The 69015-nt window shown below is 43.3% G+C and overlaps 1 protein-coding gene across 1 annotated transcript; it reads right to left on the reverse strand.

Annotated features, from left to right (window-relative positions):
- Positions 1-14017: 14017 nt before the first annotated feature.
- On the reverse strand, positions 14018-25507 carry LOC115148326 (uncharacterized histidine-rich protein DDB_G0274557-like). Its single transcript, XM_029690251.1, has 3 exons — positions 25419-25507; positions 24762-24907; positions 14018-14490 (listed from the first exon to the last, which is right to left on the reverse strand). Exons 1-3 carry the CDS (start codon positions 25505-25507, stop codon positions 14018-14020), a joined length of 708 nt encoding a protein of 235 aa, XP_029546111.1.
- Between the last annotated feature and the right edge of the window lie 43508 nt (positions 25508-69015).

Below are 69015 nucleotides of genomic sequence, written 5' to 3' on the forward strand. Positions count from 1 at the left end.
ATTACAACATAAGGTAATGTTAATAGTCCAAATGTAAACAAATGAAACAGGTGAATTTTGTACCATAGATATTCCTAGTAAGGGCAATTGTTATGGTTACGTTATGAACTGTGTTTACTATGTGTAATCTGGCATTCATGATATAACTATCATCCATGCACTATAAGAGCTCAGTGTTTATTGATATTTAAGACAGGATAATTTTCTCACATTAAGACTCCCTGCTCTCTGAGTCTCTTCATTTGAAGGGTTCTCAGTTTAAAAGGTTTCAAATAGGTGTGAGTGATGCGGAGCGCAGAGGGGAGGGGAGAGAGATACGAGAGAGGCTAATTTCAGATAACAATTACACATGCTCAATTAATGCATTTTTCATTGGATTATTATTTGATGTATTTATTTTAATGACACTGTGTAATTCAGTTCCTCGCAGTGCTCTAGCTGACAGCTAGCTTCAATTACCAGTCAGTCATTTATAACTCTGGGAGACTAACAGGGAGGTAATTAACCAGATGGAATGCCTAATGACTGGCTGGGCAATTATTTCCCCAGCTATTGAAATTTGTATTTTTGGTTACTTAATTAATTAAACAGCTTCTATTTCAACAGGTCTCTCATCTCAGTCATGAGGCTCGAGATGATGGAGAGGTTGTGGGGTTATTACATAGTCATTGTGGCAACTGAAGTACATGCACACATCATTCTGACAATTAAATTAAACACAATTTCTGTTTGTGTGGCTTTTATATAGGCCTAGCCCTTTTAAAAATGAAAAATACCCCACTTAGAAGTAGAAAAACGATGCACTTCCAAGTGCTTGTAAATGGACACATTGTAATGGGATGGTATAATGTTAAATTGTTATCATTCAAAAGAATCATTATTGATACAACAAAATACTTAGCTCCCAATATAAAGTAAAAACTGCCATTGCTATGGATACATTTGATCCATGTAATGTATTCATAACACCTAGGTCTTCCATCTGGGGAGAAAAAAACATTGTTGTCGCTGTCTCTGGACATAAGCAACTTGTCACGCCACAATATCATGTCTTACAATAATATTAGTCTAACTGGCTAAATGAGGCCATTAAAGTCTACAGAGGCTTATCAGCTAACACAAACTCTAGAGTTTAGGCCTTCAGGACTGTAGCTGCTGGTATTTTAATGAGGTGTCAGAGTATGGAGTGCTCCAGCCCACTTAGGTCGTCCATAAACACCACACAGCGGATCCCACTGTTATTAGAAGAAGAGACAGAGTTATGTAGGCACGTGTGTATGATAAGGGTGTCTCATGATAGGGATGGAATCCCTGGCCTGCATGGAGCACAGGGCCGTGCAGACTACTAGAACACAGCTTGGACACCCATACATACCCCACAAGACATGCCATCAGAGGTCTCTTCACAATCCCCAAGTCAAGAACAGACTGTGTGAGGTGCACAGTACTACATAGAGCCATGACTACATGGATCTCTATTCCACATCAGATAACTGATGCAAGCAGTAAGATTAGATTTAAAAAATGTAGAAAACTACACCGTATGGAACAGTGGGGGCTGTGAAGAGACACACACACAGGCACAGACACACATACACATGATAAAACACGTACACATGGACGTTGTATTGTAGATATGTGGTAGTAGAGTAGTGGCCTGAGGGAACACAATGTATTGTGAAAAGTGTTATGAAATGTAATGTCATGTAATATTTTAAATTGTATATAACTGCCTTAATGTTGCTGGACCCCAGTAAGAGTAGCTGCTGCCTTGGTAGCAGCTAATGGGAAAGGGAAAGGGGGATACATGTACCTAGTCAGTTGTACAACTGAATGCATTCAACTGAAATGTGTCTTCCGCATTTAACCCAATGAGGGGAACAGTGGGTTAACTGCCTTGCTCAGGGGTAGAATGACAGATGTCTACCTTGTCAGCTCGGTGATTCAAATACAAATACAAATACAAATGTTATTTATTTAAAAAATAACCACTAGTCAAAAGGATACAGACAGCTCAAGACGTAGGCTTAGATATGAGCATAAAGATTATGGTCATAGATTACACGGAAAAGCTGTTTCAGGTGTTTGAAAAATGCAAAATTCTCCAACATCCGGACGGGGGACCACCACCCCAACCATCCTCACATACTTTGTGCCCAATAAGATTTTTAGAAGGTGCTCAAAGTCTAAAAAGGGCACACATACTGTATATTCAGTTTTTGCCATCCAATATCTAAAAACTATAGATAAATATTGTTTGGAGGGGTACTTCACAGGGGAGCACCTTTATCTGTGCACGTCCCTGACTGAGAGGATTCCACGTGTGGGACTCTCATGGGCCTCAATGCCTGCTTAGCTCAGAGTAAAGCAGCTGTTCAGGAATGGGATATCTGAAGGATTTTTGAGTCTATTAATTGTTTAGAAGGGTAATTCAATGTATCACTTAAAAAGGTGTGATCATGAATAGTTTACCTCCAGTAGAAAATGTACTCAGAGTGTGAAAGTACATGCTATGACATTAATGGAATCATCTCCCCTGTCCATTATAAAATGCATTTATGGACCACTTTGGATTAAATGTGCTGCCAACTTTGCTCTGCCTCCTACACCAGCATTTAAAGCTAGCTAAAGATCGTATAAACTCTTCCATTATCTTAATGCAACAATTTAACAGATTATTTCAAACACTGTCATTCACTTCCCCAACAATTTAATGAATGTCAGAGGATCTATAAAAGTACAAGTTTTAAGGTGACACATTTCCACCAAAATTGGATGATGCCTTTCCACGGTAGTGTGGCTCTGTTGTGTCGGGAGTGATTGTGTGTTGGCCCCCTAAGCCAGCAAAGTATAACATGTCAATTAAAAAAAAAGCTTTCTTCAAATGATTCATGTGCGCCGTTATTTTATGGGGGAATCGCATGAAAAGTGAATGATGCTCTCTTTTATTACTGCATTTAAAATGTTTAGAGTTTAATGTGTATGTTCAAGCCGCTATTAATCAAACATGGCAGCTGCGTAATTTGTCATTTAATTTAGACACATGCAGGGATGCTGTGTCAATACCACAGGGGCTGGGTTCCTATAAAAGGCATGAACACCTCAGCACTTAAATGAACGCAATTAAACGAAGCAGAGATTTCTCAGAGAGATTGTCACATGGTTTATGTGGGTTGGCTGCACTGTGCAGCACAGAGGTACACACACTGTCAGGGCCCCAATAACTACAGGGTCTCCTATAAGTTTTAGAAATCTAGACACATTATATTGTATGTCCTTAACTGAATAATATGTCTCTCTATCTAATGAAGATACAAATATTGTGTAGAAAATTGCAAGGCTAAGCAAGGTATTTGATTGCCCTGTCACATAACAGTCACTCAACTATGGTGACTAATAGTGTATATGATGTCACACAAACACAAAGCAAACCAGACAACTGTGTTTCTAGGCAAACTACTGCACTGAATGAATCATAGGGATTTACCAGAAATGCAATTCAATGATGATAAACTAGGGACCAATTAAGTGAATTGTACGGATTGACTGCATATCTGCACATCCATTCTGTGGCTATTACTGCAGTCTTATATTGTTCTGGACCAAATGGCAACACATGTTCCTATAAAACAGGCAGTTTTACACCATGTTTTCATAGTAAGCTTTTATTTGACTGCAATAACAGTGTTGTGAATTCATCAAAAGCATTTACAACTCTCAGTAACTCATGAATGTCTCTTGCCAGCTGCAGGGATACCTGTTAAATAGTGCCCTGCTGTCAACCAAGTTCCACTTGTCTAATATCACAGGGTACAACACAACAGTCTCGATCGAATACTTTTCTAATTGTGAGTGTATTGGGCCTGGATTCAATTCGATCGCACTTTGTCGGCTATGTACCTTTTAAAGGCACAATCGGAAATGACCTTTAAATGTCAAGTGTGCTATAGCTGATCAGATCTGATCCTGGCCCAGGTCAGACACCATTCACAAAGAAGACAGAGGAGATAGAAATAACAATGGATAGGAAGTTATATCTGCAACATTGTAAGATTGTGAGAGGGTGATGCATAACACTGGCTCAATGGTATGTATACAAAGTATAGTCACAATGCAGATAATGGGAGGAATGAGGACAGTCCGAGAGAGAGAGGTAGACCTGGCTCAAGAGAAGACAGGCTTTGTGCACACTGCCCACAAAATGAGGTGGAAACTGAGCTGCACTTCCTAACCTCCTGCCAAATGTATGACCATATTAGAGACACATATTTCCCTCAGATTACACAGATCCACAAAGAATTGGAAAACAAACCCAATTTTGATAAACTCCCATATCTACTGGGGGAAATACCACAGTGCGCCATCACAGCAGCAAGATTTGTGACCTATTACCATAAGAAAAGGGCAACCCATGAAGAACAAACACCATTGTAAATAAAACCCATATTTATGTTTATTTATTTTCCATTTTGTACTTTAATTATTTGGACATAATATGACATTTGAAATGTCTTTATTCTTTTGGAACTTTTGTGAGTGTAATGTTTACTTTGTTACTTTTTATTGTTTATTATCTACTTCACATGCTTTGGCAATGTTAACATATAGTTCCCATGCCAATTGAGAGATAGAGAGGGAGAGAGAGAGAGAGAAAGAGAAACGTTTTGCCTTTCTTTAATGATACATTCTCATTTCATTAAAACCTCACCCCCCCTAAAAAAACATCCCTGTACTGCAGTACTGCAATACTCTACCCCAAGATACAAAACAACACCACACATCACAATAACCTAAAACCTCACCACTTCTACAACCGTATATCCAACCCATCTTCCCCAGCTGTACAGACAGCCGCCCCAACACACCATATCTCCTCAAACATCTCCACTCTTTTTATAATTTAATAGAACTCAAATTCCACCCTAAGGCGCGCAGAGACCATCCCATTAAGTAATAGTAAAGGTTCTGTTATCCCCCACCATTGAACCTGTTTCTCCTTGTTAGCCAAATAGCAAACTTTGCCTGAGCAAACAGAAAATTCAACAACAAACATTTTGCCTTCTCCTTATTTGAATACCTGTACCCCATTATAAATATCCCGACAGTAAACTCCACTCTCAACCTCTCACACAGACATTCCAGCAGAGCCATTAATGGCATTAACCTGGCGCACGCAGAAAACACATGAATCACAGTTTCACTCATGACACAGAAAGGACACCTATGTCAACCATCTGTTTGTGGCCAGGGCTCCATGTAGAACCCTCCACTGGAGGTCCCCTGACCTCTTTGGTACTGGGAGTTTGTTGAGCCCCCTCCATCTAAAACCCACCATACTCTCCGCCCCACATACCATCTGCCACTGATATGCCTTCACTCCTGTTAGGCTCCTAATGTTCCTTACCGAAATGCAGAGGTTGTAGAGGGCTTTACCTCCCACCTCCTCAAACTCCCCCAGGCTCGGAGTGTTAAAATCTAACAAGTCCTCCAGACCCCCTTGCCAGTCCCCAGTCTCTGCTGTAACCTGCAGTGGCGGAAACATTGGCGGCCCCTCCCCCCTTGGCCGTTCAAACACCCCCCCCTTACCGGCTCAGACAGTGCCTCCTGGACTTGGTTTTCCACCCCTCCTCTCCCAGCAGTCGCAGGTCACCCAGCCTTAGTAAACCCGCTGCCATCAGTCGCCTCTGAAGGGTGGCCGACTGAACCGATGTCAAAAGGATGGCTGGGTTGTGGAAGATAGGCTCCTCCCACACCACAGCCCAGGCTCCACACTCCCTTCTCGTGTGGGCCTTAGCAGCTGCCAGGCCATCAGCACCGCAGAGTAAAAATCAGAGAGACCTGCTGTACTCAGCCCCTCTAGCCTCATGAGGAATAACTGCCGGTCCAACCCTAATCCGCCAGTTCTCCTCAGCAGCACGCATGCTGGTTCCCTCCAGCTGACATCAGTGTGGAACAGCAGTCTCTGCGCCGCCTTTAATCGGAATGCAGCCACCCTGCTCTCCAGTTCCACCAGGCCCTGTCCTCCTTCGTTTAGGGACATATACAACACTGCCGCCCTCAGACAGTGATGGCCCGACCAGAAAAAGTCCACCAGCTTGCGTTGCAGGTCCCTCCCTCTATATGACACTTGGGACAGGAGCCACCTCCACCTGGCCAGTCTTGACACCACTGCCTGTGACAGCCCCTCCCAGCCCCTCCCAGTTCTTCCTGACCCTCCCAGTTCTTCCTGACCCATCCCAGGTACACTCCCAAAATGTTAAGCCTTTCACAACCTCACTGCAAACCCCCTTCGGGGGGGGGGGGGGGGGGGCTCCCTCGTACACTTTCAGACTAGTCTCTAGTGCCTGCATATCCTGCCCATCCCTGACCATCACAGAAATGTCATCTGCATATACTGACACTGCTATGCCTGTCAACACACCCATGCCTGTCCAGCACACTCCCTGCAGTCTTCTGCGTAGCAGGCCCAAAAAAAGGCTCAATGGCTAGTGTATATAACTGCCACAATAGAGGATATCCTTGTCTAATGCCCCGTCTCACTCAGACTGGCCTACTGAGCCCCCCTCCCACCTTGACCATACATGATGCCCCAGCATACAACATCTTCACACAGGTCAAAAAACTTTTCCCAAATGCAAACACAGACATCACATTAAACAGATACTCATGGTACACTCTATTACAAGCCTTCTCTTGATCTAAAGAGACCAGTCCAAAGTTCACATTAGAACCTCTCGACAAGTCCAACATGCCCCTGATCAAGAACAAGTTGTTCGTGATTGAGCGTCTCGGTACACAATATGTTTGGTCCTTTTGTACTATTGAGTCCAGATGGGACTTCAGTCTGTTAGAGAAGACCTGGGCAAATATCTTGTAGTCCGCACAGAGCAATGCCACAGGCCTCCAGTTCTTAAGTTCACACAAGTCCCCTTTTTTGGGCAGGAGAGTCAGAGCTGCCCGACGGCAGCTCATCGGCAACTCTCCTACCCCGATGCATTCACGTAACACGCAAAAAAAGTCCAGTCCAATTATTCCCCAGAATTTTTTATAAAACCACTGGGAGTTCATTGACCCCCGGTGCACGACCGTGGGACATCTGGGTTACGGCCTCTGCCAGCTCATGGGACAACAGCGGAATGTCCATTTCATCCCTCTGTGCCAGAGAGAGCTTAGTGAGTCCTGCGAACAAGACCTGAGCACACACAGGATCACACAGTTCTGCCCTATACAACTCAGTATAAAACTCCACAGTTCGCTCCCGCATCTCCCCACCACAGAGATCATCCGCCCATCAGACACCTGTAGACAATGCATACCCTTGGCTTCACCGCTCTGTCTTTCCAAACCAAAGAAGAAGGAACTGGGAGCAGCATGGAGAACCTATCTCTCACAAGTGCTCCCTTTGCTTTAACCTGGAAAAAACTGCCCAGGTCCCTACGTAATTCAGCTAAATTAGCCTGGAGGCCTACATTTCCTTGCCCCACCATCTCTACCTCCATCTCACTAATACTACACTCAAGTTCCCCCCAATACTCTCCTAGCCTCTGAGGATGAGAGAGCTGTATACTGTTGACAGAAAAGCCGAATTTGGACTTTCCCCACATCCCACCATTGACTCAGAGACTCATACTCCTCTCTTCACTGCCCTCACCTTTCCCAAAAAGTCTTTAAACCTGAGCAAAAAGTGGCATCTTGTAAGAGCTTTACATTAAACTTCCAATAGTGTGCCTGCTGAGGCCCTGGTGAAATAGACAGCCGAGCCATGGTTATATGATGATCGGAAAACCCCACCGGGAGAATGGTAGCGCCCAACAGCCTATTGCTCTGATTCCTGGACATGTAAAAACGATCAAGTTGGGCTGCACTCACCCTAGCCCCAAAAACCTTCACCCATGTATACTGTCTTGTGTTCGGATGTTTAGTTCTCCAAACATCCATTAGGTCGAACTGATTAATGATGTTCCTTAACACTCCCACTGACACTGAATGAGGCTCTTCCCCATTTCTGTCTTTCGTAAAATCCATTGTACAGTTCCAGTCCCCGCGGACCATCAGCATCTCCTCAGGCGCTACTTGTGAGAGTTCCTGGTTAAGACACCCAAATAGAACCCCCCTCTATCTCCCTGTGTTAGGCGCATACACATTTATAAAGACAAAACCCATTTGTTAATTTCTGCATTTACAACAAGTAGCCTATACTTACAACTCCTTTGAGGAGAACATTTTTACAGACAGACACGGTACAAAAAGGACTGCCACCCCTGCACTAAAATTTGTCCCATGGCTCAACACACTTGCCCCTTTCCACCAGAGCCCCCAATTGACTTCATTCACCACATCACTATGCGTCTCCTGCAGAAATACTACCTGTGCTTTCTTTTGTTAAACATATTCACCCCAAACACTCCTCTTTCCTGCATCTCTGGCACCATTTATATTAAGCGAGCCCACCCAAAGTCTCCATAAGAGGTGGGAGAAAAGCCAGCAAAGAAAGAGACCAATAGCAAAGCTCAAAAAGCCCCAGTGCCAGAAATAAATTATTAATCTAAACAGTGTATGAAGGTAGACCCTTACACATTGTTGTGACCCATTTCCTCAACCTATACCGTTTCCTGGGTGAGAGGAAACCATGCCCCTCATTTTTCATGGCATGTTGTACTGATCTTACAAACTTTCTCGGATCAGAAGAAAAAGCCTCAAGATGAACTTTTTTCCCCTTGGGCTCATTCAAGAACCTTGTCAGTTCCCTCACTGTGTACTTTGACCCCTCTGCTTGACTGGCTGTCAGCTGCGGACCCATTGAAGAGGAGTCTGAATAAAAGGCCTCCTCATCATCATCTTACTCAGACTCACTTTCCTCCTCCTCATCTTCATCTCCCATCCTGACCACCTGCCCTTCCTCTCTGGTCAGGGCCTCCCTCCCAGCACCAGGCAAAGGTTCCTTGGTGCCTTTGACCACTTCAGCCTCTCCCCTCCAAACTTCGTTCTTCTCCCCCTTTTTCCTTTTCTGCTTGACACCCTCCTCCTCTCCCCTAGTCTCTAGCACTTTGCCACTTTACTCTCCTCATCCACTAGCATAACCTGACTAGATCCAGCCTCATCTACACCACCATCCATAACCTGACTAGGCCCAGCCTCATTTACACCACCATCCATAACCATAGAACCAGCCTCATCTACACCACCATCCATAACCTGACTAGGCCCAGCCTCATCTACACCACCATCCATAGCATGACTAGGCCCAGCCTCAGCTACGCCACCATCTCTAGCCTGACTAGGCTCAGCCTCACCTACACCACCATCACTGGCATGACTAGGCCCAGCCTCTGATACCTGCGTCTCATTGTCCCCTGCACGTTGATCTCGATTTCCGCCACTGGGGGCGCTTGTACCCTCACCTTGTCTACGGCCTTTCTGTGGGCACGAAAAGCTCCTATGCCCCAAATCACCACACTCAAAACACCGTACACTATCTGTGCTGGCAAACCCTGCGTAGAGCCCCTCCCCATGCCTCACTTTAACTTCTCTAGGGTAGGGGGCAGTATTTTGTTCTCCATGGACTTTATGGTGCCCCAAACCTTTTGTAATTAGAGCTACAGGATGCAAATTTCTGTTTGAAAAAGCTAGCCTTTGCTTTACTGACTGACTGCGTGTATTGGTTCCTGACTTCCCTGAACAGTTGCCTATCGCGGGGACTATTCGATGCTATTGCAGTCCGCCACAGGATGTTTTTGTGCTGGTCAAGGGAAGTCAGGTCTGGAGTGAACCAAGGGCTATATCTGTTCTTAGTTCTACATTTTTTGAAAGGGGCATGCTTATTTAAGATGGTGAGGAAATGACTTTTAAAGAAGAACCTGGCATCCTCGACTGACGGGATGAGGTCAATATCCTTCCAGGATACCCGGGCCAGGTCGATTAGAAAGGCCTGCTCGCAGAAGTGTTTTAGGGAGTGTTTGACAGTGATGAGGGGTGGTCGTTTGACCACGGACCCTAGCGTCCCACCCGTGGGACACACTATTCAACAGCCAGTGAAATAGCAGGGCACCAAATTCAAAACAACAAAAATCTCAGAATTCACATTTCTCAAACATATTGACTATTATGTCCCATTTTAAAGATAAACTTCTCGTTAATCCAACCACATTATCCGATTTCAAAAAGGCTTTACGGCAAAAGCATAACATTAGATTATGTTAGGACAGCGCCGAGACAAGAAAAACCACACAGCCATTTTCCAAGCAAGGAGAGGCGTCACAAAAACCAGAAATACAGCTAAAATGAATCACTAACCTTTGATGATCTTCATCAGATGACACTCCCAGGACTCAATGTTACACAATACATGTATGTTTTGTTCAATAAAGTTCATATTTATATCCAAAAACCCCATTTTACATTGGCACGTGATGTTCAGAAAATGTTTTGCCTCCCAAAACTTCCGGTGAATGAGCACATCAATTTACAAAATTACTCATCATAAACGTTGATAAAATTTACAACAGTTATTGAAAGAATTATAGATACACTTCTCCTTAATGCAACCGCTGTGTCAGATTTCAAAATAGATTTACGACGAAAGCACATTGTTCAATATTCTGAGTACAGAGCTCAGCCATCAAAGCAAGCTATACAGTTACCCGCCAAGTTCTGGAGTCAATAAAACTCAGAAATAGTATTATAAATCTTCACTTACCTTTGCTGATCTTCGTCGGAACGTACTCCCAGGACTCCCACTTCCACAAGAAATGTTTGTTTTGTTTGATAAACTCCATATTTATGTCCAAATACCTCCGTTTTGTTAGTGCATTCAGATCACTATTCCAAAGGCATAATGTGCGAGCGCAAAACCCGAGACGAAAAGTTAAAAAGTTCCATTACCATTTGTAGAAACATGTCAAACGATGTTTACAATCAACCCTTAGGTTTTTTTTTAATCATAAATATTCGATAATATTCCAACCGGACAATAGCGTATTCATTACAGAGGAAAAAGAAGGAACGGCGTGCCTGCGTGACTGCGCAGTAAACAACTCATTGGTCTCAGGCAGTCCACAGCTCTTATTCTCTCCCCAGTAACAGTAGAAGCATGAAACAAGGTTCTAAAGTCTGTTGACATCTAGTGGAAGCCTTAGGAAGTGCAAAATGACCCCACAGACACTGTAGTTTGGATAGGAAATCACTTGAAAAACTACAAACCACTTCCTGGTTGGATTTTTTCTCAGGTGTTTGCCTGCCATATGAGTTCTGTTATAATCACAGACATCATTCAAACAGTTTTAGAAACTTCAGAGTGATTTCCATCCAAACCTACTAATAATATGCATATCCTACCTTCTGGGCCCGAGTAGCAGGCCGTTTAATTTGGGCACGTTATTCATCTGAATTTCCGAATACTGCCCCCTGTCACCAAGAAGATAATATCTATGTTTATAACATAAAACACCAAATAATGCATGCAGAGCAGAATTAGGCCAATACCCGCTAATTATCAAAATCCAGAAAAGAGCCACTAAATTCTTCAACCACCTTAAAGGAAGGATTCCCAAACCTTCCATAACAAAGCCATCACCTACAGAGAAATTAGCCTGGAGAAAAGCCCCCTAAGCAAGCTGGTCCTGAGGCTCTGTTCACAAACACAAACAGACCCCACAGAGCCTCAGGACAGCAATGCAATTAGACCCAACCAAATCATGACAAAACAAAAAGATAATTACTTGACCCATTGGAAATATATATATATTTTAAACAGACCAGAATGCTATTTGGCCCTAAACAGAGAGTACATACTGACCCAAAACTAAGGAAATCTTTGAGTATGTACAAACTCAGTGAGCATAGCCTTGCTATTGAGAAAGGCCGTCGAAGGCAGACCTGTCTCTCAAGAGAAGACAGGCTATGTGCACACAGCCCACAAAATGAGGTGGAAACTGAGCTGCACTTCCTAACCTGCCGAATGTATGACCATATTAGAGACACATATTTCCCTCAGATTACACAGACCCACAAAGAATTTGAAAACAAATTCAATTTTGATAAACTCCTATAACTATTGGGTGAAATACCACAGTGTGCAACCACAGCAGCAAGATTTGTGACCTGTTGCCACAAGAAAAGGGCAAGTGAAGAACAAACACTATTGTCAATACAATCTATATTTATGTTTATTTATTTTCCCTTTTGTACTTTAGCTATTGGCACATCATTACAACACTGTATATAGACATAATATGACATTTGAAATTACTTTATTATTTTGGAACTTTTGTAAGTTTTATTTTTACAGTTAATCTTTTTATATTTATTTCACTTTTGTTTTTTATCTATTTCACTTGCTTTAGCAATATAAACATATGTTTCCCATGCCAATAAAGCCCCTTAAATTGAAATTGAATACGAGAGAGAGAGAGTACGAGAGTACGAGAGAGACTTTAACTATTTGCACATCATTACAACACTGTATATATACATAATATGACACTTGAAATGTCTTTATTCTTTGGAACTTTTGGAAGTGTAATGTTTACTGTTAATTTTTTTGTTTGTTTATTTCACATTTGTTTACTATCTATTTCACTTGCTTTGGCATTGTAAACATATGTTTCCCATGCCAATAAAGCCCTTATATTGAAATTGAATTGAGTACTAGAGAACGAGAAAGAGAGAGTACGAGAGAGTGAGAATATGAGAGAGAGAGAGAGTACGAGAGAGAGAGAAGGAGGAGGTAGAGAGAAATGTGAAGGTGGACATACAAATGTCTTTACTGTATGGCTAATTTGCTTAAAGAATTCCCGTCTTCTCTTTATTGTCTCTGTGAACCGGTCATGGCCCTCCCTCCCTCTCCATGGCCCTCCCTCCCTCTCCATGGCCCTCCCTCCCTCTCCATGGCCCTCCATCTCACTGGCCCTCCCTCCCCCTGGTCCTCCCTCCCCTTGGCCCTCCCTCACCCTGAGCCTTTGAATGGAGGGACCACCCAAGAGGACTTGCTTCACCCAAGAGGACCAGAGCTTCACAGGCAGGTAAAGGAACCTGTCAGGGGTTCAGCAGTTCATGCTCTGGAAAATAGTTATTTGGAGTATTGAGAGAGCTGGGTATAATATACTGTGTGATCTGCTATCAATGCACTATAAAAAGCTAAATGGATACTGACTGAGGAACACAGAGATCAGATGTAATTCTTCTACACCGCATCTGTGCATATTTGTATTCATGTTCTGCACTCAGCCAAATAATGTTTACTGCGTGACACAAAATGAAACTCAATAGCATTTAATTTGTGTCTTGTTTTGCCAGAGGAGAATTTCTACAGCAATCCCAAGATGAGAAAATGATCAACAAACAATATGGGAAAATGATCAACAAACTAATATCTAATACATGTAGGATTGGTCAAGTCAAACGTGTTTATTTCAATATTTTCAAATTGTATGAGAGGCTAATGAGGTGCACATTGAATGATAACTGCTTTTCTCACACGCTGGAAATGATTCCAAATGCCATTAGGAAAACATTTGCCATTGTTTGTCTACAACCCAGAAAGAATAATCTTGAAAATATTATATTATATTCAGAGTTTCAGACACAGCTGACATGTGGCCCTAATCCGACCCATATATTTTAATGGAGCATAAATTATAAATTTTAATTATTCTGCCTCATCCCAACTCTCACAAATTGCCGAAACCAATGAAAATGATTGCCTGGCTGCGTACACAATGGCCTTTCTCTCTCGAAAGGGAAGGAAACAGGGAAAATATGCACCAAGCCAAGCTATTGGTGGAGCAACTCCAGAGGGCTATCAAAAACATTTCAGTCAAATGCTGAATCACAACACCATACAGAGCGAGAGAGAGAGAGAGAGATAGAGAGTGAGAGAGAGAGAGAGATGGAGACGGAGAGGGAGAGAGATGGGGAGGGAGAGGTAGAGAGACGGAGAGGGAGAGGCAGGCTGTTTGGACTTCCTGTTTGGTCACTCATTTCATGACTGGTTAACATTCAGTACAGAGTGAATTCCCTTTTACTGAGGGGACGGAGAGGGGTTGAGTGGGGGATTGGGTGGGGGGTGGAGTGGGGGATCGGGTGGGGGGGTAAAGTGCTCGATCAGGTGGGGGGTAAAATGGGGGATCAGGTGGGGGGTAAAGTGGGGGATCAGGTGGGGGGTGGAGTGGGGGATCAGGTGGGGGGTAAAGTGGGGGATCAGGTGGGGGGTAAAGTGAGGGATCAGGTGGGGGGTAAAGTGGTGGATCAGGTGGGGGGTAAAGTGGGGGATCAGGTGGGGGGTGGAGTGGGGGATCAGGTGGGGGGCAAAGTGGGGGATCAGGTGGGGGGTGGAGTGGGGGATCAGGTGGGGGGTAAAGTGGGGGATCAGGTGGGGGGTAAAGTGGGGGATCAGGTGGGGGGTGGAGTGGGGGATTGGGTGGGGGGGGTAAAGTGCGGGATCAGGTGGGGGGTGGAGTGGGGGGTGGAGTGGGGGATCAGGTGGGGGGTAAACTGGGGGATCAGGTGGGGGGTGAAGTGGGGGATCAGGTGGGGGGTGGAGTGGGGGATCAGGTGCGGGGTAAAGTGGGGAATCAGGTGGGGGGTAAGTGGGGGATCACGTGGGGGGTAAAGTGGGGAATCAGGTGGGGGGTCAAGTGGCAGAGGAAGAGACCAGGGTGTGGGGGGTATTCATTACACAGTCTTAATTCAGCCAAATAAATAACATACAATGCCTGGGAGCTTCGGGGACCAAGACTTCATTTAAAAGGCTACATCGATGGCCCTTGCTCATTCTGCTGGTCTATCCTTGTGAGAATCTGTGTGTGTGTGCCTCACATCTCCCATTCTGTGCTTCTAATTCATTATATAACCCTCAGACACTGTGTACATGTTGGAGGATGTGTTTGTGTGAATGTGAGTAGGGGGGTAAGGTCAGTGTGTGTGTATGTGTATGTGTGTGTTTGCGTATGTGTGTGTGTATGGATGTGTCCCCACTCCCTGTGAGGGTGTGTCCCGGTTAGAGGGGTGTCAGGGGGGTACAGGGACATCTGCTTCTCCATTGGACTAGTGGAAATACAAAGGCCATCAAAGTGATAGAGGTTAAGTCAATCCACAACAGACCAGTTGCTCCCACCCCCCCTACACACACCACACACCCCACACACACACACCAAACACACCATCCTTACCCATTCATACCCTGCCCACACACACACACCCTCCTTACCCATACATACCCCGCCCCACACACACCCTCCGTACCCATACATACCCCGCTCACACACACACCCTCCTTACCCACACATACCCCGCCCACACACACACTCCTTACCCACACATACCCTGCCCACACACACACCCTCCTTACCCTAACATACCCCGCCCACACACACACACCCTCCTTACCCACATATACCCCGCCCCCCACACACACCCTCCTTACCCACACATACCCCGCCCACACACACACACACACCCTCCTTACCCACAAATACCCCGCCCACACACACACACCCTCCTTACCCACACATACCCCGCCCACACAGACACCCTCCTTACCCACACATACCCCGCTCACACACACACCCTCCTTACCCACACATACCCCGCCCACACACACACACCCTCCTTACCCACACATACCCCGCCCCCACACACACCCTCCTTACCCACACATACCCCGCCCACACACACACACCCTCCTTACCCACACATACCCCGCCCCCACACACACCCTCCTTACCCACACATACCCCGCCCACACACACACACACACACACTCCTTACCCACACATACCCCGCCCACACACACACACCCTCCTTACCCACACATACCCCGCCCACACACACACACCCTCCTTACCCACACATGCCCCGCCCACACACACACCCTCCTTACCCACACATACCCCGCCCACACACACACACCCTCCTTACCCACACATACCCCTCCCACACACACACCCTCCTTACCCACACATACCCCGCCCACACACACACCCTCCTTACCCACACATACCCCGCCCACACACACACACCCTCCTTACCCACACATAGCCCTGAGCAGAATGCCTCCAACCCGCTTGATGGATCGACCCTAATATCATCAGCTTAAACATTCAACAAATTGTACCAAAATCTCATTCCATCCAGACCCTTAAAATCATATATGTCTCCTTGACCTTAATTAATTTATCAAATCTGCTGAAATATGACTTACATACCGTTCCATCTCACAAAGGAGGAGCCAGGGAGGAGAAAATCAATAAGGCCTTAAACTGTTAACCGTTTAGTTAACCAAGGGGATGAGCCAGGCATGCATGTGTGTTAAATCATTTGAATGGAGGGGCATAAGGAGAATAGAAATAGACTTTAACAGGCAGAAGCCCCCAGGGTATTTTACAAGACAAGTCCTAATGCTCTCCAAGAGCATGTACCTTTACACAACTTATTCCCCATGAAGATTATACTGAAAATAAAATACATATAATTCTAAAGGTTTCATGTTGTTTTACTAATAGACTCCACATTTTAGATTACTGTCCAGATGATTGAAAAAAAAAACAAGATTTTCACTTAGTTTCTTACATTGCTTTTTAAACACCGACCTCATAGCAACTGACAGCATCTACTTGCAAATGATTCACAGTAAATTGAAACATATTTCAGCCTAAAAATCTTGATTACTTTTTACCTACATTTTTTTTTTTAAATTCATAATCATTATTCGTTTTTTAAAAGGTTGGCTATTTAAAATAAATTGAGGACTATCAATTTCAGGCTGAGACTCATACAAATCTATATGGCTATCTAACCCAGGGGTCTCCAACCCCGTTCCTGGAGAGCTACCCTCCTGTACGTAACCAGCTAATAATTAGATAAATGTGTGCTAGATTAGAGTTGGAATGAAAACCTACAGGACTGTAGCTCTCCAGGAACAGGGTTGGAGTGAAAACCTACAGGACTGTAGCTCTCCAGGAACAGGGTTGGAGTGAAAACCTACAGGACTGTAGCTCTCCAGGAACAGGGTTGGAGTGAAAACCTACAGGACTGTAGCTCTCCAGGAACAGTGTTGGAGAGCCCTGATCAAACCTGTAAGACCGCTACCTATGGGGCATAGACATTCTCTAAGGAAATCCTTCTTGCGACTCTCTTGTGAGAGCATCCACTCCTCAATTACAAGGTGTACAACAGCTCCATCATAGTGGCATCATTTAATGCCGTCCTGTTTTGTGTGAGTATCCAAAGCTCTATAAATAAGAGATGAGGAGAAAACCCACAATTCGTGTTGCAATTCAGTTTACTGTTTTCTGTCTCTCCTTGCCGGAGAGAAACGCCACATTAGCGGACATTTTCCGGGCTGTATACAAATAACCGAATAAGATTTGGGATTTTTTTGTACAACGAATAGGCCTACTACAATTTTTGTCACAAACGATCAATCTGGCACTGCAGTTAACATATTCAACTCATTACTAGCCTTATCCCACAGTCTGCTCATCTAATTTGCATTTTGACCAGGGTCTTAACATTGATTTATTTCAAGAAATAAAAATGGATTTAATACATCGAATTGTGTGTATGTTAGTTTTGCCACATAAATGATTGAATAACGTGCAACAGGGATTATTGAAAAGTATTAATTCAATATAATGTTAAATTGTGAGAAGAGAAAGATAACGTTAATTTACATGAGAATTGTCTATTAAAATAATAATCGATTTTTGTCACAACATATAATTTGTCTAGAAATAATTTATCATGAGTCTGGAATCATGAAATATGAATCAGTGATATTCCACATCTAATACGGTATGTCTGCATCTAAGGTATTATGCCCACACTTTCTCGTCATGTGAAAAGCAGCTGTGAATGAATATAATTGGACTTACCAGAAAACACAACACAAAAAAAATAATTATGGCCTTTTTTGTCAATAAAACACAGGCCTATAATTATAATGAATGAATGCTTTCTAAACACAGGAATACAATTATACTGATTATACATATAATTGGGATTTTTTTTCTATAAGCTAATGATGATGTGATTGTGATATTGATTGTTCCTTCATTTATGATCACTTCTATTGCGGCTTGTGTTTTACCTCTTTGCCAGATAATGGTGATATTTCTGATAAAACATGACGTACACCAACAGTATCATTCAAGATACATTTTGGCTGACGCCACGATGAGGGATAGAGTACATACAGCCCTCCATCGCTGCAGAACGGAATTGCGTCTATGACTCGGTCGACGTGGGGAAAAGTGAGTTCTCATGAGAATCATTTATCACCATAGGCTTTATGAGCTGGATTTCGTTAAGATTATCTTCAAGCAAAAGTATGACTTTTCTGTAGTGCTGCTGAAAGATTCGGTTTGTCGCTATTGCTATACACTGCTATAAGGATACCAAGCCGACCACTATCCAATGTATAATAATGAATATGGAATTAAAACAGAAAATAATCCTTGCAATATAAATTATACATAATACAAATAATACAAATTGATTTATCAATGAAGAAATGTCAGGCAGTTTATCACTCAAAGGCCAAGTTCAACCAGTCAACTAATTTAACCTCTGTCACATATGAAATATTAGTTCCTTTTAATATTTGGTCATGTTCATAGATCACAGTAGTTTCCTGGTAACAACTAGGTCCGTTCATGAGCTATCATTTAGCTGGTTGATCTGTAATCAGGTAGGAGCCACAACAACAACCTCTCTCACCAACCTCCCTTGTTCTGTGAAGACAGCAGCTGACACACAGGTCTCCATGGCAATTATCTTTATACCCAGAAAGTCATGAGATAACAGCATATGATAGGCATACATGATTGCATGATATAAGGCCCAGATCCATGGAAATCAAATAAAACAAAATATCTATATGGCCTATGTGTTGACATTCTTAACTCCTGTGGTCAGAATCGGGGTCTTTTCCCTAGTTTGACTCTGTGACCCTATTGAAAGGTCAAATCCTGCGACTTTGTCTGTGACTGTTCCCACCAGGTCAACGCTGTATGCTGGCTGTCTTCCACTGATGACGATTGACATGCCATCTTTCCCACATTAGCCATTCCAATAATGACAGCTATTTCCTGAGAGTGAGGTGAGGAGCTGTCCATTAGATTAATATCACAAGAGGGGAGGAATCTATTCACTTTAACAATATGCTTATCTAGAATCAATGGCATTTTCTGTTTGGTACAATGGTTTACACACTCCACAGAATCAGACTATTTATCATCCCTCATGACATTTTCAGTAACCACGGGCCAACTATGTAACAATAATAGCCCAGCAATACATTGACATTAACTGTTGACCTGATGTTTTCTGTAGGCTACAGTAGATGTAATGTTGGCTGATTCAGGGAGAGATGTGATAATAAATTCACATCATGTTACACGATGAAATAACTATCAGAGTTCTTTGAGAGAAACAAATCCCTCCTCCTCATCATCCTCAACTTCCTCCCCTCCTCTTCCTCAGCAGCTGATAGAGGGAGGAGATTGAGTGAAGAAGTCATGCTGGTCTTCAAATATACTTCACAAGCATTTCCCTGAGCACAGACACACTTTGATGTTAATTTATGGATGTACAGTATGTTCATCACTAGAGCGTGGTCTAAAGAAAACACCACCAGGCCTTTTCCTCTTTGAGAAAACAGGCTCATCTCTTACATATCCAAAAAAGAGGGACAGAAAACGTTGATGTTTCTGTGCTCCAAAAACAAAATGACCGAACAAGGCAAATCGTACAGGTCAAATGATTGATTGATTATATAATAACAAGTGTAGAAAATAATATAGAAAACAAATAGGGAGAAAAACATTTTAATACTCATTTCATATTGTACCCATTTGAAGCTGTACCTTCATCCTCCAAAGGCCTTTAAAATACACACCCAACACCAAGAGCTGTGCATAATGCCAGTGAAGGGTTAGATTGGGTTATCAATGCAGCTACCAAGTGTCATCTACAGTGAACAGTAGGCTGGGAGGCCACAGGAAGTGCCATTGGTTTGCATCCTTTTCCCTCCAGAGTGAAGTCAGTATGTCCAGTCCAGCTACAGCAGGATCAGAACTTTGATGAGGACGTTGATATCTCAGGGGGTCACAGAAAACACTCACTGGGAACACTTTCAAACAGAGGTCAGTCCTGAAATAATATTTTCCCCTTGTGACATTAGCCCGTTCCCTGAGCAAAGCGGAGCAGCCATCTGTAAGATGTAATTCCCAAGCTGAGTAAACTTCTCAGAGAAGAGAGGGGAGAATATGACACGCAGAAAGAAAGGCTCTGCTATCTCTCTCAATGTGGATAGCTGAGTTTGGGGTTGTGCAGTCAGTCAGGCATTTGTATGTATCTGTGTATAGCATGATGTATGTTAATACAGTGACATACCACTTACATCTGTATTATAGTGCAATATGATACTGTAGCTAGGTGAATCAGTGTCTTAAGGCTGTGTGTGTCTTTGTGTGTTAATCCACGGGCTTGGGTTGTAGCTAAACTGAGTGTCTGTTTAGCAGGCTCCTCATATTGTCCTCATCTCTCATCTCGTGAGCTTCTTGACTCCCCCTCTTTTTTGGATCCCTCAGTAGAGATTAGCCCTCTCAGAAATGAGCTGCTCCTCAAGAGGAACACACTCAGGCTCTCGCTCTCATCACAAACCATAAACACACAGACAGATTTTTAAACAGCCGACAGGACAAAAATGTGCGGCTTTAATGCAATGCATCAACTCTGCTTTTTATCTTGTATTTTCAATTGCAGGAATTAGTTCTGAATTTAGTATAATCTGCCCTGAAAATGGAAATTCCACAAGCCACACAAGGGAAGGAGAGGAGTGAGCGGCTTTAAGAATGTATCTGATTTTTCCAGTGGAAGGAGAGGAAGGAGAGGGAGCGGAGAGCTGTGTGTGGAATGAGACGAGGGGTGTGTGAGAGAGAGAGTGTTTGATGTGGGAGGTCTCCCCTCTCCCCACTGGGATGCTCCCTAAGACCTCTCATTAAGCGTGTCATCAAAGGTCCTCTACCCAACCAATCATAACATTAGCGCTGACATTACCACACATACACAAGTTTCCTCTGGGCTGTCCACAAACATGCCTGCGCTGAACGCTGAGCTGACCAAGTCATTCCTTCCTGCTGCAGGCGCAGGGGGCCTTGCTTTTTCTGCTATTCCCCCAGAACAGCGAGCCCTGGCCTGGCTGGTTCCCATATAAACACACTGACAGACATACACTATCACATGTACAAACACTCACTCAAACACATACATTGAACTGACGCACCAGCTCACCACCAAACACACACAGCTATGCACATGCTTATGTAGATGCACAAATGAGCTAAGATAGATATCATTTTACATTCATTTACGTCATTTAGCAGACACTCTTATCCAGAGCGACTTACAAATTGGTGCATTCACCTTATGATATCCAGTGGAACAACCACTTTACAATAGTACATCTATATCTTTTTTTTTGGGGGGGGGGGGGGGGGGGGGGGCGGGGGTTAGAAGGATTACTTTATCCTATCCCAGGTATTCCTTAAAGAGGTGGGGTTTCAGGTGTCTCCGGAAGGTGGTGATTGACTCCGCTGTCCTGGCGTCGTGAGGGAGCTTGTTCCACCATTGGGGTGCCAGAGCAGCGAACAGTTTTGACTGGGCTGAGCGGGAACTGTGCTTCCGCAGAGGTAGGGAGGCGAGCAGGCCAGAGGTGGATGAACGCAGTGCCCTTCTTTGGGTGTAGGGACTGATCAGAGCCTGAAGGTACGGAGGTGCCGTTCCCCTCACAGCTCCGTAGGGAAGCACCATGGTCTTGTAGCAGATGCGAGCTTCAACTGGAAGCCAGTGGAGTGTGCGGAGGAGCGGGGTGACGTGAGAGAACTTGGGAAGGTTGAACACCAGACGGGCTGTGGCGTTCTGGATGAGTTGTAGGGGTTTAATGGCACAGGCAGGGAGCCCCGCAATAGCGAGTTGCAGTAATCCACACATATCTTCTCGCTCACACACATAACAAAATTGGGCTGTGTGTGCAGCGGCAGGCAGTGTGTTCTTTTGAAGCATTGTCCTTGATTAAAGCAACAGTGGCTGAACAGGGGATCAAGTGACAGGAGGAGTGCAGAGATGACTGTCCTCTCTCCTCCCCATATATTACCCTGCTCTCTTCATCCCAGCCCAGCGTCCTCTACCCCCAACCCCCCACTCCATCACACATGCCCCCATATCCTGTCCCGAGGTCAACGGGTCTCCCGTGGCTACCTTGCTTTTACGCTATCAGACACCCCATGGGGCATATGAGGGAGATCTATCTGTGTCACCCTTCTCCAGGTGATCCCTGGGTAATGCACTGAAGGACATGAGTGTACCCATCAGCTCGGACCTACACAGGGATGTGAAACACTCCGACGCACTCTCCACTTCCTTTTGGTGAGCAATTACAGGCAGGGCTCCAACCACCGTGGGAGAGGCAAACCAATTAGAGAGTGTATTTTCCGTTAAAAGACACTTCTACTGACAAACCTGGCCACAGGGTCACATGTTTATTATGTCATCACAGGGGCCGTTGTTCCAGATACAAGTGTCACAGTCTGGAGGTCATTGATGGAAATGGGATTCTGTTTTGACCTCTGGTTCTACATGCACCCATGATTATGACAGAACATATGTTCTGCAAATATCATTGAGGTACAGACAGGAGAGACGAGAAAGGTCAGACAGAGCATGAGTGTTTTACTCATAGTGGTTACATCAGAGCTTTCACATCAGCTCTTCACATCAGCTCTTCACATCAGCTCTTCACATCAGTTCTTCACATCAGCTCTTTCACATCAGCTCTTCACATCAGTTCTTCACATCAGCTCTTCACATCAGTTCTTCACATCAGCTCTTTCACATCAGCTCTTCACATCAGTTCTTACCATCAGTTCTTCACATCAGTTCTTACCATCAGTTCTTTCACATCAGCTGTTCACATCAGCTCTTTCACATCAGCTCTTCACATCAGCTCTTCACATCAGCTCTTCACAGAAGATAGAACAGATACATCAGAGTCTGTGTGACATGCTGGGTATCTTGCGGGTTTCTAGCTACACATCTCTCTGTTCTCCCTCAAGGCGTAGGCCATCTTGAGGGTTTCCAGCTACACAAGATGTTGGCCAGAAGACAAACCCCGAGTCTCAACAGGCTGTGTGTTGTTCCTACACAAAACTCCCTGTGTGTGTTGTGTGTGTGTGTGTTTGTGCTGCTCCAACGCATGTTTAAAAGGTGATTAAACAGCAGGTGTCCACCAGGGGAGCCATGGTTTCAGACCATTACCAGTATGACTTCATTAACTCTACACACCAAAAATCTAAGGATTATGAACTGCAGTGAACAAGAGTGAGGCATTCTTATTTTCTCTAGACGATAACAGTAATAACAGATATTACTGCTTGTGGAAAATCCTCAACATTTGAGCCAAAACGGAGCAAGACTCTTGGTCCCTGGGTTGGAAATATTGGATAGAAGAGTTAGGTTTGAGTGCATAGTGTCACGACTTCCGCTGAAGTCGGTCCCTCTCTTTGTTCGGGCGGCGTTCGGCGGTCGATGTCACCGGTCTTCTAGCCATCGCCGCTCCACCTTTCATTTTCAATTTGTTTTGTCTTGTTTTCCCGCACACCTGGTTCACATTCCATCATCAGATTAAATGTATATTACCCTCTGTTTCCCCCATGTCTGTGTGTGGAATTGTTCTTTGTGTAGGGTGTTACGCTACAGGCTGGCTTGCGGTAGGTTTGTTTCAAACCTAGGTCTGTTTGTTTTGTTCAACCTGTCTGGGCTAGGGGGCAGTATTTTCACGGCCGGATGAAAAACGTACCCAATTTAAACAGGTTACTACTCTGGCCCAGAAACTACAATATAGATTTGGATAGACAACACTCTGAAGTTTCTAAAACTGTTTGAATGGTGTCTGTGAGTATAACAGAACTCATATGGCAGGCAAAAACCTGAGAAAAATCCAAGCAGGAAGTGGAAAGTCTGAGAATTGTAGTCCTTATTTTGATTCTCTATCGAAGCTACAGTGTCTGTGGGGTGATGTTGCACTTCCTAAGGCTTCCATTGGCTGTCTAAAGCCTTCAGAAAGTGGTTTGAGCATTTTCCTGTCACTGGGCAGAGTATAGGAGCTCAGTTATTGAGTGGTCTGCCTGGCAACAAAGGGATTGGATATGCGCTGTCACGCGAGCACGCCGTTCCTTCTTTTTCTTCTTGAATGAATATGCTATTGTCCGGTTGGAATATTATTGCAATTTTACGTTAAAAATACCATAAAGATTGATTTTAAACAGCGTTTGACATGCTTCTAAGTACGGTAATGGAACATTTGGACTTTTCGTCTCTCGTTCCGCGCTCGGACGTTATGCCTTTGGATAAGTGATCTGTACGCACTAAGAAAATGGAGGTATTTGTACATAAATATGGATTATTTCGAACAAAAACAAAACTTCTTGCGGAAGTGGCTTTGGGCCAGGGTGTATATTAAAGTTCTCCTGTTATCACCCATCTCTATTCTCCTGCGCCTGACTTCCCGGCAACCAGTCACTCACCCCATTACAGAATTCCACACTGATCAATGGAGTCAGCAGGAGCGGGTGCGCCCGTTGTGGGGGTAGAGGAGTGCGTCCAGGAGCACGCGGCGATGCTTCACCATCTCGGCGCTGTCATGGACCGCGTCGTCCAGACTATGAACCGCTGGGAGAGACAGGGAGTCCCTCTAGTGCCCCCACCAGCACAACAGGGGTCTCCACTACTCGCCTCTCCTGTCCCACTGGGATTCGTGTCGCCCTTCCCAGGGCGTTTGATGGGAAGGCGGAACGCTGCCAGGGGTTCCTGCTGCAGCTGGACCTGTATCTGGGGACCGTCCACCCGGCTCCTTTGGGACGTGAGAGGGTGTCCGCCCTCATCTCGTGCCTCTCGGGGAAAGCCCTGGAGTGGGCTAATGCCGTGTGGGAAGAAGGAGATGCGGCACTGGACCACTTCGAGGAGTTCACCCACCGCTTCCGGGCAGTCTTTGACCACCCGTCCGAGGGTAGAGCGGCGGGTGAACGTCTCTTCCACCTGAGGCAGGGGACGAGGAGCGCCCAGGAGTTCGCCCTGGACTTCCAGACCATGCCCGCCGGAGCAGGATGGAACGACAGGGCCCTGATCGACCACTATCGCTGCAGCTTGCGCGAGGATGTCCATCGGGAGTTGGCCTGCAGGGACACCACCCTCACCTTTGACCAGCTGGTGGACTTGTCCATCCGGCTGGATAACCTGCTGGTCATCCGCGGACGTTCAGATGTTGCTCTGTCGGTTCCATCTCCCAGCACCACCGCTCTGGTGCCTATGGAGCTGGGGGGTGCTGCACTCAGGGAGGCCAGAGGGGGGGCCTTCCCGTGCACCATCTGTGGCCGCAGAGTTCACACTGCCAGTCGGTGTCGGGTTGGTTCCTCTGGGGGTTGAGGCAGCAGGCAGAGCGCTCTGGCGTCATCCCAGGTGAGCTTGCACCATTTTCACCCAGAGCCCTCTGTTGCTCACCTGTTTTTGTATGACACAGAGGAGCGGCCCATGGATCCTAGCCCCATACTCCCGGCCTCCTGCCTGGTGGCGCCGGTAGTATGGGAGCTGGATGCGAACATTGAGCGGGCGTTATGTGCAGAGCCCGCTCCCCTCCAGTGTCCCGCTGGGCGTCTGTACGTTCCATCTGCTGTCCGTGACCGGTTGATCTATTGGGCCCACACGTCACCCTCCTCTGGTCATCCAGGCATCGGTCGGATGGTGCGCTGTCTGAGTGGGAAGTACTGGTGGCCCACCTTGGCAAAGGACGTAAGGGTTTATGTTTCCTCCTGCTCGGTGTGCGCCCAGTGTAAGGCTCCTAGGCACCTGGCAAGAGGTAAGCTACACCCCTTACCCGTTCCACAATGGCCTTGGTCGCATCTGTCGGTCGATTTCCTCACCGATCTTCCTCCCTCACAGGGTAACACCACGATCCTGGTCGTTGTAAACCATTTTTCCAAGTCCTGCTGTCTCCTCCCTCTTCCCGGTCTCGCTACGGCCCTACAGACAGTGGATGCCTTGTTTACACACGTCTTCCTACACTACGGGGTGCCTGAGGATATAGTGTCTGATCGGGGTCCCCAGTTCACTTCGAGGGTCTGGAGGGCGTTCATGGAACATCTGGGGGTCTCGATCAGCCTTACCTCGGGTTTTCACCCTGAGAGTAATGGGCAGGTGGAGAGAGTGAACCAGAATGTGGGTAGGTTTCTGCGGTCTTATTGTCAGGACTGGCCGGGGGAGTGGGCGGCATTCGTGCCCTGGGCCGAGATGGCTCAGAACTCGCTCCGCCACTCCTCCACTAACCTCTCGCCCTTCCAGTGCGTACTGGGGTAACAGCCGGTTCTGGCGCCTTGGCATCAGAGTCAGACCGAGGCTCATGCGGTGGACGACTGGTTCAGGCACGTGGAGGAGACCTGGGACGCCGCCCATGTTCACCTCCAGCGGGCCGTGCTGCGCCAGAAGGCCAGCGCAGACCGTCACCGCAGTGAGGACCGGGTCTGGCTCTCAACCCGAAACCTGCCCCTCTGCCTGCCCTGCCAGAAGCTGGGGCCGCGGTTTGTGGGGCCATTCAAAGTCCTGAGGAGACTGAACGAGGTTAGTTACCGGTTACAGCTTCCCCCCGATTGCCGTATTAACCCCTCGTTCCATGTGTCTCTCCTCAGGCCGGTGGTTGCTGGCCCGCTCCAGGAGTCTGAGGTGCGGGAGGTTTCTCTGCTCCCTTTGGACATCTAGGGGGCCCCGGCATACTCCGTTCGCTCCATACTGGATTCGAGGTGTCGGGCGAGGGGCCTTCAGTACCTCATGGACTGGGAGGTTACAGTCCGGAGGAGAGATGCTGGGTCCTGGTGGAGGACATTTTGGACCCTTCTATGCTGCGGGAGTTCCACCGTCTTTGTCCGGATCGCCCTGCACCTCGCCCTCCGGGTCGTCCCCGAGGCCAGTGTCGACATGCTGCTGGAGCCGCGCGTCAAGGGGGGTACTGTCACGACTTCCGCTTAAGTCGGTACCTCTCCTTGTTCAGGCGGCGTTCGACGGTCGACGTCACCGGTCTTCTAGCCATCACCGCTCCACCTTTCATTTTCCATTTGTTTTGTCTTGTTTTCCCGCACACCTGGTTCACATTCCCTCATCAGACTAAATTTATATTACCCTCTGTTTCCCCCATGTCCGTGTGTGGAATTGTTCATTGTGTAGGGTGTTACGCTACAGGCTGGCTTGCGCTAGGTTTGTTTCAAACCTAGGCTTGTTTGTTTTGTTTAATCCAGTTCATGTTACCATGGTTGTGCTTTGTGCTGCCTCGCCTGTGCCTTTGGGCCAGGGTGCATATTAAAGTTCTCCTGTTATCACCCATCTCTGCTCTCCTGCGCCTGACTTCCTGGCAACCAGTCACTCACCCTGTTACACATAGGTCCATATTCATTGAGCTCATAGGCCCATCAGATTACAGGTACAGTACAGACTGTGTCTTTAAATTCTCTGAACCACATAATTATTACCTCACACCTCATTTCCTGTTTTGTCTGAAACTGATGATCTGGGAGGTGTGAAGTGTGCACATGGTTAATTTAGCTTCATCTTTATTAATGAGTCACAAAGGACTTGTTGGGATATAAAAACTAGGACACACACAAAACAGTAGATTAACAGACCCACTGTTGATCTTCAGAAACATTGATTATGACTTCAAACATACTGTCCGCAGAAATGTGTACAGGTGTAGGATCTTCATTTGATCACCCTGTTTCAGGAGAACATTCCTGCAATGCAGGAAATGTAAAACTTGCAGTGTATTTAAGGTTTAAAAATGCTTCTGAAGTTTAATTACTGCTTTGAAATTTCAGACTTGATTTTCCCTTAAGAAAAATATATCAACCTCTACAAAAATGTCCATAAATCATTCACATGTCCTATTGCTGCAGGATTATTTTCCTGCTGTAGAAAATTGGCTCAAATGAAGATCCTACATCTGTAGATGAGCAGATCTTCAATTCATTATCACACACATCATAACCCTGTAGGTAATCATACACAATTATATGATTATTTTATTACTCAAAATACTCAAATTGGCATTACACTTGTTCTCTGTCCACCCAAAATCGAACCCTTTGATATTGAAAGGCCCATCATATCTCAAAGTTTTCCTCAATCCCAAGGACATAATGTACTAGTGTATGGTGCAGGTTGTCCAGAGTGCAGAGGCTGGGCCCTTCCCTCCATTATTAGTATGTGTCTGAGGTAGGACAGACAGAGTGTGTAGGCTGGCTGGCCCCCTGGCTGAGCTGCATAAGGCCGGGAAAAAACTACAGCTCTCTCCATCAGCATGCATTGACACTTACACTGTTTAATGCACAGTTTATAAATGTCCAACATGCGATAAAGATTTTTGCAGAGGAATCCCACAGGTCAGCCACACACAGCTGTGCCTGCGTGTCCCTCACATCCCTATCCATCCCTGGGAGGACAGGACACATGCCCTGATGCCCTGGCCTGCCTGTCATAGAAAACCAACCGGATGAAGCCAAGTCCTAACTAGCATCTTAGCCCAGGCCTCAGCCAGTTCTAATGGGTTTGTTGTGTGGCATTTGTTATCAAATCGGTTGATTTGAATGTTTATGAACAGATTGATTAATTACTTGTTTGAGATGGCCAACACCAATAGCGGAAAGTTGTCCCATATTGCCTAGGTTATCTGGTAAAGACAAACCAATATGTTGACCTTATTCATATAGTAGGTCTATACTTCCTCACAGTATGAGAGAGCTGCAGGGAAACATTCGTCCTGTGGAAAGTGAGGCGTTTTTGGTGGTAGGGTGAACAATAACCAGGAGTGTTTTAACTCAGGCCAGGGTGACCATCTGGTAATTCTGTCAAATGTCAGATGAGCTGGACAATTTTTGTTGTTAGGTGGGCTGGTCTAAATTTTCACAAGTTATTATTTTTTTTACATAAAAATTAAACAATGAGAAAGATGACATGGCCAGCGGCCAACAGGCCTTTTTTGAAGATTTTTGTGCAATTTCTCTGGTATACTAAGCTACACTGGGTGTACAAAACATTAGGAACACTTACTCTTTCCATGACATAGATTGACCAGGTGAATTCAGGTGGAAGCTATGATCCCTTATTGATGGCACCTGTTAAATCCACTTACGTCAGTGTAGATGAAGGGGAGGAGACGCGTTAAAGAAGGATTTTAAAGCCTTGAGACAATTGAGACATGGATTGTGTATGTGTGCTATTCAGAGGGTGAATGGGCAAGACAAAAGATTTAAGTGCCTTTGTACGGGGTATGGTAGTAGGTGCCAGGAGCACCGGTTTGAGTGTGTCAAGAACTTCAACGCTGCTGGGTTTTTCCAGTGTGTATCAAGAATGGTCCACCATCCAAAGGACATCCAGCCAACTTGACACAACTGTGAGAAGCATTGGAGTCAACATGGGCCAGCATCCCTGTGGAAGGCTTTCGACACCTTGTAGTCCATGCCCTGACGAATTGAGGCTGTTCTGAGGGCAAAAGGGGGTGCAACTCAAAATTAGGAAGATGTTCGTAATGTTTTGTACACTCAGTGTGTAATGAGCTTGGCTTATCAGTGGGCAATGACCAAAATCATGGATCGTAAAAAACGGAAAATGTGCCTACAAACGTAGAAAGAGCACATACTACATTGTCGCCTCACTCAAAACTTCCTATTTTTGTGGCTGCTAAATAAAGAGCATTGTCCTCATGATTCCAGTAATGAAAGTGTCTGCTCAGCCCCCGTACCTCTGCCCTTGCTGGGGCCTGCTGCTGTGATGAGTAAGCCACTCTCCTCTTCCCCATCAGCTCGAGCGAAAAATGCGTTCTGATCGCATAACATTTCAAAATGCAATTGCGGGAAAAACACAGCTTTGGAAGCTTTGTCCCCTTGTCCCGGTCGAATAGAGGAGGGTCTCCATTTTCTGTAGGTATAATTTATTTTTCAACTCTCAATATTCAGCTCAATAGCAACTACTTTATAACCAACATATTTGATATGGCTTTGAGTTATGGAGCGACGTGCGTGAGGGAACACGCATGGGTAGTAGCCAACAACTGAAAAGTTTTTTTAGGACATTACATTTACTGTTGGATGAATACATGGCTACTAGCAATTAGAGTTAGCAATCTAATTCCTATTTTTAGTTTTCCCACTTCTTTAGGCATTGAACCCCAAATTAATTAGTGCACATAAAGATTTATGAACAATAATTAATCTTGTTCAGAAAAAAAAGCTGGAAATTCTGGAGTCCTATTTTGACTAGGGTGACCAGACGTCCCCGGCTAGAGCTATCCTCAAAATTGTCCCCGATTAGCCTTCAGGAGAAAAAAAAGCAACACTGAAGTTAAATTGAGGCCGATATTTCAAGATTTGCAAGTCAAAATGATGTCTATTCCTGTAACAAACTCACCGCAGACCTTTTGTAAGACCGGTTGATCAGTGATACATTGTAACCACCACATGAACAACCATGTCCATGGCTAGAAAATGCATCCAACAGCATAGACTACCAAACTTGGGTGATTATACAATTATTAGATAGGCAAAGATTTAAACTGTGGAGGGGTAATCGATTTCTGTGTTATAATTAATAAAAGTATTTGAAAGTACTATAGCAAAATTTGATAGTCTAATATAGTTCCATCCATGTCATTTTTTTCCCGCAGCTACACTGGTCACCTTAATTTTTACAATAAAATATAGCAACTGCAGTCGAATTGTCAACCCGAATATCTTGAATCATGCATTCCTCCTTGGAAGTGTTAGATTACATTTTTTCATGGATACCTCAGTAGACTATTTATTACCCTTCTTAATCCACTTTGGTGGCGCCGATAGCTGCGCCGGGCAGACGGGCCACTCGGGCTGACCCTGGCAGACGGACCACTGTGGCTGGGTCGGAAGACTGGAGGGCCACTCGGGCTGGGCCTGAGGACAGGAGGACCACTCGGGCTGGGCCGGAGGACAGGAGGGCCACTCGGGTTGGGCCGGAGGACAGGAGGGCCACTCGGGCTGGGCCGGAGGACAGGAGGGTCCCTCGGGCTGGGCCGGAGGACAGGAGGGCCACTCGGGCTGGGCCGGAGGACAGGAGGGCCCCTCGGGCTGGGCCGGAGGACAGGAGGGCCCCTCGGGCTGGGCCGGAGGACAGGAGGGCCCCTCGGGCTGGGCCGGAGGACAGGAGGGCCACTCGGGCTGGGCCGGAGGACAGGAGGGCCACTCGGGCTGGGCCGGAGGACAGGAGGGCCACTCGGGCTGGGCCGGAGGACAGGAGGGCCACTCGGGCTGGGCCGGAGGACCGGAGGGCCACTCGGGCTGGGCCGGAGGACAGGAGGGCCATTCGGGCTGGGCCGGAGGACAGGAGGGCCACTCTGGCTGGGCCGGAGGACAGGAGGGCCACTCTGGCTGGGCCGGAGGACAGGAGGGCTACTCTGGCAGCTCCGGGCAGTCGGGCCACTCTGGCAGCTCCGGGCAGTCGGGCCACTCTGGCAGCTCCGGGCAGTCGGGCCACTCTGGCAGCTCCGGGCAGTCGGGCCACTCTGGCAGCTCCGGGCAGTCGGGCCACTCTGGCAGCTCCGGGCAGTCGGGCCACTCTGGCAGTTCCGGGCAGTCGGGCCACTATGTCATCTCCGGGCAGACGGGCCACTCTGGCATCTCCAGGCAGACGGGCCACTCTGGCGGCTCCTGACTAGCGGGCGGCTCTGGTGACTCCTGACTGGCGGGCGGCTCTGGTGACTCCTGACTGGCGGGCAGCTCTGGCGACTTACGACTGGCGGGCAGCTCTGGCGACTTACGACTGGCGGGCAGCTCTGGTGACTCTTGACTGGCGGGCAGCTCTGGTGATTGTTGACTGGCGAGGCTGGGCTGACGCACTAGACTCCTGATGCGTGGGGCTGGTACTGGACGTGCCAGCCTGGAGACACGCACCTCCATGCTAGTGCGTCTAGCGGGAAACACCGGACCGAAAGGGTGCACTGGCGGTCTTGAGTGCAGGGTTGGCATCACCCCTTCCGGCTCGATGCTCACTTTACCCGGGCACCTGCGGGGCGCTGGTATAGGCGAGATGGTGCGTACCTCAGCGTAACATGGCGCCCTCCACCTCATACACACCTCCCTGTAGTCACGGGTAGCTGGCTTACGGCTCTTCCTTGGCCTGGCCAAACTACCCGTGTGCCCCCCCCCAAAAAATTCTTGGGGGTGCCTCTCCGGCTTCCTCGCCAGCCGTGTTCCAGCATAACGTTTGCGTTGGTTCCTCTGTCCAGCTGCCTCCACTCTCCTGAGTGCCTCCACCTGTTCCCATGGGAGGCGATCCCTTCCGGCCAGGATCTCCTCCCAGGTGTAGGCTCCCTTGCCGTCCAGGATGTCCTCCCATGTTCATTCCTCCATTTTGTTCTCCTGTGGCTTCCTCCTCTTCCGCTGCTTGGTCCTTTGGTGGTGGGTAGTTCTGTAATGTCCGTCGTCAAGAATGGACCAAGGCGCAGCAGGTATGTGGATACTCATGTTTTTTAATTTAAAAAAAGGAGTAAAGTATCCACTGGACAAAAAACAATAAAGACAACAGCAACAGTCTTGCAGGCACATACAACGCAGTGCAAGGACAACTACCCACAAAACCAAGTGACAAACATACTCCTACATATATGACTCCCAATCAGGAACAACGATCCCCAGCTGTTCCTGATCAGGAGTCACAAGACCAACACAGAACATTCACACACACAAGACTGCCACGTCCTGACCCCAAAACTACTACAACAGCTCCATCTGCTGGTCAGGACGTGACACCATTAGTACTAGCTCTAACTGAGGAAAGATTGATCTAACACAAGCGCTCATATTTAGCTAACTCTCAGCTGACAGAAACCATAATATGAATATGAATTCCTATTTACAATTCATCACATCACGGATGAGCTCACCATTGATCTAAATAATTAAGTAAAACATTTTCAAAAAATGTAAAGAAATTCGACAAAGGGTAGTTTGTGCTTGCCGCCATGTTTGTTTTTCGGGTCAACCAAAGATAAGAAAAGGAAACAAGATGAGTTTGGTCTGTTTGTAGTATGCATGTTGAAGGGGGGTGGGGGGGTGTTGTCTACCATCATTCACTTCCCTTCAGGGGCGCAACTTTGGTTATAGAAGTGATGGGGACATATATATATTTTTTCTTTTATACAGTTAGATAAAGACTCCAAACAGCCTACCCGACCGCTCAGAGGCGTCCGGATGGTTTTAAAGCACACCATTGCCTCGTTCTGTATCACACTCCAATGATAAAACTGGGGGGGACAAAAATGCAATTTCCCCAGTGAAAGTTGCGCCCATGCTTCCCTTCATTCACTTCCCGAAAGTTTACTGAAAAGATGAGTGAATCATCCCTCACCTCATTTTGTTATAAACAAAGTTAGTGGCACCAGGGACACCAGGGGAAAATGAGTTGGCAGAGCCGCAATGATGTGGGCAGGTGTGGATAAAATGCCAGGGCCAAATTCTTGTCCCAGTCCGCCCCTGTTTTAACTCCATTTGATCAACAACATTTACTCTCTATATATCTACATGCACAACAGGCAGCTAATGGCTTTTTCATTGTAATCACCCCAAACAGAGCTAAGCACGTTGGGCCTGGAGAGCCACACATGAATCATCTAGCTAGTTCCTTAGTCTGGGTAATTACAGCAAAGCAGGCAGCCTCATAACTGTTAGTGCCTTAGCAGCCTGCCTGGTAAATGATGCATCAATTACAACCACAGACAGTCCCACTCTGAAGATAGACCTGCTCCCAGTCCATGTTCTACTGTTAAGACATGCCTCTCCTCCTCTTTCTGATGTATACATTATTTATTGTGTGAATCCTTGGGTTATGAAAAGGGAGGGGGCACTTTACCAATTGAGTCTACATCTAATAACTGTAAACTTGTTTTCCAAAAAATCACAACTTGAGATATTTATTAAAAACCTGAAACAATATTTAAATCAGGCCTATTAAATGAATGCATCATCAGGTAGGCTACTGTAAAACAACCCCCTCCTAACACCTAGTATATCAACCCCCCTCATACCAGCCCACTGCCTCAATGGTCTGTAGTTGTTGCTTAGGGATGTCAGGGGCATTGTCCCAGACTCATTTGTGCCTTTCAGAAGCCAACCATATTTTATTCTACACAATCGAAGATAATATCATGAGGGACACTGGCAGACAACAGGGTGGGATGCAATTTCCCACAGCATCTAAATCAGCCAGTGGAACCAGGTTATTAATCTCCAGGGGAATGAAAACAATATGGCTGCTGCTGGCACCCTCTCCTCACTGTTGAAGATTAGGTAAGGGCTCAATTAAATTAAATCTGCATTTGAATATTTACACGGTACATCATACATATAATGCATTCGGAAAGTATGCAGACCCCTTGAATTTTTCCACATTTTGTTACATAACAGCCTTATTCTAAAATGGATTCTATAATTCTCATTTTCAAATGTATTCAATTGTTGTTTTCCCTTATCAATCTACACACAATACTGCTTAATGGCTAAGCAAAAACAGGTTTTTAGAACTTTTTGCTAATTTATTACAAATAAAAAATAGAAATATAAAATTTACATAATTATTCAGACCCTTTACTCAGTACGTTGTTGAAGAACCTTTGGCAGCGATTACAGCCTTGAGTCATCTTGGGTATGATGCTACAAGCTTGGCACACCTGTATTGGGGGAGTTTCTCCCATTCTTATCTGCAGATCCTCTCAAGCTCTATCAAGTTGGATGGGGAGCGTTGCTGCACAGTTATTTTCACATCGTAACAGACATGTTCGATCGGGTTCAAGTCCGGGCTCTGGCTTGGCCACACAAGGACATTCAGAGACTTGTCCCAAAGCTACTCCTGCCTTGTCTTGGCTGTGTGCTTAGGGTTGATGTCCTGTTGGAAGGTGAACCTTCACCCCAGTCTAAGGTCCTGAGCGCTCTGGAACAGGTTTTCATCAAGAATCTCTCTGTACATTGCTCCGTTCATCTTTGCCTCAATCCTGACTAGTCTCCCAGTCGCTATTGCTGAAAAACATCCCCACAGCATGATGCTGCCAACACCATGCTTCACCGTAGGGATGGTGCCAGGTTTCCTCCAGACGTGACGCTTGGCATTCAGGCCAAAGAGTTCCAGCTTGGTTTCATCAGACCAGAAAATCTTGTTTCTCATGGTCTGAGAGTCTGTAGGTGCCTTTTGGAAAACTCCAAGCGGGCTGTCATGTGCTTTTTACTGAGGAGTGGCTTCTGTCTGGCCACTATACCATAAAGGCCTGATTGGTAGAGTGCTGCAGAGATGGTTGTCCTTCTGAAAGGTTCTCCCATCTCCACAGGGGAACTCTGGAGCTCTGTCAGAGTGACCATCGGGTTCTTGGTCACCTTTCTGACCAAGGCCCTTCTCAGCCGATTGCTCCGTTTGGCCGGTTGGCAAGCTCTAGGAAGTGTCTTGGTGGTTCCAAACTTCTTCCATTTAAGAATGATGGAGGCCTCTGTGTTCTTGGGGACCTTCAATGCCGCAAAAAAATGTTGGTACCCTTCCCCAGATCTGTGCTTTGACACAATCCTGTCTTGGAGCTCTACGGACAATTCCTTCAACCTCATGGCTTGGTTTTTGCTCTGACATGCACTGTCAAGTGTGGGACTTTATATAGACAGATGTGTGCCTTTCCAAATCATGTCCAATCAATTGAATTTACCACAGGTGAACTCCAATGAAGTTGTAGAAACATCTCAAGGATGATCAATGGAAACAGAATGCACATGAGCTTAATTTCGAGTCTCATAGCAAATGGTCTGAATACTTAAGGAAATAAGGTATTTCTGTTTTTTAGATTTAATACATTTGCAAAAAAAAATGTTTTTTTTTCTTCGTTTTGTCATTATGGGGTATTGTGTGTCGATTGCTGATACATTTTTTTATTTAATCCATTTTAGAATAAGGCTGTAACGTAACAAAATGTGGAAAAAGTCAAGGTGTCTGAGTACTTTCCGAAGGCACTGTATATCCTTTTTTTCTCTGTCAAATAAAATATGAGAATGACTCTGCAGAGAACTGTAAAAACAGTAGGAACTAGGCCGACATACTATGATGTTAAATAACTGATTGTGTTATTATTTTTCAATCATGATTTAGAGGGGAAATGATAACGACAAAAACTGAAACGTGAGCTATTACATGATATTTATAACCATTTGCTTTTCTCTGGCAAATAGAAACGTCCTCATATGCACATTGCACATTTCTGTGAAGTGAACCAAGCTCCAGCTGGCTGAAAGAAATCAAATAACTACACCAGAATGGCAACCTATGTTCAAAGCACTCTATTAATGTAGCAGCCCAATCAATATCTTGAGAGCAATGGGAATACCAAGGTTGATTCAAGCATGAGGTTTCATTTGGCATCACTAAATGTATTTTAAGGTGAAAATTCCCCAATCAAAAAGTCTTCACTCTAAATAATCTGTCAAGTCTATTTCAGACTTGTCACTTTCACATTTTCAACAAAAAATAAATAAACAGATTAAATATAAAATTAAGACACAATATATTCCTATGTGGCCTGCCTTTTTTATGTATTTCATTCTCTCCTCTAAAGGAGACATAGAACATCTCCACAAGGCTTTCTGTGTGATTGAATGTCTCCAGAACTACAGGATGAAAAATGGACAGTTTAAATGTCCTCGCTATTTGCTTTTCCTTTCAATGCAAATGTCTGTCTGGAGCAAGTCTTGGATGCTTTCTGTCCAATGTGGCTTCCATGGGACACGGGGCTGAAGGGAGGCCTGGACAGGCCAAGGTAAAGAGACTATCTCATTAATATATGATTAATAGCCACTGGCTGGGTGGGTGATTAATTAGTGTTTGTGACAGTAAACTTTTAACAGGCCTCCATGGCTTCTCCTGGAATGCTCATTTGTCTTTTTTAGTGACCCCCATCCCCCACAACTCCCTTCGACACACAGCCCTCCTGAAAGAGCGAGCTACTTTGCATATTCTAGTCTTGTCTGATTTCATTCCGTTGCTCCCCAGAAGAGCTAGCCAGGAATGAGAGTCTTCCAGCATGATTGATTGCTTTGCTTTTTTATTTGCAAGTTGCAAATCCAGGGAAGTTTTTTCAGCGCCTGCTTATTTCTTCTCCCCTCTGTCCTTCTGTGCACTTTTCGCTCTACGACTTGACGAGGTCCTCGGGCTCATTGGTAAAGGAATTTCTTATGGCTCTGCATTAGAATTGATTTGAATCGCTGGTGTATAAGGTTGTGTATTTTTCTCACAGTCCTCCTTGTCCTGAATTTGCCCTGCACACACGCTCCCAGACACGCGCCAACACACACACACTCACAGTTACATGCAGACGCACACATACAGTGCATTTAGAAAGTGTTCAGACGCCTTGATTTTTTCAACATTTTATGTTACAGCCTCATTCTAAAATGTGTTAATTACATTTATGTTTTCCCTTATCAATATACACACACAACACCCCTCAATGACTAAGTGAAAGGGGGATACCTAGTCAGCTGTACAAGTGAATGTCTTCAACTGAAATATGTCTTCTGCATTTAACCCAACCCCTCTGAATCAGAGATGTGCGGGGGGCTGCCTTAATCGACATCCACATCTTCGGCAACCGGGGAACAGTGGGTTAACTGCCTTGCTCAGGAGCAGAATGATAGATTTTTACCTTGTCAGCTTGGGGATTAGATCCAGGAACTTTTTGGTTACTGGTCCAACGCTCTAACCACTAGGCTACCAGCTGCTGAAAACAGGTTTTTAGAAATGTTTGCAAATTGATTAAAAATAAATAACCAAAATACCTTATTTACATCATTATTAAAGCTGGCAGCCCAGCCAAACTGAGCAATCGGCGGAGAAGGCCCTTGGTGGTCACTCTGACAGAGCTCTAGAGTTCCTCTGGGGAGATGGGAGAACCTTCCAGAAGGACAACCTTCTATGCAGCAATGCAGCACTCCACCAATCAGGCCTTTATGGTAGAGTGGCCAGACAGAAGCCACTACTCAGTAGAAGGCACGACAGTCCACTTGGTCTTTGCCTTAAGGCACCGAAAGGACTCTCAGACCATGAGAAACAAAAATCTCTGGTTTGATGAAACCAAGATTGAACTCTTTGGCCTGAATGCCAAGCGTCACGTCTAGAGGAAACCTGGATCTGCAGAGAAGAATGGGAGAAACTCTGCATATACAGATGCGCCAAACTTCTAGTGTCATACCAAAGAAGACTCAAGACTGTAATCGCTGCCAAAGGTGCTTCAACAATGTACTGAGTAAAGGGTCTGAATACTTACAGTACCAGTCAAAAGTTTGGATACAACTACATTTTAGTAGACGCTCTTATCCAGAGCGACTCACAGTAGTCGCTTTACTTTTTTATTTAATTTTTTTTATTTTGTACTGGCCCCCCGTGGGAATCAAACCCACAACCCTGGCATTGCATACACCATGCTGGCATTGCAAACACCATGCTCTACCAACTGAGCCACAGGGAAGACACTCATTCAAGGGTTTGTCTTTTTTTTGTACTATTTTCTACATTATAGAATAATAGTGAAGACATCAAAACTATGAAATAACATATTTGGAATCATGTAGTAACCAAAAAAGTCTTAAACTTCTTTTAGATTCTTCAAAGTAGCCATCCTTAGACACCCTTTGCACACTCTTGGCATTCTCTCAACCAGCTTCATGAGGAATGCCCCCCACCTTGTCACAACACAACTGATTGGCTCAAACGCATTAAGAAGGAAAGAAATTCCCAAAATGATCTTTTAACAAGGCACACATGTTAATTGAAATGTATTCCAGGTGACTACCTCATGAAGCTGGTTGAGAGAATGCCAAGAGTGTGCAAAGCTGTCATCAAGGTAAAGGGTGGCTACTTTGAAGAATCAAAAATATAAATTATGTTTTGATTTGTTTAACACTTATTTGGTTATAACATGATTCCATATGTGTTATTTCATAGTTTTGATGTCTTTACTATTATTCTACAATGTACTAAATAACAAAATTAAAGAAAAATCCTGGAATGAGTACGTGTGTCCAAGCTTTTGACTGGTACTGTATGTACATGTGATATTTCAGTTTTTTATTTTTTATACATTTGCAAAAATGTTTTTTAAACAGTTTTTGCTTTGTCATTATGGGGTATTGTGTGTAGATTGATGAGGGAAAAAATTATAGAATCCAATTTAGAATAAGGCTGTAACGTAACAAAATGTGGAAAAAGTCAAGGGGTCTGAATACTTTCTGAATGTACTATATGTGTAACGCCCTGGCCATAGAGAGGGGTTTTTGTTCTTTATTTTGGTTAGGCCAGGGTGTTACATTGGGTGGGCGTTCTATGTTCCTTTTTCTATGTTTTTGTATTTCTTTGTTTTGGGCCGTGTGTGGCTCCCAATCAGGCACAGCTGAAGTTCGTTGTTGCTGATTGGGAGTCACACATAAGGAGCATGTTTTTCCTTTGGGTTTTGTGGGTAATTGTATTCTGTTAGTGTGTTTTCCTGACAGGACTGTTTCTGGTCATTTTTGTTTCATTTTTGTAAAGTGTTCTCTTTTTGAATTCAAATTCTAATGATGAACACATCCTCTGCTGCACCTTGGTCTAATTCTGACGGCGGCCGTTACAATATGTTAGCTGTTATAACTGGAATTACAAAATCTCTTAGCAGAATGTGTGTGTGTGTGTGTGTTCATGTGATATTTGAGTGAATTGAACATTACTACAAAATCTATGGGCTAAAAAAACCTAGCTAAAAAACGTTAGCTGACGGGATAGTTGATCTAGATATTTATGAAAAGTTATAAATAGCTCTCTAAGGTATGCAATGACTGACATGACAAGAGGAAAACTGATGATGCACTGCCCAATTTCTAAATTCCACCTTGTGCACTCTACTATTACAACTTTCACGAGTAAGTTGAAAGCCGGACTGCTGACTCCTCGGGCGCACCCCATAGTTTGGGAACCACTGTGCTAAATGACAAAATGCTGCTGTGTGTTGGTAGATCCTGTTCATGTGTATGCAGTGTGATCGGTCACAGTGTAGCAGGCCTGTTCGTGTGTGTGGAGACATATGGCCATTAACAGTTATTATTTCGCAGAGCAGAGAAAGGCACAGATGGCCTCCCAGTTTCACAATGCCTGGAACTTCCTCCTTCCTTCCATCCCTCATAAACGTGACCCAAAAACATGGTTCTCCACTGAGCCATAAAAACAACAGTGTAAATTATTCACTTTGATTGCTGTTCATCCCAAATTAAGAGTTTGCCATTAACTGTGGACACATCATCAGCGAAGCAGCTGCAGGCTTTAACTCAGGCAAAAGCCATCTGACAATACTGCTGAGGGTTTTCAGACAAGCTCAAAGTAGCCGCAAATACCTCCACAGTGTTGTTGTCTGAGTACGTCTAGATAAACATTGAATCAATGTTCTGATCATAACATTTTTATTTTCCAATTGAACTGATAATAACAGGTTACCACAGACCAAACTCTCTCTGTTTCTATACACACAGGATATCTTTTGTCCCCTCTTTCTTCCTATTTGTCTTTTGCCTGGAATATCAACTTTAGGAAAAAGTAGAATTAATCAGAATATATGGCTTTTAATATAAAAGCCTATCATCCCTGATCTGTTTTATTAAGTTTGTGGAGCGGAGGGGTGCAGCAGGGGATCAGAGGGTGAGAGCGTGGTCACCTGTACACGCTGCCGGGATACTGTAGTCTTATACAATAAAATGCCTTTTCTAGGAATTTGTTAAAAAAAGATGCAGACTTTTCGTCATGGCCGTGGAGTGGACTTTTCTTTAGATTATATTCATTGTTTATAATCTCTTTAACTACAGGGGTGAGCCGCTACACCTGAACCTCTCTATCTGGGGCTGCTGCAATATCGCTCTATAGCCAGGCCACTAATCCCATCATGCCTTGGGAAGACTTGGTGTGCTCTGCTACACCCTGTCTCGCCCCTCATGCCTCTCCTTCAACACTCCTCTCCTCTCCTCTACCTCTCCTCCACACTCTTAGAAAAAAGGGTTTGAAAGGGTTCTGCGGCTGTCCCCTTATCACAAAAGGGTTCATACCTAGAACCAAAAGGGTTCTACATGGAACAAAAAGGAATTCTTCAAAGGGTTCTCCTATGGGGACAGCCGAATAACCCTTTTTTGGTTCTAGATACTTTTTTTTCTCTCATCTACCTCTCCTCTTCTTCTCCTCTCCCTCTCCTCTCCTCTCCCCAACCTCTTCTCTACCTCTCCTCTACCTCTCCTCCCTTTCACAACTTTTCCTCTACCTCTCCTCTACCTCTCATCTACCTCTCAACTTCTCTACCTCTCCTCTACCTCTCCTCTCCTCTTCCTCTCCTCTGCGTCTCCTCTACCTCTCCTCCTCCTCTTCTCAACCTCTCCTCTACCTCTCCTCTCCTCTTCCTCTCCTCTGCGTCTCCTCTACCTCTCCTCCTCCTCTTCTCAACCTCTCCTCTACCTCTCCTCTCCTCTTCCTCTCCTCTGCGTCTCCTCTACCTCTCCTCCTCCTCTTCTCAACCACTCCTCTACCTCTCCTCTACCTCTCCTCCTCTTCACAATCTTTCCCCTACCTCTCCTCTACTTCTCCTCCTCCTCCTCCTCTCCTCTACCGCTCCTCTTCCTCTCCACCTCCTCTCCTCCTCCTCTCCTCTATCTCTCTTCTACCACTCCTCTACCTGTCCTCTCCTATACCTCTCCACTACAACTCATCTACCTTTCCTCTACCTCTCCTCCTCCTCTTCCTTTATCTCTCCTCCTCTTCCTCTCCTCCTCCTCTCCTCTGGTATTAAAACAGAGAGGACGAAAAATGATTTAGAGTAGATCCAAATCATTTCAATAACCTGCATGATCCCAGCCCTTCTCCTTTCAGGGTTCACAGGTCACAGGTCAGAGGTCAGGGTTCTGAGGAGAATTCTCAGGGATTGGAGGAGGATACCATGTATTGATTGTATGTCTATTTATAGGGCTGAAGCCTGTACTGTGAATGAAAAGTTAAGGCCTATCAATGCATAGTTAAACCCTGGGATCTTCAAAGAGAAAACTATTAGTGAAAACATGTAAGGTAGAGTTTTCAGGTCTTTTAAACAGCACACGGGAATTCCCAGGCAATATTAATTTAATGCCAAGTAAATACAAACCAGGATGTCTATATTTCATTTGGAAGGAGTACAGAAAAAGAAAGTGGGATATTTTCTCATTATGCATCCTAAATAAGGGATGGTATAAAAGAATGGGGAGTTAATCTGATCAGCAGCACTCTAATTCACTGGGTATCGATCAGGCTGAGTCCTAATGGGACTATGTGCTTGTATGTGTGTGTGTGTATGTGTGTGCCTGATTTCCAATGAGACCTATTTTGAATTACCCATTATCTTACTGGAGGAGGAAACGTCAATGAACGGCTTATGTGTGTCTGTGTGTGTGCTTAAGTTCATGTGTGTGTTTATATGCATGTGGTGGCTTTGGGAGAGGGAAGGCATGACACAAGATCAAATTCAAGGCAGCTGTTGGCTCATTAATAGGACATTTCTGAGCACCATATAGTTTACTGTATTCTCTTTCCTGCCTGTCTTGCACCCGAATCCTCAGTCAGTATTCTGTCCTTGTACTGATGATTATTAAATAAACAGAAAGGTATTCAGACCAATTGAATAACATTCGCTACAGTGGGGATTGGAAAGTGAATCCCCGATCGAGCAGCCTCCTCAACTAACATTATTAGAGTTTAAGCTCTGAAGCTTCGGCTATTGAAGCTCTCTGACAGTAATATCATCTCATTGTACTCTAATGCTTATCTTCTCCTCCTGCATTGGCCTCCACTGCCTCCCTCCTCAACCCCAGGACAAAGAGAAGTCAAAGCCATTCAAAGCTATTTGCGCAATTGTATTTTTTCTGAAGGAATAGTTGTACTAATTTCCCATTGAGATAGATCAATAAAAATGGATGCAGTCCATTTGAGTCTGAAGCACAACTACCAGAACAAATACTATGCCTGCAATATATTGTAAAGTATTTAAGGTGAAATTAAAGGTAATCACCATTGAAGTTTTTATAATTTTATATACAAGCTAGTGATTTTATTAGGCTACACCCTGTACAGGAATTACTTGTTCTGTTCTGTTCAATAAAATAAAGTAGTTCCTGTTTGTTTCTGATATAAATACATTCCATATGGCTTTCTTCATCTGACAAAACTTTCATTTGTCTTGTTTACTGTGTCGGTATTAAAACACAGCAGGAAATATATCTTTTTTGAAATGGCTTTCCTTTCTTAAATGAAAAGAGGAGGGTGGAAGCTGGGTTTTTAATAATATACTTGACATCAGAGCAACATAATACAAGTCCAAATTAAACGCCCCCAGCCTCTTGTTTACTTTTATTAGGAAGCCTGAGATTGCATTGTTCTTTCCCTGACATCATATTGCAGCCCTGGTTTATTTTTGCATGGAATGGGGTTGTTCACCACAGTCCATGCAAATCAAAAGCCTTGATTTATGCACCTTTCCCGTGGCGAATGGAACATTAAATTTAATTTTGCTGCTGTGCAGCGGCGGTTCCACGTCTCAGGTGTTGACACGGTGAACCGGGCCTGCTGTGGCATTGGAATTCATTACTTCTTTCACAATATGCGAAAGCAACATTTGAATGAAACATTTGTCTCTTGTCAGAACAGTGTAGCATCTACTCTCACTATAAAGATATATTAAAAATAGGAGGAGGAAAAAGACCCTCATACTTGACTGTAACAAAGCAGTAAGGTGCGTTAAAATGAGGCCTGTTGGATGTGAGTAGTGGAGCAATCTGTTTCTGCCCCAGATCTCCCATTACTGCTTGTAATGTCGGGAAAAAATGTCACCAAGCAAAGTAATGAAATGTGTTTCCCCCTGCCTACTTTAACTATATGCTTCAATTTTGCACCCAAGAACCCTCCAAGGAACCCTGCAACGCAAAGTTATTCAGAGAATAGGGAAAGAGTTATTCAGAGAATAGGGAAAGAGTTATTCAGAGAATAGGGAAAGAGTTATTCAGAGAATAGGGAAAGAGTTATTCAGAGAATAGGGAAAGAGTTATTCAGAGAATAGGAAAAGAGTTATTCAGAGAATAGGGAAAGAGATTCACATTTTTTGGTAGTAGTGGTCTGGACATTCATTTTGATAGTCACCTAACAATGAATTTATCTTATTGTGAAATGATTTACTGTAACCAACTATCTGTAAATGTTTTAGTTTAATAATTTATAACAATACTTTTACTGTGCTGTGTCAAGTTGAGTAGAGGAGAATATGATGAACAACTTATTTTGTTAGCATTGTGTTTAATTCAGTTGAGACAGTGATCAGTCTGTGGCTACTGTGTACTATGTGTGTAGGACCTGTCACTGCTACAGACAGATACCCAGGGGGAGCATGATATCCTGTGTGGCTCAGTTGGTAGAGCATGGTGTTTGCAACGCCAGGGTTGTGGGTTCGATTCCCACAGGGGGCCAGTATGGAATTATTATTTTTTTTTAAATGTATGAAATGTATGCATTCACTACTGTAAGTCGCTTTGGATAAGAGTGCCTGCTAAATGACTAAAATGTAAAATGTAAATGAGGAGCTCAGCATACATACCTGCATGGCCATAGTCCCCCCTGCCACAAGGACCCAAAACATGGGGCAGCATCCCACCACTGACCCATGGCGAACTGAGCTGCTGGACAGACAGATTACAGCTTCATAGCCGTGGATGTGGAAGCAGTGAGGTTGGGTGATTACATGGCCAGTGTGGTGTGGCCGACAGGGACCTTGTGAGAAAGTAAATCCCCCATGCATGCACGCCCATGGTTGTTGACTTCAAGGACGTGGGTGATTACATGGCCAGTGTGGTGTGGCCGACTGGGACCTTGTGAGAAAGTAAATCCCCCATGCATGCACGCCCATGGTTGTTGACTTCAAGGACGTGGGTGATTACATGGCCAGTGTGGTGTGGCCGACTGGGACCTTGTGAGAAAGTAAATCCCCCATGCATGCACGCCCATGGTTGTTGACTTCAAGGACGTGGGTGATTACATGGCCAGTGTGGTGTGGCCGACTGGGACCTTGTGAGGAAGTAAATCCCCCATGCATGCACGCCCATGGTTGTTGACTTCAAGGACGTGGGTGATTACATGGCCAGTGTGGTGTGGCCGACTGGGACCTTGTGAGAAAGTAAATCCCCCATGCATGCACGCCCATGGTTGTTGACTTCAAGGACGTGGGTGATTACATGGCCAGTGTGGTGTGGCCGACTGGGACCTTGTGAGAAAGTAAATCCCCCATGCATGCACGCCCATGGTTGTTGACTTCAAGGACGTGGGTGATTACATGGCCAGTGTGGTGTGGCCGACAGGGACCTTGTGAGAAAGTAAATCCCCCATGCATGCACGCCCATGGTTGTTGACTTCAAGGACGCGCTGAATATACTGATGGACTACTCCACCTCTTCCTAACTGGGATTCCGCCTCAGCAGACACTCTGATGGCAGAACAAAGACAAGAACAAAACAGGGAACATAGTGAGATTCACAAGGCTCAGTGTTCTTACCCAAGCTGGTAAGATAGTTTTCATTTAATATAGAACAAAAGGAAAGTGAAAAAAGTTATGTTTAAACAGCGATTCTTATAACTATTTCCCAAGAATCACTATATAATATATATTAAAAAAATAATTATAATATTAATATGCTAAAATTGCGACGTGGAAGCATTTCACATTTTTGGGGGGGGGATAAAAAATGTAAATCTACCCTCGGTTAAATGTAAACTAAATGTAAACTAAATGTAAGTCCAAATCAGTAGTTCTACATACTTGTTCTAAATTTGTATTGAGAAGTAATGTACAGTATTTGTTCATTTTACCCCTTGTTAGAACAATGTGTAACTGTCCAGCGTATCTGTTGTTAGAACAATGTGTAACTGTCCAACGTATCTGTTGTTAGAACAATGTGTAACTGTCCTACGTATCTGTTGTTAGAACAATGTGTAACTGTCCAACGTATCTGTTGTTAGAACAATGTGTAACTGTCCTACGTATCTGTTGTTAGAACAATGTGTAACTGTCCTACGTATCTGTTGTTAGAACAATGTGTAACTGTCCAACGTATCTGTTGTTAGAACAATGTGTAACTGTCCTACGTATCTGTTGTTAGAACAATGTGTAACTGTCCAACGTATCTGTTGTTAGAACAATGTGTAACTGTCCAACGTATCTGTTGTTAGAACAATGTGTAACTGTCCTACGTATCTGTTGTTAGAACAATGTGTAACTGTCCTACGTATCTGTTGTTAGAACAATGTGTAACTGTCCTACGTATCTGTTGTTAGAACAATGTGTAACTGTCCTACGTATCTGCTGTTAGAACAATGTGTAACTGTCCTACGTATCTGTTGTTAGAACAATGTGTAACTGTCCAACGTATCTGTTGTTAGAACAATGTGTAACTGTCCAGCGTATCTGTTGTTAGAACAATGTGTAACTGTCCTACGTATCTGTTGTTAGAACAATGTGTAACTGTCCTACGTATCTGTTGTTAGAACAATGTGTAACTGTCCTACGTATCTGTTGTTAGAACAATGTGTAACTGTCCAGCGTATCTGTTGTTAGAACAATGTGTAACTGTCCTACGTATCTGTTGTTAGAACAATGTGTAACTGTCCTACGTATCTGTTGTTAGAACAATGTGTAACTGTCCTACGTATCTGTTGTTAGAACAATGTGTAACTGTCCAACGTATCTGTTGTTAGAACAATGTGTAACTGTCCAGCGTATCTGTTGTTAGAACAATGTGTAACTGTCCAGCGTATCTGTTGTTAGAACAATGTGTAACTGTCCTACGTATCTGTTGTTAGAACAATGTGTAACTGTCCAACGTATCTGTTGTTAGAACAATGTGTAACTGTCCTACGTATCTGTTGTTAGAACAATGTGTAACTGTCCTACGTATCTGTTGTTAGAACAATGTGTAACTGTCCTACGTATCTGTTGTTAGAACAATGTGTAACTGTCCAACGTATCTGTTGTTAGAACAATGTGTAACTGTCCTACGTATCTGTTGTTAGAACAATGTGTAACTGTCCTACGTATCTGTTGTTAGAACAATGTGTAACTGTCCTACGTATCTGTTGTTAGAACAATGTGTAACTGTCCAGCGTATCTGTTGTTAGAACAATGTGTAACTGTCCTACGTATCTGTTGTTAGAACAATGTGTAACTGTCCTACGTATCTGTTGTTAGAACAATGTGTAACTGTCCTATGTATCTGTTGTTAGAACAATGTGTAACTGTCCAACGTATCTGTTGTTAGAACAATGTGTAACTGTCCTACGTATCTGTTGTTAGAACAATGTGTAACTGTCCAGCGTATCTGTTGTTAGAACAATGTGTAACTGTCCTACGTATCTGTTGTTAGAACAATGTGTAACTGTCCTACGTATCTGTTGTTAGAACAATGTGTAACTGTATTGCGTATCTGTTGTTAGAACAATGTGTAACTGTCCTACGTATCTGTTGTTAGAACAATGTGTAACTGTATTACGTATCTGTTGTTAGAACAATGTGTAACTGTCCAGCGTATCTGTTGTTAGAACAAGGTGTAACTGTCCTACGTATCTGTTGTTAGAGCAATGTGTAACTGTCCAGCGTATCTGTTGTTAGAACAATGAGTAACTGTCCAGCGTATCTGTTGTTAGAACAATGTGTAACTGTCCAGCGTATCTGTTGTTAGAACAATGTGTAACTGTCCAGCGTATCTGTTGTTAGAACAATGTGTAACTGTCCAGCGTATCTGTTGTTAGAACAATGTGTAACTGTCCAGCGTATCTGTTGTTAGAACAATGTGTAACTGTCCTACGTATCTGTTGTTAGAACAATGTGTAACTGTCCAGCGTATCTGTTGTTAGAACAATGTGTAACTGTCCTACGTATCTGTTGTTAGAACAATGTGTAACTGTCCTACGTATCTGTTGTTAGAACAATGTGTAACTGTCCAACGTATCTGTTGTTAGAACAATGTGTAACTGTCCAGCGTATCTGTTGTTAGAACAATGTGTAACTGTCCTACGTATCTGTTGTTAGAACAATGTGTAACTGTCCTACGTATCTGTTGTTAGAACAATGTGTCCGCCGGTGAGGATTAGTATTTTCCCCTGTTCTTCAGCCACTGCAGTATGGAGATGATTCCAAGTCCCCTGGGCCCTTTTCCAGCCAAAGTGAGAAGCTGATCCCCAGATGCAAATTACTTTCCAAGGTCCTTGTGATTGCTCATTAACTTTCAGCAGGCATAAGTCCTAACTTTATTATTGACTGCACAGAATACACAATCCACCGACCTCTGCCACCTGCAACTAAATCTCTCTCCAGCGATCCATCGTAGTGATTTCTCCTACGGGCCAGAAATCTAGAGCCAGCAGTTTAGTCCCCCTAAGTGTTTACATGCCTCCCCCATCCTGCCTGCTACTCACACATGAATACAAACCCTATACCTCCCCATTACAGAGCAGCAAGAGGAACTGCCCCTCCCTTCCTTCAGGCTACCCTCAAACCCTACACCCCAACCTGAGCACTCCGTTCTGCCACTTCTGGTCTCTTGGCCCTCCCACCCCTATCTTAGATAATCCCGCTCCTCACCTCGAACCCCCCTTCCCCCCTGCAAAAAATAAATAATAATTTCCTGAACCAATACTTGCACTTTACTCCTCCCTCCATTCTAGCTCTGACTTTGATGATATGTAGCTACTTTGTTGATGAAAAGCGTAATTACTAAGCCTGTGATACGTGGTTGTCCCACCAGCTATCTTAAGATGAATGCACTAACTGTAAGTTGCTCTGGGTAAGAGCGCCTGCTAAATGACTAAAATGTAAATATAAAATTACAACATACCAGTACACTACCTATCTTAGTCATCAGTCTCCCAACAGTCAATTTTTGCAGAAAGACTTGCTTCTTAGATTTAATTTAGTTATAAAATCTATAAAGGACAGGGACACCAAGAGAGCTTATAGTTTCGTATGTTCACCTCATGATGATACCTTTCTTTTAAGTGCATACTGGAGAAAACACCCATCAATCAACATTTAAAGCTAGTTTATGACTTGTCATGATCTCTTCAGTCATACCACTTTGGTTTATAGCAGTTACACACAATGACAATCCCAGGAAGAGGTCTATTTGACTAAATGTAATGAAAATAGGCCTATTTCCCTTTCTGACATCATGAACAACGTGTATCGAAGATGTTCTGCCTTGGGCTTCTAAAATGTATCTAAATGTGGATAAGACTATCTTCAAATCAGAACAGCAGGTGCATTTGATGTAAACACATTCCTAAGAGTTTTCAATATCTTGCAAGTTATTCAGCGCTGCATAATATGGATACAGTGATTAGATTGGATACGATTTATTCAAGTTACTTTATACATGCACTTTATATATAAACAATGTACATCACCTGGGACATTGAACCAATTCTCAACCAAGGGGTCAAATTCAGTATCCCAGACCAATCTCAAAGAGTGGCATTCAGAGACCCATCAGGAAGTAGGTTTATTTATTCTGTACTAGCCGTCTATCCCATTCAGCCATCTATACCTGTTTAATCAAATATTTACCGAAAGCTGGAGGAATTCTCAGCCTGCCATTATACATCTCCTGGCCAGGCTGAGGCGAGCTCTGGATCTCACCAAGCCCAGCGCTTATGCAGATGAGGCACGGTGAATCAACATATTAAAAGCGGCTGACATTTGTCCTGATATATTGAATCGTTAGCGCGACAGAATCACTTAAGCCAGATCCACTAACATCAAGTTTCCTCTCGTTATTGACCCCCACAGGCCAAGCCTGACAAGTGGAGCTGTAGCAAAGTTCATTAATAATGTGAAATAAATCAATTGGCCTGGAAATAGTGGAAAAGGTGCAGACTGCAGTGAGGGCGTCTCAATTGCAGCATGGTGATCTTGACCCATTGCATTATATTCCTCTTATATTCTGCACAGTTTTCACGTTTTGGAATGTCTGCCCTCTGCCTGCATTCACCACCACATGCATCTCCATGATCCTCAGGATATGTGCCTATTTTATTTATTTATTTATTTTATTTCACCTTTATTTAACCAGGTAGGCAAGTTGAGAACAAGTTCTCATTTACAATTACGACCTGGCCAAGATAAAGCAAAACAGTTTGACACATACAACAACACAGAGTTACACATGGAGTAAAACAAACATACAGTCAATAATACAGTAGAAAAATAAGTCTATATACAATGTGAGCAAATGCGGTGAGATAAGGGAGGTAAAGGCAAAAAAGGCCATGGTGGCAAAGTAAATACAATATAGCAAGTAAAACACTGGAATGGTAGATTTGTAGTGGAAGAAAGTGCAAAGTAGAAATAATGGGGTGCAAAGGAGCAAAATAAATAAATAAATAAATACAGTAGGTGAAGAGGTAGTTGTATGGGCTAAATTAGAGATGAGCTATGTACAGGTGCAGTGATCTGTGAGCTGCTCTGACAGCTGGTGCTTAATGCTAGTGAGGGAGATAAGTGTTTCCAGTTTCAGAGATTTTTGTAGTTCGTTCCAGTCATTGGCAGCAGAGAACTGGAAGGAGAGACGGCCAAAGGAGGAATTGGCTTTGGGGGTGACCAGAGAGATATACCTGCTGGAGCGCGTGCAACAGGTGGGTGCTGCTATGTGAAGTCTACATTCAAAACAATAGAACTGGACATTAAATTATACAGTTTAATAATGTGACATGATATAATTTTTAACAGGGTCTATTCGAAACCTGTCCTTTGGTTCTATAGCATAACCCTCTGTGTTACCTATCCACAGTCCAAACCCACCCCTTCAGGGAGAAGAAGATGGACAGACCTAGAGTTGCAAAGGGAGGGTATATTACTGGAAACTTTCTACGTTTACCAGTAAACTACCAGAATGTTGGTAACATTCAAGGATTTTATGTAATTTATCACAAGACATCACAAGTGGCTCGTTTGGGTACTTCAGATTATCACAGGTGTTTGTAATTATCTCTAGCCCTATGTGTGGCCAGAGATAATTACAGACAAATAAGATTACTTTAAAATGAAAAATAGAATCACACAGCTGTAAAACATTATCCAAAATATAAACCATTAACTTAGTGAATAACATTGGTGTTTGACATTATTTAATTTTTTTTACAAACTTGTATTTATGTCTTTGTTGCCAATGTTTTGGCGCCAAATTGGTGGAGATAGTATGAAGTTGGAAGAATTGCATATAATTGAAAATAATGCCATTGTTGATTAGATGCTTTTTCATTAATTAGGCTATTTTCTTTTGGACCATATGGTCTATCCACTAGAAACTCATGGACAATATGGACACAGAATAAACTTTTATATATATATTTTGAAAGTTATTCAACTATAATTTTTTTTTAAATCCATAGACTGCCAAAGATTACAGTAACTTTGGTAAATTACCATTAGCTTTGCAACACTAGACAGAACAGACCAGAGAAGAAGAAAGCTCCGCTGTTTTATCACATAAATAATTCAAGATTAATGGGCAGGTTTTCAAAGTGGGTTAGACTGAGTAACTACAGTGGCAGACCAGTACAGTAACATTTTCATCAAATGGAAAGTGCTTCAGAACTTAATATTTGGTGTATTTCTGTGGGTTGGGGTCATTTCTCAGGACATGTGGTTTCTCCAGAGACAGAACATAAACAGAGACTCACAATATGAAGACAGATAAACCACGTTCTCCTGGAAACCAACCAAAGAGCAGTTTAGAATTCCATATATTCATCAATCATTGCCCTGCCTCCATAGCCCAGTTATTATTGTCTCAGGAAAGATATAACAATATATTGCCTTTTTTATCTTCTGTATAGCACTACTTGAATGAACCGCAAAACCAAACTACCGAATTAATATTACGGCATTCAAACCCACTTTTATGAAAACAAAATAATTTTGTTACGATTGGGACAGATTTGGTAAGGCTTACTTTCAAAGAATTCATCCTAGCTTAGGCATTTTTCTTTGGTAACCTTTTTATATGATTAATACAATCACTATATAAATTGAGTCTCCAATCTCTAATTGAGATAGTTATCAAAATTAAGTGTATTTTGTTTTGTTACATTTCTTCTCTTTAAGATTTCATTTTAATTATTGATTACTTTGTTAGTATTTAGTTTGTCACTGCAAAAGTGACACACACATTTTTGCAGCCTGTCTGTCTCCATCTCTCATTTCTTCATCATTCCTCACTCTATTGATTACTTTTCTTCATCAACTGCCTACACGGCAACCAGACCTCTCACACCCTGGCAACGATCGGCTTGGCAATGGCAGGCGGAAGGAAGTGCAGTGTCAGCCAATCAGGACATCCTTCAGTGGCCGCTGTCACACTGGGAGAGTGTCCTGCTGACATAGGAGGAAAAAAACTGATCACTTAATTTGCCATTCTCACCTGAAAATGGGATCAAACTTCAGCCAAGGCAGATGAGGAGGCATACCATTAATCAGGGTGGAATGAGAAATGACTAATTGATTGTTGCATGCAGAATATACAAATATTTCAAGTGATGTTGCATAAGTAATGTACTGTATATACCTACTGTATGTGTACAAGGCATCCACAACAAATTACTGAAAATACAAATATTTTAGATGTATATTAAAGGGGGGCTGAACTGACTGATTTAGCCTCAGTTTCAGTACTCATCATTAGGAAATGCATCTGAGAACGAGATTTCGGTCCTTGAGGTGTGCTTTGATGTGGGGGATTCTTATGTGTGTTTGTTTGCACTTGGAAGGCATTGCAAACAAACACACTACCAAAACAGTACACAGTTAAAATCACTCACCCTTCGAGATAACTTGAAACAATCTAACCAGGTGTCACGTCCTGACCAGTAATAGGGGTTATTTGTTATTGTAGTTTGGTCAGGACGTGGCAGAGGGTATTTGTTTTATGTGGTTCGGGGTGGTGGTTTGTTTAGTAGGGTATTTGATTTATGTATTCCGGGGGGTTTTGGGCACTGTTCTATGGTAGTGTATTTCTATGTTCTGTCTAGTCTTTTGTATTTCTGTTTTGTTAATTGGGGTTGGACTCTCAATTGGAGGCAGGTGTTTTCTAGTTGCCTCTGATTGAGAGTCCTATATATAGGTATGTGTTTGAGTGCTTTGTGGGAGATTGTTATGTGTATAGCCTTGTGCCTTACCAGCATGTATATAGTTGTTGCAGTTTCTTTGTGTACGTGTTTATTTTGGTTCTCCTTCTTGTCCAAATATAATAAAGAAGATGAGTACACACTTCCCTGCTGCCTTTTGGTCTATATCCGACGACAGCTGTTACACCAGGTTTTGTGTCTTGTCAAGTGTCATGTCTGAAAGTAGCCTAGACTAGCTAGCAAGCTAGCCAAATTCTTTTGCCAATTAGTTTCAGCCGGCCAGTGTGCGACCGTGGCGAAGTTGGCTTGACTTTGGATAGCCTGTGGGGCCAGTTAGGGACTATCAAGAAATTACACAACGTACAGTTGAAGTCGGAAGTTTACATACACTCAGGTTGGAGTCATTAAAACTCATTTTTCAACCACTCCACAAATTTCTTGTTAACAAACTATAGTTTTGGCAAGTCGGTTAGGACATCTACTTTGTGCATGTAACAAGTAATTTTTCAAACAATTGTTTACAGACAGATTATTTCACTTATAATTCACTGTATCATAATTCCAGTGGGATGATTACTTGGGTGCTGCCAGCTGTGGGCAGGTGGGCATGTGGCAGGATTTAAATAAATCCAACCCAAGGAAAACTGTTACGTGCCCTTAATTCCATAACATACCCTTTTTTCCTAATTATCTCTCAAATCTCATGACGAGACTGACTTTATGAGCCAAATTATCCTATTTACACATTGTAGTCAATTTTGACACTAGAATAAATGTTTATGACTCAAATTGATGCTACTTATGTCGTTTTCAACCAGAAAAGTAGGTTTTTCGATTCAGTCGCAGTTTACAAACATATTTCTCCAGCATTCCACGGGGTGGATCATGGCAAGTTTTTTGTTCTAATGAGGAAACAATGCTGAGGGTTTTTCTTTTATTTGCTTCATTGAGTATATTGCCATAGTGCAGGGGTCTCCAACCCCGTTCCTGGAGAGCTACCGTCCTGTAGGTTTTCACTCTAACCCTAATCTAGAACACCTGATTCTAACAATTAGCTGGTTGATAAACTGAACCAGGTTAGTTACAACTGGGGTTGGAGCGAAAACCTACAGGAGTGTAGCTCTCAAAGAACAGGGTTGGAGATGCCTGCCATTGTGTTTCTGAGTCAGCTGAGGAAAACCATACTGTTGCTATATGGGTGATTCTACAGATTCTACAGATTCTACAGTCCCACTCCAAAAATGATATATGCAAAAAAACAATAGTTTAGTAGTCTCCATACTTAGGACATTTATTTACATCAATCCAGGGCATCTTGTTAAATGAATTTGTCTGTCCCAAACCCTGACTCCTATACTTCATGTTTGAAAATAAAGCAATTAAGGATTTCTGTCATTTTTTAACACTATTATTTCAATAGATCATCTTTAGTTATTCTATTATTACATTGAAATATACTGATCTGATTAGTAGTTTTGTTTATTTTTAAACATCTTTGTATAAAAAATGCTCCCCCACCTTTTGATGTCACTACCGAAACACACACACACATAAAAATACTAGAATTTCAAGTTAAAATGTTCAATATGTTTTTATTACACTCATACAGCAGTCAATACAAACTGAAATCCATAAGCATACAAAATATTAACGGATAACAGCAACTACATTTAAAAAATAAGAGTAAATCCTTTTTTATCAATAATGTGGAGTGGTCTTAAAGGCACATTAATGAATCAATGAGCAGAAATATGGGATGAGTGACCTCATGTACCATTTGGAGAGAATGAATGTGCCTTAAGCCACACCCCTACAAATATCACCAGGAGATTGGATTACACCCCTCTCCAGCATGGCCACATGTTGAGTAGTCTGTTTGCAAAATTTTTTGTAGAAAATGTAATCTTCATGTATTTTTAAGAAGTGTCAGTACCGAACATCTAATATGTCAACTTTGTAAAGTACAGTTTTGGGACTGAAATATATGTTTGCTGGGATGTACTTTTGACCAAATGAAAGATTTAAAAAAAAAAAATAATATATATATATATTTAACCTTTATTTATACAGGTTTTTCTCATTGAGATAAAATCTCTTTTCCGAGAGAGACCTGGTCCAATAGCAGCAGGGGGAACAACGTTTCCGACAAAACAACTTACATACACTAACGCAACATTATTATGCAAAACTATAAACACACATACAGTACAACAATTACATAATACATTAAAAACATGAAAGTCTTGACTAAGAACAGCTGTCCTAAAGACAATTACACTCTTCTATGATATATACATCGATCAAGTGTTTAAACTCCACCAACGAAACTAGATCATCACATTTTAAAATGTTCAGGAGAGAATTCCAGGACCACGGAGCTAAGTAACTAAAACTATTTCTACCATGACCTGTTCTAATTTTTGGTACTGTTAGAAGCAAATGAGAATGGGACCGTAATTTATATTTATTTACTGACCTGACTAAAAAAGAACAGAGATAAAATGGCATTTTACCCAATATGACCTTATAAATCAGCGTATACCAGTGTTTAAGCCTACGCAAGGTCAATGACGACCAGCCAACAGCACTGTAGAGATCACAATGATGTGTTAGACATTTTTGATTTGTGATGAACCTGAGGGCTGCATGATACACTGAATAAAGTGCTCTCAGGGTAGTGGTTGAGGCCTGCATATGTAAAACATCACTAAAATCTAAAACCGCCAGTAATGTACATCGTACCAGCTCCTTCCTGGCCTCCAAAGAAAAACAAGCCTTATGCCGGTAATAAAAACCTATTCTCAGTTTGAGCTTCCTTATCAAGTTCTCTACATGCACAGTGAAGCTCAGCTTATCATCAACCCACACACACAAATATTTGTACACTTTAACTTGCTCTATAGTGTGTCCAGCCAATGTAGCAATGACATGATTAGCAACATGCCTGGCATTTGAAAACACCATGCATTTTGTTTTACCTGAATTGAGAACCAGCTTTATATCATACAGATTCTGTTGTATGATGTTAAATGCTCTTTGGGCATTTTCAAAAGCTAAAGATAAACTACTACCACTTGAATAAAGAACAGTATCATCTGCATAAAAATGAACATCCACTGTTTCAATAAGATCCCCAATGTTGCTGATATACAAAATGAACAACAGTGGGCCCAAAATAGAACCTTGCGGAACACCTGAGCACACCTCTATGGACTCAGATTTACAACCATCCTCCATTGCACATTGTGTATGATTTGATAGATAATTTATAAACCAATCTAGAGCATGACCAGTAATTCCACAACATTTTAACCTTTGCACTAACACAGCATGGTCCATGGTGTCAAAAGCCTTTGACAAATCAATAAAGAAGACACACAATGTAACTTCTTATCAAGAGCACAGTGGATGTAATTTAAAACCTTCAATGTTACTGAAACAGTGCTGTGGCCAGACCTAAAAGCTGATTGCATTCCATTAAAGATGTTGTTTTCTTGGAAGTAGGCCTTTAGCTGCCTACTAACTAAGGACTTCAGTACCTTTGACAGTACAGACAGTTTTGATACGGGTATGATAGCTATGGGGATTCTTTGAAGTCCAAAATAAGTTAAAATTGTCCAAACCGAAACGGTCACAACCAAAACAATTGAGACCATAGAGATATATAGAGGTAACTTAAATTAAAATATATATATATATATTTATTGAATATTCGAAACATACAATATACTTGCAGTGAAGCCGCTCAACAACTACATCATACCAGTCATCCAACAGATTCCCATTCATTCCATTCAGATGAGACGGAAAAGAGAACATCTGCCTAAAATAATTAGCTTGCTTTTTTAAAATATAATTTGGAGAATCATAGATGACTCCGTCTTCAGTAACGAGTTTCTGCACATAATTTTTGTTAGCGTTCCTGTATAGGAGTTTCAGGAAGAATGTTGTGCATTTTTCTCCATATTCCATCCAGTTTGCTTTACTTTAGTAATAGATTACATTAGATCGTTCTTGAATAAGTTCCTCCAGTTCTTTTTGTTTTTCCTCTTATTTTGTATCTCTGTAGTTTTGTTTTTATTGCTATCTACCTGTACTAGTAGTTCATGGATCTCCCTTGTCAGTCTTGTCTCTTTAGCCAGAAACTGCTTTTTTATTATTGATGAATATTGAATTTTATGACACCTGAAGGTACATTTAAAGGTATCCCGAACAATAAGGGGATTTGCTGAGCCTATATTATACTGGACAAATTCAGTTAGAAATTGTCCTCCAGTAAACAATTAGATGATGATCCGATCGTATTCTGTCTCCTATTAAAACTTTTTTAACCTTTGATGCAAGAGAGAAAGACAAGAAAGTAGTCAAGACGACTAGCTTGATTAAGTCTCCTCCATGTATATCTCACTAGGTCGGGGTTTTTTAGTCTCCAAATATCCACTATTTCTAATGTGTCCATAATATTTGTGATTTCCTTGAGGGCACGGTGATGATAGTTAGTAGAGTGATTACCTTTACGGTCCATTGAGGTACTTAACACTGTGTTATAGTCTCCTTGCATAATGGTTAGATCATGTGTTGCCTGTAAGTTCAATAAATTGGTATAAATGTTTTCGAAGAAGTGTGGATCATCCTGATTTGGACCATATAGATTAATGAGCCAAATCACTTTTTTGTCCACTTTCATATTCAAAAGGATCCACCTTCCTTGCGAATCATTCCTGACTATTTGCACATTCAGATCAGAAATTTCAATCTGAATGTACAAATAGTCAGGAATGATTCGCATGATTAATTAATTATTAATTAATATCATCACACCCTTTGAGTTCCTTTGTCCATGACAGAAAATTAGAGGTGTCATCTTTGTATCTGTGCCATTATGGCATCTGTGACAGCACAGGCAGCGCCATTGTGGCTATCTGCATTTTAAAGTTGAATGTGCCATGCTCTACCAACTGAGCTACAGAGGACCACCATGTGGGTAGTGGACAAGTGCACACTTCAGGAAAAAGTGTATAGTATGGAGATGCATAGCCAGCATGGGGGCACCAACCCTCCAAGAGCTATCTACAGTATTTGGACAAAACGTAGATGCCTATAATGTGCTATACTGTACTGTACTGTAATATACTGTAATCTTCTGTACTGTGCTCTACTGTACTGTTCTGTGCTGTACTGTGCTGTACTGTGCTGTACTGTACTGTACTGTACTGTATCCTACTCTACTGTACTGTACTCTACTGTACTGTGTTGTACTGTACTCAGGTTAACGCTAGGATACTGTTAGAATAATTTGCATGTGTTAGGAAAATGACTTAACTGTTCCACTCTGAAATTATAGAATAGGGTGATATGTTTGAGAATAATGGGAAGATAAAACCAGGATATGGGGAGATTGGTTAGGATTGTAAAACTTTGAGGTTATATTCTTTAGTAGGGATGTAAACCGAGTGAAGTTGTAGAGTAGATAATAGAAAATCATTAGAGGGTTTCAAACCAAGAGGGTCATAAAGGGGGAGGGGAGGTGAAAGCCTTGAAGAATATGGCAAATTTTATGGTTCTTTGTGGTGAGTGGAAAAGTACTGGTTGTTTGAGAAGGGAGTGGTCTAAAGATAGGAATGTATGGGTGTATTATAAAAGGACTGAGTCCTAATTTTTGACTTTAGAACATTCTCTGAATAACCTGTACAGACCTTTTGCAGAAAGCTGAGTCCTTGCCTAATTATTCTTAACCCAGTGTCTTACAAAACTTGGGGATTAGTCAAAGCTTTTTGAATTATCATTGGGATTCAAAATTCCCGTAACAGATACTTGAGTTTCTTACAATTGAAGAAAGGGGTAATGGTCAAACGTGGTTTCCATATGTTTGATGTGTTTGATACCGTTTCATTTATTCCATTCCAGCTATTACAATGAGCCTGTCCTCCTATAGCTCCTCCCACCAGCCTCCTCTGCCATGGGTGCACGTTTAGTTTTTTTGCCCGAGCACTACACAGCTGCTTCAGATAACCAACTCATCATAAAGCTTTGATTATTTCAATCAGCTGTGTAGTGCTAGGGAAAAAAACTAAATGTGCACCCAGGGGGTTCCAGGACTGAGTTTGGGAAACCTTGCCCTAGCTCAACACCAACAATTTAAAATAGGCAATTAAAACAATTCCAATCTCGATTAAAAGGCAAATGAATGCTGACTGTAGGACCAATGTGGACATCTGGGAGCAGGAGGGAAGGCTTTTTGTATGGCTGGCTGCAGGGGCAAAAATCTGATATCAACTTTGGAGGGGACAATTACATGAAATTTTCTCAAGAGCAATTCCTGAGGGGGACACCAAAAGTAGTGCTGTAACACATAGCCTACATTGTAATATGGTAAATGTATATTGAGGAACCAAAGAAATAAGGTGTTTGCCGTACTCCTAACTACCGGTACCCAAAACTACACAACTAATCACAACAGCAATACCATTGCCTTTAACAAATCTTAGTTCAGTCACCAGTTTAAGTTGAGAGTGGGGGTATCCATGGCATTTTCCAATTATGTTCCTATTTTACAAGTAAAAAAAATTGAGAACCTTTTATAATGTTGCCAAACAAAGACTCAACAAACTTACCTGAGACTCCCTGTCTCTGTCAGTCTGTCCCTGCATATCTGTCCCCAACTCTGCTGTCTGTGTGCCATCTGTTGCCTGCTCTGCCTAATGACATCATTGTGAAACATTTCCATTAGAATTTCATTTCTTTCTTATGAACATTTTATCAACTAGTCTTTGAGATATTAGGCTACTAGGGTTCTTACTTTGCGTTTTGGTGTACTGAAAAATACTCTGATGTCCGTCTTTTATTTTTCTGCCATTTTTCTACCTGGCTGGCTGGCTACACTACACAGTGTGTAGGTTATTTACAGTAGGAGATGGGCTTCTATCATCTTATCTTTTATCATTCTATTTGGGCTTCGATCTAAAAGGTAGCTAGCAAATGTGAAATGGATTAAAATGACAAGAGTTGACAGCTGTATGAGTTCACCATTTACACAACATATGCTGCAACCTTTTGTAATTTTAATAGTTTGTTTCATATTGGCTGGCTTCCAACAATAGCTGAATTTGCAAAGCTAGCGAGCACCAATTCCGTTTCAGTGGTGTTTGCTATAATCTTTGCTACCCGGGTTAAATAAAGGTGAAATAAAATAAATAAATAAAAGTTCCCTTGCGACAATTTAGCTTTTGCAACGAGACCATTAAATATATTTAAGACAATGGTAGAAGAGAGTGTAGTTCTGTTCAGTTTGGACTTCAGTTTATCACTAACCTTATCGCAGGGACTTTGAAGCAATAACTTACATCATCTGCATGCTGATCTTGGAATAACTTGACGATAGCAAAGATTCCATCTTTGACGAGGCCACATAAATGGAATAGGTACTAGCTAGCTTAATAGTTAATATTTGCGCGCTAGCTCTGCATATTCAGCTAGTGTGTGTGCGCGATAGACTGGATTAACCTCACTTCAGTTACGTTCATTGAGTGCCTTTCAGACAGTAGATACGACCCCTCTGTTACCTTGCCAACTAAGGAACTGGCAGTGGATCAAAACATTGTGAGGCAAAGGGTGGGGGGGTCGCAATCTTTTGAAACTTAAAAACGCGCTATTAAGTGTCTATAATCAGCACAATTGCTTTCATTGCATATTATTAATATTATTTAAATTACATAGTTATGTTTCAGTGATATGTTGGGGGGGGACAAATCATATTTTTCCAAGGATGGGGGGGTCGTGTCCCCCCCGTGTCCCCCGGGATTTCCGCCCCTGGCTGGCTGGCTTTATGGAGAGCAGAGGTCTGTATATAATGACGATATGCTTTGTATATAATGACGAGATAATGACGCCCTAACAATGGGAGTTGTTGTCCCAAAGGTGGGAAGGAAGGTGACAAGCTTAGGTCCAAATAAGCTCCTAGAAACACATTGGGCATATTTTGGACAGATTTTGGCGCGTTTGAAACCTCTCGCTTCGCCTCTTCCTCTCTGTGGAGAGCGCATCGACGCAGCTGCAGGGAACAGTGGGACTTTTTGCTCAACACATTGCAGAGGTAAAGTTGGGCCCAGTTCCACGGGGGGGCTTGAGGGGTAGTTCAAACTTTATTCCCTTCAGTTTTAGTTTTATGTCCATATATAAAAATTGCGAAAAAAGGTAAAACGATTGAGTGAAAGGATGGTGCAAAAAAACAACTGTATCTCCGCTGTGCTGTGTCAGCACAATGGGCAGGGCGCATCGCGAGGTGTGTAGGGGGGCTACGGAAAGCCACTGGGCGGTGAGGTATGAATCCTTTGGGTTTCCATAAAAAGTGGGAAAAAACGCTTATCTCTGTGGTAGGCTAAGTGAATAACGTGATACGCCTCCTGTAATATTTTATTTAGGATTATAAGGGCGGGGTAAAATGTACCATCAGCTCTCCCCTGTACTACCTCAGCTCTCCCCTGAACTACCTCAGCTCTCCCTGTACTACCTCAGCTCTCCCCTGACTACTTGTCCCCTGTCTACCTCAGCTCTCCTCCATCCTACATCAGCTCTCCTCCATCCTACCTCAGCTCTCCTCCATCCTACCTCAGCTCTCCCCTGAACTACCCCAGCTCTCCCCTGACCTACCCCAGCTCTCCTCTGACCTACCTCAGCCCTCCTCTGACCTACCTCAGCCCTCCCCTGATCTACCTCAGCTCTCCTCCGTCTTACCTGTCTCCTGTCCTACTTCAGCTCTCCTCTGTCCTACCTCTCCCCTGTCTTACCTCAGCTCTCCTCTGCCCTACCTCTAACCTATCTACCACAGCTCCCCTCTGTCCTATCTCTCCCCTGTCCTACCACAGCTCTCCTCTGTTCTACGTCGGTCCTCCCCTGACCTACCTCAGCTCTCCTCCATCCTACCTCTCCCCTGTCCTACCTCTCCCCTGTCTTACATCAGCTCTCCTCTGGCCTACCTCTAACCTGTCTACCTCAGCTCTCCTCTGTTCTACCTCTCCCCTGTCCTACCATAGCTCTCCTCTGTCCTACCTCAGCTCTCACCTGACCTACCTCAGCTCTCCCGTCTACCTTAGCTCTCCTCCGTCCTCCCTTAGTTCTCCTCCGTCCTACCTTAGCTCTCCTCCGTCCTACCGCAGCTCTCCTCCGTCCTACCTCAGATCTGCTCTGTCCTACCTCAGATCTGCTCTGTGCTACCTTAGATCTCCTCTGTCCTCTGTGCATAGGGTCCCTGATTACTTGTGGCTTCTCTAGTTTTTTTGCAATTAAGATCCACTCTCCCTAATCAAGTTGAGCCCCCTTATGTAACTAGTGACAACTATCAGACAGGCTCCAGAGGAGTCCCCCTGGAGAGCGCGGGGCTTTGCTGCTGCACCCTTCTCCTCCTCCTGCTGCTGTCACAGGGTTTGTCTCTGTCGATTGTGGATCGGTCTGTCTGGTGATGGAGAGAGAGACAGAGAACAGAGAATGGGGGATTGTGACTCCCCTGAGTTACCTGTTCAGCTAGAGCCTACATTTTCCTCCATTCTCGCCCTGGCTGTCTATACTGCCTGAAGGCTTAATTCACTGGCCATTAGGCTGGAGATTTGTTATTGCTCACCTTTAGAGGCACTGACAGAAGACATTTCAGCAACAGGATGGGACTCCCAGAGGGAATTACGATGAAGGATTTGGTTCCTTCTGAGGAGCTCTGTTCTGTTCTCAGTCTCTGTGTGACTGAAGTCTATAAATATCTGATGTAAGATAGAGAGACAGTGTGATAGAAGACATCTCCCCGTAGACATAGGACTGTGAATTGGCAATGGGGATTCCTAGTCATGAGACCTGATTTTTCAATTAGCAAATGAATTGCACCATGTAGACAAGGTACATGTACCACTACCTCCTCATCAAAATTACTTCAATCAAAACCATAAAAGCTGAGGTACGTCAGAGGAGAGCTGAGGTATGTCAGAGGAGAGCTGAGGTAGGACACAGGAGGGCTGAGGTAGGACAGAGGAGGGCTGAGGTAGGACAGAGGAGGGCTGAGGTAGGACGGAGGAGAGCTGCGGTAGGATGGAGGAGAGCTGAGGTAGGACGGAGAGCTGAGGTAGGACAGGGAGAGCTGAGCTAGACAGAGGAGGGGTAGGACAGAGGAGAGCTGAGGTAGGACAGAGGAGAGGTAGGACGGAGGAGAGCTGAGGTAGACATGGGAGAGCTGAGGTAGTCAAAAGTGAAAGGGTAAGCCAGAGTTCTAGGGTTCCAAATTAAGGCTGGAAGGATATTCTTAGGCTTGGAGTCATGCCTAAGAACTTAACCAAGTGTTATTTACGATAATCCACGAGCCTGATTGCTTAAATAATGTGGAGGATGTTCTAAATACCAGATGTGTCTAGTATAGGGGAAAAGGCAGATAAAGAAAAACAAGTGTATGGAAGCCTTTGCCCCACCCACACCCTCTCATTGCACTCTCACCCTTGACCTCTCTCTATTTAACTCAGCCTGTGAGCCTGAAGAAAAGGTCAACCTTACCGCTGTGAAACAGGTTGCTGATATCTCACATGAATACATACATGTCGCCCTTCCATCACTCTCCTGTTTACAATAAGTATCATTAATGAATCCTAATTCTTGCTATAGGGAGGTAATTGTCCCTGATTGAATGGCAGCATTTACGGTCAATTTAGCAGCATGCTCTGATCAATGCAGGCTTTACATAGCCCCCATTTTAAAAGACCTAATTAGCTGGAAAATACATGACAAGTCAATTGTGAAGATTGAGGACAGAGAATGAAGCGCAGTCTCTGTAAATGTCGGCTTGCAATAGATACACTTGTTATGGTGCCTGGCTGCTGCCGCTATGCTGCTGGGCTGGGGTCTGACAACGGTCTGGATAATATTATGCTACTTGTGGTTGAACGATTGCTTTTCACAGCATCTCACTGTTGAAAACAAAGGGATCAGGATAACCTATAATTGAAGAGTTTATTTCCAAAACGCTATATCCACACAAAAAATGTACATGATTGCTTATGGGTACCTTCATGTGTGTGTAAAATATTATTGTTCTCAGATGTTTTTTTCACAGATTTTAGATATGCAGGAAAATGTGTATTTTTTTTACAAAACACGGTATATAAATGTTTTGGCTGTAATGGGATGATCGAATCCTGTATATTTGTCTGTGATATGTATTTCTCTGAGAGTGAGGAGGATATATACCACGTTTAGCAAAAAAATCATGATTATTTGTCTCTCTGAAATGAAACAATCAATTGATTTTAAACAAATACTGTCATTGAACAACCCCATGCCATAATTAGATACTGAAGAAACACACCAGTCTCTTTAATAATTTCCTTAAAAAATAAATGCCAATTAACCAATATTTCTGAAAATGGATATATAGCGTTTTGGAACAAAACAATTTAAATGGTTTGTTTTTTAAGGTGGTGTATGTCAGCTATTCACTGTGACATTATTATTACATCAATGTACATTTGTTTATGTGGCTAAGGAGTATCTTTTCCCCAAAAACATTATACTTCAATTTAAACAGATATGAATTATGAGTTTCTAGTTGTAAAATAACAAAATGATTCAAGTGTAGTTTAAGCTAAGCTATGAGCTATAAGAAAGCATACCATACCACCATAAAAGTAAATCCTCTTTCTGTCTTTTTTCTCATTGCATCTCTATCATAGGGTTCTCATAGCTGGACTTCTCGCCCAAAAGCAAACGCTAACCTCAAAGTGTCCTCAGGGGTCTATAGATAATGGGACATGCTGGACCTACCACACACAGGACCACAACTTCTGCAATACAGCAAGGTGCCTCTGGAAAGAAAACAGGCGAGACCCAGGCATCAACAGGCCTCTGTTTAAATAAGCAGGTGCCGCAGATCTGAATGTGGCCTCCTCAACATCTGTTTGCCAGGACTCCAGCAACCATTTATATACACAATTTATGTGGAAATACAAACATTCACATTTAAACTCAAACTAAGGCTATTTTGGACATTAAAATGCAATCTACTATTCTGACAGGTGAGGGGTAAGAATGGGGGTCAGTAAAAAGCTTTACAAAAAAGGTTGGATTTTTAATCTAGTCAAGCATTGAACATTATAATTTGGATGCTCATGGTTTTGAGAGACAACATCAATACAACAGCAAAATTAACAATCCAACACACCTACCCACCTAGTTCCTCAGTAATGTAATCATCTGAATTGTTAAGATATACCTTTGACCAGTGTTTTTTGTATCATGATCATGCATACCACTTACCATCTATTTCCTCTGTTTAATAATGGGAATGAGAGAACATTTATATCGGTCACTCACATGTCTGACTGGGGGAAAAAGTATGAACTGTTGCTTTTGGCATCATCCTAGCCCAGCCATAAACCACTGTTAGTGTTGTTTCTCCTTTCTCTTTTGGTGGCAACAGGGAATTTATGTGGCAATGGATCCTTCTTACGGGCCTGCCCATCTGCCCAGAGCAGCCTCTATTGGCAACGATTCCGAAACGTTGCAGATTGCTAATGTGGCATTGAACAATAAATGAATGAAATGCTATTCCTTCTATAATTGCTCCAACCCATCATAGTCAGTAGTGGCATTTTAAAACTTTCTCTTCACATTTTTGCCATGTTTGTTACTTTTCTCCCCCCATCCCTTCACCGCAACAAAAATACTCCAAAGCCAAATTAACTGGCCAATAATAGACAGGTGAGTTAATCAAACATCTACCACCACATAATAATACTCATTGGTCTGACATTGTGAGACAAAATAATAATTGAAGGAGACACTCTCATCAAAAGATTTGCAAACCAAACATGAAACTTTTTGGTGCTTTCAAGGGAAAAGCAATAGTGCTCTGGGGTTGAATATCTGGGCGGCTGGGCCGGTCCCGGGTCTCCTGTGGGTCAGGCTGTTTTCTCTCTACACACAGGGCACCGCTGAACGCCCCCGCACTAGCCAGTCTGACGTAAGCTCACTGTGCCGTTTATTTTTGCTGCGTCGTGTGCAGCAGCCAAAACTACTCTCTCATCCAACATGGTTTGGTCTGCTACTTTTAATGTTCTGGGGATGGATTTTCTCTTTAGCTATTCTCTCTGAGAGTTTCTTGCCCTCTGTCCATATAGGATTGAGTGTTTGTTTGAGGTTGAACACATATTTGCAAATCTATAATTCTTAGGAAAGACGAGTACAAATGTCAACACAGAGTAAAATAATGATGCTTGCATGCTTTAGGGATGACATGATACAAATGTTACATGATTTTCATTGCCTCTTCAACACATTATCAAAAGCTAGACTGGATGTGTGAATTAATTTATTAGCCATTCCCATAAATTGTAGTCACTGTACATTTTCAGGCACTCCAAACTGAGGCTAACACAGTGACCATTCAAAATAACTACAGTAGCAGGCATGCTGAGTCTTATAAGAAAAGTCTAAAATGACCTATTGAAATGTGCTTCTACATGAGTTCCAATACCTCTGATTCAACAGCTACTTTACAGCTCTTTCCTCTCTGGTTCCCCCAGGTAGCAGCAGCCAGAGGTAGCGGGTCAGGGGTCAGGGTTTGTCATCATCCTCTACTTTGCCTAATTACAGGAAGAGAGTGAGAGCATAGATTAGGCTGATGCTGCTGCAGCATTTTCCTGCATCGTCCTGGTGGGAGCGGCTCATACTCCTGTTATGGAAATTTTTAATATTTAATACATCGATTAACATTAAAAACTAAGGCAGAACTGTTTCAACAATTACATTATTATTTAATATCTCTCCATAGAGCGATGATGGGTAGTCTAATGAAAGCTGGATCTCTATTTCAACCTTGAAGGGGTTGGGCAAAGTGCCAGTAATGAAGATGTATTAAACCTTAATGTAGCTTAATGTAGCAGGTGTCATATATATAATGTCCAGAAGCTCTTTCGAAAGCATTATATTCATCGCTACTACCTTAAAAGCCACTAAATCGTCTGGGCTAAGTTAGTCTGGCTATCATTCTCCTCCTATTAATCGATAGAAAAATTGTTAACACACCTTAACTGGGATCCATTAGAGTGTCCCTGGGTAATAAATGTGCCCATGGTGCTCAGAGGGGGGCCAACTGCCTGCTGTACTCAGGTTAATGGCCAAAGTTGAGGGAAGTGACCACTAAATCTGCAAGGACATCAGATTCACACTGGCAGCTGAGCTTCTATCACCGGCAAATGACGATGCCTAAGAGCTCAGTACTAATCAACTGTTTCTGAGGGAGTGGAGATAAGGGAGAGGGAGGGAGGCCATGTAAACTGCTCTGTGAGGGAGAAAAAATACTTTTGAGAGAGAGATCATATGAGGCAGCTTCATATAGGTTTAGATTTTGTATTGATACAAAGGTCACTTATCGCTGTCAACGGCCTGGCAGTTAGAGAATTTCTTTGATGTATTGCTTCAGTACTCTGGAGAATGACCTTAGACCTCTCAGAGAGAAACTTACTAACTGTTACTCACAAATTGTACTTATCAAAGTTCATCAGTACTCTGGAGAGTGACCTCAGACCTCTCAGAGAGAAAACTACAAACTGTTACTCACAAAGTTCATCATCACCTTATATATTTCCCACTCTGTCAAAAAGTCATATTGAGATCTAGTGATCAGTGGGCTTCTGTCGAACGGATGAAAGAGATGCAATCTGGAATCATTTTTACCCTCCACAACCAAGGCCAAAGTAAGCAGTGAAAAGTTCCATATACACTTTTTCAGGGCCATTTTCCTTGGTGTTTCCTTGCAAGATGGCACCGACAGAGATGGTCGCCTCGCTTCAAGTCCTTAGGAAACTATGTAGTAGTTTTTTTTAATGTATTATTTCTTACATTGTTTGCCCAGAAAATCTTAAGTGTTATTACATATAGCCGGGAAGAACTACTGGATATAAGAGCGACGTCAACTTACAAACCTTACGACCAGGAATACGACTTTCCCGAAGCGGATCCTTTGTTCGGACCTCCACCCTGGACATTGGATCTAATCCCAGAGGCCGACCCAAAACAACATCGTCGCCGCAGGAGAGGCAAACGGAGTGGCCTCCTGGTCAGACATAGAAGGCGAGCACACCATCTACCACTTCCGAGCATACTACTCGCCAATGTCCAGTCTCTAGACAACAAGGTGATGAAATTAGGGCACGAGTTGTCTTCCAGAGAGACATCAGAGATTGCAACATTCTCTGTTTCACAGAAATATGGCTCACTGGCTCACTCGGGACATGTTGTCAGAGTCGGTACACCCACCGGGTTTCTTCAGGTGTCACTCCGACAGAATCAAGCATCTCTCTGGTAAGAAGAAGGGCGTGGTGTATGCATCATGATTAATGACTCATGGTGTAATCATAACAACATACAGGAACTCAAGTCCTTTTGTTCACCTGACCTAGAATTCCTTACAATCAAATGCTGACCGCATTATGTTCCAAGAGAATTGTCTTCGATTATAGTCACAGCCGTGTATATCCCCCCCAAAGCAGACACCTCAATGGCCCTGAAAGAACTTCACTGGACTCTATGTAAACTGGAAACCATATACCCTGAGGCAGCATTTATTGTAGCTGGGGATTTTAACGAAGCTGATTTGAGTACAAGGTTACCCAAATTCTACCAGCACATTGATTGTTGCACCCGCTTGAGCAAAAC

Source organism: Salmo trutta, chromosome 15 (assembly GCF_901001165.1).
Source record: "Salmo trutta chromosome 15, fSalTru1.1, whole genome shotgun sequence".
Classification (NCBI taxonomy): Eukaryota; Metazoa; Chordata; class Actinopteri; order Salmoniformes; family Salmonidae; genus Salmo; species Salmo trutta.

Excerpts from the sequence above, each read along its gene's own strand:
- LOC115148326 (XM_029690251.1), bottom strand. The coding sequence starts at position 25,507 with ATGACGCCAGAGCGCTCTGCCTGCTGCCTCAACCCCCAGAGGAACCAA. Across the intron at positions 24,908-25,418 it reads GAACTCTGCGGCCACAGATG|GAGCCGGGTGGACGGTCCCC; the intron begins GTGCACGGGAAG and ends CACGTCCCAAAG. Across the intron at positions 14,491-24,761 it reads TGGAGACCCCTGTTGTGCTG|TTTACCCCCCACCTGATCCC; the intron begins GTGGGGGCACTA and ends CTGATCCCCCAG.